Source organism: Nycticebus coucang, chromosome 20, assembly GCF_027406575.1.
Source record: "Nycticebus coucang isolate mNycCou1 chromosome 20, mNycCou1.pri, whole genome shotgun sequence".
In the NCBI taxonomy this organism is placed as follows: Eukaryota; Metazoa; Chordata; class Mammalia; order Primates; family Lorisidae; genus Nycticebus; species Nycticebus coucang.
The window spans coordinates 22,954,783-23,026,871 of record NC_069799.1 but is presented as its reverse complement, the minus strand read 5'-3'; the positions used below and the strand labels follow the sequence as shown (position 1 = coordinate 23,026,871).

Here is a 72,089-nt window from a genome sequence, read left to right as displayed (position 1 = left end):
GAGGCAAGCCTGCTAACAATCATTTTACTGAGAATCTTAAAATTGCCTTGGTAAAAACCTCCAGTAACCAGGCTCTAGAAGCAGTCCTGCTACCCAAAACGTGGAAGGGGAACATTACATGAACCGAATAACAGACACAAAGTCATTTCTCATAGGCTGAATGCAGTGGCTCACACTTGTAATTCTGGAACTCTGAGAGGCCAAGTTGGGAGGATCTCTTGAGCTCAAGAGTTTGAGACTAGCCTGAGCAAGAATGAGATCCCATCTCTACTAAAAATAGGGAAAATAAGCCAACCTTTCTGGTAGACACTTGTCATCCCAGCTTCACAGAAGCTTGACACAGGAAGATCACTTGAGTTTTCTGTGAGGTAGGTTGGTGCCATTGCACTAAACATGGACAGCAGTTAGGACTATTTAAAAAAAATGAAAAGAAAATTTTCACAGGTGTGTATCTGGCAGCAGCCCTATACATCAGTTGCAGACCCTCTCAGCTATAATCAGGGGTCAGTCTGGCCCATTCAATAATCTGTCCAATGAGTGTTCACCTACCCACATTCATTGTATCAATGCTACAATTGCAGAAACACTGCAGTTTTTAATCTGAGCACCAGTCCTACGGATCAATACCTTAAAAAAAATTCTGCTTCCCAGGGAATAGCCAGGATACACAACTGTATGATCCCTACCAACCATGAAACACACTCGATTCCCTATAACAGCTATAGTACTTAGCTTCAACCTTACTCAGCTGCAATCTCAGAAAAAAATCTCATCAGCCCAGCCACCCAAAAGAAGAAACGTCTCTATAATGACTGGATGAGGTATTTGTTCCTTCAGATTCAGAGTTCAAAACCCTGGGTATCCAGACAATAAAGCATCCAGGTATCCAGACCATAAGTCATCAGGCAGACATGATCACTGTAAAGGTATCTTTTTAGGCAAAAAAGATACAAATAAAGCTCCAGTAATGAATTTCTAACTAATGAAGATCTAAAAACTGGCTGAAGGTGGTGCCCATAGCTCGGTGGGTAGGGTGCTGGCCACATACACAGGGGCTGGAGGGTTCATACCCAGCCCAGAGTTGCTAAAACAATGATGACAACTACAACAACAACAACAAAATAGCTGGGCATTGTGGCTGTCGCCTGTAGTCCCAGCTACTTGGGAGGCTGAGGCAAAAGAATTGCTTAAGCTGAAGAGTCTAAGATTGCTGTGAACTGTAGAGACACTACAGCACTCTCTACCAAGGGTGACATAGTGAGAATGTTGCAAAAAACAAAACAAACAAACAAACAAACAAACAAAAAGGGTGAAAATGAATTTATCTCAGTGAGACACAAAAGAACCCATATAACTAAAAAAACATAAAACCACAAATAAACAAAATAAAAATTTTAATACAGAAATAGGAAAAAAAAGAGAACAAAACAAGAGCTTCAGCTGAAGTCTACAATGTCAAACTGAAAATGTAATGGCATCATAGGAGATTCAGTTATTCAGAATAACATGCCAACAAATGCAAAGGCAGCCCATTTGAAGTTACCCTACTACAGACAAAAAAAGAAATAGCAAAGAAAAAATATGTGTCTGAGAGTGTATCATTAAGTGAAGAAATACATGCATTTGTGATTTTCAAATGAGGAATAAACAGATAATTTTTTTTTTTTTTTAAAAAGAACATCATCCCATCCAAACTACATGGACATAGCTTTGTTAAAATCAAAGTATCTGAAGAAAACCCAGTAACAATGGCCCAGGATAAATTTTAATTGGAAAAATCCAAAGAAAAAATGAGAAACTTTTTTGTTGAGACAATCTCACTCTTTCACCGAGTGTAAAGTGCAATAGCATCATAGCTCACAGCAATCCCAAACTGTTAGGCTCAAGTGATTCTCTTGCTCCAGCCACCTACTGGGAGTACAAGTGGCAGCCACAATGCCCAGTTAGTTTCTCTATTTTTAGTAGAGATAAGACCTTGCTCTTGCCCTGGCTCCTCTCAAACTCCTGAGTTAGCCTCCAAGAGTTCTAAGATTACATGCATGAGCCACCACATCCTGCCTAAAGTGAGAATTTTAAAAGCAGCAAGAGATAACAGAGTCTTTAACAGATATTTTTAGGCAGAAATCTTGCAGGTGAGATGGAAGTGAAACTATATGTTTAATGTGCTAAAGGAAAAAAAAATAAAGGCTATCAACCATAAAGACCATATCTGACAAATCCAACCTTCAGAAATGAAGAAGAGTTTTAAAACATTCCCACACAAAGAACATTTAAAATGTATCACTAATATATCTGCTAAAATTCTTGAAATTAAAATGGTAGAATACTAATAATGAAAACATTGAAGTGTGAAATTCACTGGAAACACTAAATACAAAGTGAAATACTGAACACTAACATTATAATGGTAGTGCGTAAGTCACTTTTAACTCAAGTATAAAAGTTACAAAATGAAACTATTGAAAGGAAGACAGCTAAAATAATTTGTTAATGGATACACAATACACAAAGTTGTCAAATGTAACATAAACAGTATAAAATGTGTGAGGGGTGAATTTGTTGATTTTTTTTTATGCACAGAAATGTAATTGTTATCTTAAGCTAGAATATTCTAAGTATAAAAATGTATGTAAATCTTCTGATAAACACTAGAAAAATAACTGTAGTACATACAGAAAAGAGAGCATCCAAGCATAAACCAATGACAAAAAGAAATCAAAAAAGTAAGAAAAAAGGACATATAGTATTATTAAACAAATGATGTAATTATAAAATGTATAGAAAAAACAAAATTACAATAGGAATCCCTTACCTATTCAAATTACTTTACATATAAAGAGATTCTATTATCCAATAAAAAGACACTGCTATAAACTATGACCTGTAAAATTGATAGTAAACTTTAATTGCTATGATAGAAATAAGAAGTGGGGCCTTGGGTTCGGCACAGTGACTTACATCTGTAATCCTAGTGCTCTGGGAGGTCAAGATAGGTGGATTGATTGAACTTAGGAGTTCAAGACTAGCCTGAGCAAGACTGAGATACCATCTCTACATAAAATAGAAAAGCTAGCTGGGTGTTGTAGCCAGTATCTATAGTCTGAACTACTCAGGAAGCTGAGGAAAGGAATCTCTTGAGAATAAGAATTTGAGGTTGCTGTGAGCTATCATGTCACAGACCTCTACCCAGTTTGACAGAGTGAAACTCTGTCTCAAATAAAAAACAAACAAAAAAAAAATAGAAGAGGGGCCTTTAAAAACTGATTAGGCCATCAGGGCAAATTGAGTGGATTAGGGTTTTTTCTTTATTTTTTTTTAATCCAATGAGTGTGTTAGTTATCATGAACATAGTTCTGTTATTTAAAAACAACAACAAGAATAACAACAGCTCTACCTGATCCACAACCTTGCTCTCCACCAGTTCTTTGGTCTCCTTCATGTAATGCTATAGCAAAAAGGACTTTTCCAGATGTCAGTACCATGGTCTTACCTTGCCCAGCCTCAAAAATTAAATGTCAAATAAACTTCTATTCTCCGTGTTTGGTTGGTTGGTTTTTGAACTATTCTCTTGCCTCAGCCTCCTGAGTAGCTGGGACTTCAGGTGCCTGTCACAACTCCCTGCCATTTGTTTGCTGTCGCTATCATCATTGCTTATCAGGCCTGGGTCAGGTTTCAACCACCATCCCTTGTGTATGTGGCTGGTGTTCCAATGACTGAGCTATGGGCGGAAAGTCTAAACTTATATTCTTTATAGTTTACTTAGTCTGTGGATTGTTATATCACTTAAAAATGGAATAAAACTGAGATGAATGGATTTTTTAAAAATCTCATATTATTCTGCTTACAAGTGATTCACATTTGATTTAAGGACAAATAGGCAAAAAGTGAAAGGATTGAAATGAAAATTTTATGCTAATTTTATGCAAGAGTGCAGGAGTGATCATACATTATATAGGATAAAATACTTTTGTATGAAAAATCTGTCAAAAAGGTAAAAATCAGTTACTATTTATTAGCAAAATGGCTAAATTGTCAAGAGGATATATGATTAAAATGTATGCAACACTACAACTTCTAAATACATAAAGTGAACATTACCAGAATAGTAGAAAAAATAGAAAGAAATACAATAATAAAAGGGGATTTCACTGCCCTACTTAAAACAATGAATAGATCATTTTGGTACAACACCAGTAAATGTGTTACTGTAAATAAAATACTGTAGACTAACCAGACCTAACAAACACATGTATTACATTCCACTCAACACATATACAACACACTATGATTAAAATCATGAAGTAGATTTAATAAATGGACTAATACTGAGGAAAAATCTTGAAGCACTAATAAAAATCCTCCAACAAAGAGAAGGACAAGATGGATGACTTCACAGGTAAATTCTACCAAGCATTGAAAGAAGAAATAATCAATCCTTCTCAAACTTCCAAAAACCTAAAATGGGGAGATACTTCAAAACTTAAATTATGAGACCACCATTATCCTCATACTGAAGCCATATAAAGATACTATAAGAAAGAAAACCACAAACCATATCTCTGTTTAAGGTACAAGCAGAAATATTCAACAAAATACTAGAAGTCAAATTCTTCAACATGTGTAAAAGATTATATATCAAGAATAAGCAGGTTTTATACTTGGAATGCAAGGATATAGGAACATATACAAACAACAAAAAAGATATACTATAAAAATAAAAATGGTATAAATTATATGATTATCTCAAAATATTTATTTAATACATTTATTAAAATTCAAAACACTTTCATAATAAGAACTTGAAATTCTATACACACAAAGATATGTATCTCAACATAATGAAATCATATCTACAAACCTCTTAGGTACCATTCTCAACAGTTAAAATTCTAACAGACATTGCTTTGTAGTACCAGCTACTCGGGAGGCTGAGGCAAAAGAAACACTTAAGTCTGAGTTTGCTATGATCCGTGACACTACAGCACTCTACCTAGGCCGATTAAAAAAATTAATTAATAAATCATGCTGGGACAAGTAGCCACATGTAAAAGACTAAAACTAAACACATACCCCTCACCACCCACAAAAATTAACTCGTGATGGATAAGAAATTTTAATGTAAGATACAAAACTATAAAAACACTAGAAGAAAGTTTTCTTCATCTTACTACCTAGGAAAAGAATATATGAAGACCTCACTGGAATTTGCAGCAACAAAATAAATAAATGGAAACTAATCAAGTAAGAACACAGGAAAGAACACATTCAATGAAGGAAACTAACTTACAGAATGGGAGAAGGTATCTGCATGCTACGAATCCAACAAAGTGTTAATGACCAAAATCTACAAAATACTCAAGCAAATCAACTTGAAAAGGTAAAACAGCCCCATTGAAAACTGGACAAGAGAAAGAAAAAGAAACTTTTCTCATGAGGACTTACAAATGTCTAGCAAACACATGAAAAAATTTATCACCATCCGAATCATGACAAAAATGCAAATCGAAACCACCTCAAGATACCACCAGAGATACCAGCTAACATCGGAATCACCTACAACACATGATGAGTGACCAGAAAAGCAAACACTCATGCAGTGCTGGTGGGGATAAAAACTAGTATAGCTTCTGTAGGAAAGAGGTATGGAGATTGCTCAAAGAACTAAATGTAGCCCTACCATTATATCCAGCACTCCCGTTCTAAGTTATCTGCCCGAAAGAAAAAAAGTCATTTTGCCCATAAGGACATTTTCACTCAAATGTTATATATAGAAACACAATTCACAACTGCAAAGTTGTGGAAATAATCGAGGTGCCCTTCACCACAGGAATGGATTAATAAACTATGGTATATGTATATGATGGACTAGTATGCAGCCATGAAAAGATGGCAATTTTATAGCTTCTGTAATAATCTGGATGGATTTGGTGAACATTATCCTAACTGAGGTATCACAGTAATGAAAAAAAAATGAGCATCACATGTACTCAATACCAAATTAGAACCAGTAGATTAACAACTCCATTCTGCCTCTTTGCCTTGACCTGAAAAGAGAGGCCCATTTGCTGACTATAGTGAATGTATCCTGCTTTGCAAACTTTCTTATTCTGTCAACCTACCTTTCTCTTCTTCAGTAGACCTTCTTCCATGCTTTCCTTACTTAGAGGTGTATGGTCATTTTTATCCAAGAGCATTCTAAGAACTGAGGACCGAAGCAGCTCTCAGAAACCCTGATTCAAGCAGCTGCCCTGAAACCGAACATTTTTGGTGCTCTGTAACTTCAATAAACCTGACTTGGATTAATTCTGCCTAGCCAAGCCAACTCACCTTTTTCATAAAGATCTTCACTCTGATGACTAGGACTGAAAAAGGTTGTTGAAGTTTTCCAAAGACTTCTAGAGATCTCCATATTCCTAAACTTCCTTGGAGGATCTCAAATACTGTTCAAATGTAATTCTGCTGTGTAACCTTCAGATAAATAGCTCTTAATTTGCTCTCCCCTTGATTCATCCCATATTGGAGACATTTAACAGCCCAAGAAGCTGAATGGCTTGGCACAAAATTCCAGGGATGAGGACTACATGCCACTTGCAAATCAGCTCCTGGTATAGTAGTCCAAATCAAATGCACTACCCAATAGCCTCCAGAAAAAGGGAGATACTGGGTGCATGGCAACCAAATATTCTGGGTGTTTCCCTCTCACTGGACAAACTGCTGCTCCCTGGGACTAGTATATGCAGATACCCAAATTGCCCAGGATTCACACACACAGGGCTGGGAAACTCCCAGGGTGGGGCTGATCCAGAAGACCGCTTTACTGAGCCTAAGATGCAGCTGGCCCTCAGGGGATCATCAGTCTATAGACAAAGGAGGCCAAGAGGCTACAGGTGAGAACTAATCAAGTTGCGAATACAAACCCACAGGAGTAAAGACAGGGCCTGAGGCACAGGCTCTGGGAACTCAAATCAGCCTCTCCTCTGTAGAGGAATCTAGCAGGATCAGAAACAAACTCCCATAGGGTTGTTCCCTTCACCCAGTAACATAAACTAAGGGTGGGGCTGGAACTGAGTGAACACCTCCAGCCTCCATCAATTGCCCAAGGTTCACAGGCCACACCACTGGATAAAGACAGGGAGCAGAGGCCAAGACGAGCAGACACAGACAAGGAAGGTGCAAACTGCTTACTGCTTAATGGAGTATCTGCTTACTGCAGACGACTGACTGGGTCACAGCCCTGTGGGGCTAGGAGCGACTGGGTATGACAGAGCTGCAAGGTGGGGAAGGAGGCATCAATCTTCCCAGACTGATCTATTTACTGGGTGGCTCCTCCAGACTCCATGCAGCACTGGAGCAAGCCATATTAGAGCAGTCACCAGGCCCCTGTGATCCACTTCCCAGGGACCTCTTGAACTATCCCACCTGAGGCAGCTGCTGACTGAGACAATTGATTTGGACCTTTTGAACTGAGCCACTCAACTGAGGACTATCCAGGTGGTGCCCTGGCTGTGTGGTTGTAGGAAGGTTTGATTTTCCTTTTCCATTTGTTGCCTGTGGTGTGTGGGGTGACTTAATTGCTGGTATTTCTCCACAGCTGAGACTTCAACCCAGAGTAACTGTTTCACTAGGGTCAAATAGAAACCAGCTCAAAACAAGACAGAACCACTTAGCCCCTCTACGCCAAACAGGGCCCCAGTTTCTCAGGCCAAAGCACTGTACGGTTCCTCGACAAAACACCAGGGGAGAAATCAAAGGGAGTAAAATAATCATGGGGTGGAATCAGTGGAAAAACTGTGGTAACATGAATAACCAGAATAGATCAAGCCCCCCAAGGAAAGATATGACAGATGTAATTGAAGATTCCATTCACAAACAACTGGCTGAGATGTCAGAAATCGAATTCAGAATTTGGATGGCAAACAAGATTAACAAAATGGAACTAGGAATTCATGGAGCAATTAAAAAGCTGTCTCAAGAATTTAACGAATTTAAAGACAAGACCACCAAAGACTTAGACACACTGAAGCAAGAATTTGCAGCCCTCAAAGATATGAAAAATACAGTAGAATCCCTAAGCCACAGAATGGACCAAGCAGAAGAAAGGATTTCTGACATTGAAGATAAAGCCTTTGAACACTCCCAAACTCTCAAAGAGGAAGAGAAATGGAGAGCAAAAATGGATCATTCTCTCAGAGAGCTCTGGGATAACTTGAAGAAGGCAAATATCCAACACATAGGAATTCCTGAAATTCATGAAGTGGCCTCACTGGGCACAGAGTCCCTTCTGCATGAAATTATAAAAGACAATTTTTCAGACATTCCTTGAGAACCTGAAATTCAGATACCAGATAGCTTCAGAACCCCAGCATGACTGAACACCAATAAGACATCCCCCAGGCATATCATAATTAACTTCACTAAAGTTTATTTGAAGGAGAAAATTCTCAAAGCGGCCAGGCGAAAGAAAACTATTACCTTCAAAGGGAAGAACATTAGAATGACTTCAAATCTCTCTGCTGAAACTTTTCAAGACAGAAGAGTATGGTCATCGATGTTAAATCTCCTAAGGCAAAATAACTTTCAACCCCGGATCTTGTATCCAGATAAATTGAGTTTCATTTATGATGGAGAAATTAAATACTTTAATGACATTCATGTACTGAAGAAATTTGCCATAACCAAACCAGCTCTTCAGGATATTCTCAGACCTATCCTCCATAATGACCAACCCAATCCTCTACTACAAAAGTAAAATCACTGAGAAACTTCTGATCAAACTCCAACTTCCACAATGGCAAAAGGATGAAAAATGCACACTGGACTTTTGAAAAACTCGATACCCAAAATTTCACCAAACTTATCAATTCTCTCCATTAATGTGAATGGCTTAAACTGCCCTCTAAAGAGACATAGGTTAGCTGACTGCATACAAAAACTCAGGCCAGATATTTGTTGCATACAAGAGTCACATCTTAACTTAAAAGACAAATACAGACTCAGGGTGAAAGGATGGTCATCCATATTTCAGGCAAATGGTAAGCAGAAAAAAGCAGGCATTGCAATTTTATTTGCGGATACAATAGGCTTTAAACCAACAAAAGTAAGGAAGGACAAGAATGGTCATTTCATATTTTTTAAGGGTAAGACTCAATATGATGAGATCTCAATTATTAATATCTATGCACCCAACCAGAATGCACCTCAGTTTATAAGAGAAACTCTAACAGACATGAGAAACTTGATTTCCTCCAACTCCATAATAGTCAGAGATTTTAACACTCCTTTGGCAGTGATGGATCGATCCTCCAACAAAAAGCTGAGTAAAGAAATTCTAGATTTAAATCTAACCATTCAATATTTAGATTTAGCAGACATCTACAGAACATTTCATCCCAAAAAAACTGAATACACATACTCCTCATCAGCCCACGGAACTTACTGCAAAATTGATCACATCTTAGGTCACAAGTCTAACCTCAGCAAATTTAAAGGAATAGAAATTATTCCATGCATCTTCTTGGACCATCATAGAATAAAACTTGAGCTGAGTAACAACAGGAATCTGCATACTCATACAAAAACATGGAAGTTAAATCACCTTATGCTGAATGATAGCTGGGTCAGAGATGAAATCAAGAATGAAATTGCCAAATTTTTGGAACAAAACGACAATGAAGACACTAACTACCAGTACCTCTGGGACACCACAAAGCAGTTCTAAGAGGGAAATTTATAGCACTGCAAGCCTTCCTCAGGAGAACGGAAAGAGAGGAAGTAAGCAACTTAATTGGACATCTCTAGCAACTGGAAATGGAAGAACACTCCAACCCCAAATCCAGTAGAAGAAAAGAAATAACATGGATGGAGCTGGAACACATTATTCTTAGCAAAGTGTCTAAAGAATGGAAGAGAAAGTACCCAATGTACTCACCCTTATTATGAAACTAATCTAGGACCTTCACATGAAAGCTATAACCCCGTTAGAACCTAAGAATAGGGAGAAGCGGGAAAGGGAGGGGAGGGAGGGGAAGGGAGGGGGAGGTAGGTTCAGGGAGGGGGATTAATGGGATTATACCTGTGGTGCATCTTACAAGGGTATATGTGAATCTTAGTAAATGTGGAATGTAAAGGTCTTAGCAAAATAACTAAGAAAATGACAGGAAGGCTATGTTAACTAGTGTGATGAAAATGTGTCAAACGGTCTATGAACCAAGTGTATGGTGCCCCATGATCATACTAATGTACACACCTATGATTTCATAAAAAAAAAAAAATTGAACCAGTAGAATAACATCTCCATGCTGCCTCTTTGCCTTCTTGACCTGACAAGGGAGACCGTTTGCTGACTACAGTGAATGAATCCTGCTCTGCAAACTTTCTTACTCTGTCAACCTACCTTTCTCTTCTTCAGTAAACCTTCTTCAATGCTTTCCTTACTTAGAGGTGTATGGTCATTTTTATCCAAGAGCATTCTAAGAACTGAGGACCCAAGCAATTCTCAGAAATCCTGACATTTTAGGATTCAAACAGCTGCCCTGAAACCCAACATTTTTGGTGCTCTGTGACTTCGATAAACCTGACTTGGATTAATTCTGCCTAGCCAAGCCAACTCACCTTTTTCATAAAGACCTTCACTCCGATGACTAGGACTGAAAAAGGTTGTTGAAGTTTTCCAAGGACTTCTAGAGATCTCCATATTCCTAAACTTCCTTGGAGGATCTCAAATACTGTTCAAATGGAATTCTGCGGTGAAACCTTCAGATAAATAGTTTCTTAATTTGCTCTCCCCTTGACTCATCCCATATTGGAGACATTTAACACCCCAAGAAGCTGAATGGCTTGGCACAAAATTCCAGGGATGAGGACTACATGCCACTTGCAAATCAGCTCCTGGTATAGTAGTCCAAATCAAATGCACTACCCAACAGCCTCCAGCAAAAGGGAGATACTGGGTGCATGGCAACCAAACATCCTGGGTGTTCCCCTCTCACTGGACAAACTGCTGCTCCCTGGGACAAGTAGATGCAGATACCCAAATTTCCCAGGATTCAGCCAGCTGGCCTTCTCATTGTGCAGGCTGCCTCCACAAACTGGCACGTTCATTAATTACTTTTTTTGCCTGTACTGGAACAGCAGCTTCTCCTGGAGTAGCCACAGGGGCCACAGGAGGAACATCCTAGGCCTCCCTGAATGTCAACAGTTCCCGAAATAAAAATAACTAGCACGTTGACCAAGTGGCCATGGGGAGAGTTTCTAGGATCCAGGTACTCCCACTCCACCAGAGAGAAATATATGCCCACGTAACTGCATATCACTAATCCCTGAATAAATGAATAAAATGGGTAGAGTTCTTAATTTGACTCCACATAAAATGAGGGGGTTAAGGCCAAGCACGGTAGCTGATGTGTATAATACTAGCTCCCTGGGAGACCAAGGCATATGGATTGCTTGAGCTCATGAGTTCCAGACCAGCCTTAGCAAGATCAAAATCCCCTCACTAAACAAATAGCCAGGCATTGTGGCAGCCTATAGTCCCAGGTACTTGAGAGACTGAGGCAAGAGAATCACTTGAGCACAACAGTTTGAGGTTGTTGTGAGCTATGAGCTGTGATGACATGGCACTCTACACAGCTTGAGATTGTGTCTCAAAAAAAAAAAAAAGTAGGCATGGTGGCAGACACCTGTCCCAGCTACTATAGCTGAGGCAAGAGGATCACTTGAGTCCAAGAGGTTGCTGGATGTTATCCCATGGCACTCAAAGAGGGTGACAAATAAGACTCTGTCTCAAAAAAATTAGTTATATATTCTCAATGTCAGTGTCTCTATGAAGAAAATGTCTACTCTAGGTTTTGTGTAGTCTCAGTTCAAAATCTGGCCCTTTCTTGTTCATTCTTGCTTGAAGTCAGATCTTCTATGTAGTTTCTAGATGGACTCAATCTGGCTCTGTACTCTTGAATGTAAAGGAAGCTGGAGAAGAAATGTCCTCATGGAAACTCTCTAACACATCCTGAAGAACTCCAGGACCTTTTTTTTTTCTTTAATTTTATTGTTGGGGATTCATTGAGGGTACAATAAGCCAGGTTACACTGATTGCAACTGTTAGGTAAAGTCCGTCTTGCAACCATGTCTTGCCCCCAGAAAGTGTGACACAGTCCAAGGCCCCACCCCCCTCCCTCCGTCCCTCTTTCTGCTTTTCCTCCCCCTCATAACCTTAATTGTCATTAATTGTCCTCATATCAAAATTGAGTACATAGGATTCATGCTTCTCCATTCTTTTGATGCTTTACTAAGAATAAAGTCTTCCACTTCCATCCAGGTTAATACGAAGGATGTAAATTCTCCATTTTTTTTAATAGCTGAAAAGTATTCCATGGTATACATATACCACAGCTTGTTATACCATTTGTGGGTTGGTGGGCATTTAGGCTGTTTGCACATTTTGGCGATTGTAAATTGAGCTGCAATAAACAGTCTAGAACAAGTGTCCTTATGATAAAAGGATCTTTTTTCCTTCTGGGTAGATGCCCAGTAATGGGATTGCAGGATCAAATGAGAGGTGTAGCTTGAGTGCTTTGAGGTACCTCCATACTTCCTTCCAGAAAGGTTGTACTAGTTTGCAGTCCCACCAGCTGTGTAAAAGTGTTCCCTTCTCTCCGCATCTACGCCAGCATTTACAGTTTTGAGATTTTGTGATGTGGGCCATTCTCACTGGGGTTAGATGGTATCTCAGGGTTGTTTTGATTTGCATTTCTCTAATATATAGAGATGATGAACATTTTTTCATATGTTTGTTAGCCATTCATCTGTCATCTTTAGAGAAGGTTGTATTCATGTCTCTTGCCCATTGATATATGGGATTGTTGGCTTTTTTCATATGGATTAATTTGAGTTCTCTATAGATCCTAGTTATCAAGCTTTTGTCTGATTGAAAATATACAAATATCCTTTCCCGTTGTGTAGGTTGTCTCTTTGCTTTGGTTATTGTCTCCTTAGGTGTACAGAAGCTTTTCAGTTTAATGAATTCCCATTTGTTTATTTTTATTGTTGTTGCGATTGCCATGGCAGTCTTCTTCATGAAGTCTTTCCCCAGGTCTATGTCTTCCAGTGTTTTTCCTATGCTTTCTTTGAGGATTTTTATTCTTTCATGCCTTACATTTAAGTCCTTTATCCATCTCGAATCAATTTTTGTGAGTGGGGAAAGGTGTGGGTCCAGTTTCAGTCTTTTACATGTAGACATCCAGTTCTCCCAACACCATTTATTGAATAGGGAGTCTTTCCCCCAAGGTATGTTCTTGTTTGGTTTATTGAAGATTAGGTGGTTGTAAGATGTTGGTTTCATTTCTTGGTTTTCAATTCGATTCCAAGTGTCTATGTCTCTATTTTTGTGCCAGTGCCATGCTGTCTTGACTAATATGGCTTTGTAGTACAGACTAAAACCTGGTATGCTGATGCCCCCAGCTTTATTTTTATTACTAAGAACTGCCTTAGCTATATGGTTTTTTTCCAGTTCCATACAAAATGCAGAATCATTTTTTCCAAATCTTGAAAGTGCGATGTTGGTATTTTGATAGGAATTTCATTGAATAGGTAGATTGCTTTCGGAAGTATAGACATTTTAACAATGTTGATTCTTCCAAGCCATGAGCATGGTATGTTCTTCCATTTGTTAATATCCTCTGCTATTTCCTTTCTGAGGATTTCATTATTTTCTTTATAGAGGTCCTTCACCTCCTTCTTAAGATATATTCCTAGGTATTTCATCTTCTTTGAAACTGTGGTAAAGGGAGTTGTGTCCTTAATTAGCTTCTCATCTTGACTGTTATTGGCTTATACAAAGGCTACTGACTTGTGGACATTATTTTTATATCCTGAAACATTACTGTATTTATTTATGACTTCTAGGAGTCTTGTGGTTGAGTCTTTGGGAGTCTCTAAATATAAGATTATGCCATCAGCAAAGAGGGACAGTTTGTACTCCTCTGCTCCCATTTGGATTCTCTTTCCTTGTCTTGCCTGATTGTATTGGCTAGAACTTCTAGCACTATGTTGAATAGTAAAAGAGACAGAGGACAACCTTGTCTGGTTCCAGTTCTGAGAGGAAAAGCTTTCAGTTTTACTCCATTCAGTAAAATATTAGCTGTGGGTTTGTCATAGATACCTTCAATGAGTTTTAGAAATGTGCCACTTATGCCTATACTCTTCAGTGTTCTAATTAGAAAACGATGCTGGATTTTGTTGAAATGTTTTTCTGCATCTATTGAGAGGATCATATGATCTTTATTTTTGCCTCTGTTAATATGGTGGATAACGTTTATGGACTTGCGTATGTTAAACCAGCCTTGCATCCCTGGGATGAAACCTATTTGATCACGATGAATGACTTTTTTGATGATAAGCTGTAATCTATTGGCTAGGATTTTGTTGAGAATTTTTCCATCTATATTCATGAGTGAGATTGGTCTGAAATTCTCCTTTTTGTTTGGGTCTTTTCCTGGTTTTGCTATCAGGGTGATGTTTGCTTCATAGAATGTGTTGGGGAAGATTCCTTCTTCCTCCATTTTTTGGAATAATTTCTGCAGTACAGGAATAAGCTCTTCCTTGAAGGTTTGATAGAATTCTGGTGTGAAGCCATCTGGACCAGGGCATTTTCTGGTTGGAAGCTTTTTTATTGTTTCTTTAATCTCAGTGCTTGAAGTTGGTCTGTTCTGGAGCTCTATTTCTTCCTGGCTAAGTCCAGGGAGAAGGTGTGATTCCAAATATTGATCCATATCCTTCACATTGTCAAATTTCTGTTCATAAAATTTCTGGTAGTATTCAGAGATGATCTCTTATATCTCTGGGGGATCATGTGTTATTTCTTCTTTATCATTTCTTATTGAGGTGACTAGAGATTTTACTTTTCTATTTCTCGTTAGTCTGGCCAATAGTTTATCTATTTCATTCATTTTTTTCAAAAAACGAACTCTTTTTTTCATTAATTTTCAGAATGATTCTTTTGTTTTCAATTTCTTTGATATCTCATTTGATTTTGGATATTTCTTTTCTTCTACTGAGTTTAGGTTTAGATTGTTCTTCTTTTTCCAATTTCATAAGATAGATTTTGAGATTGTTGATGCGTTCGCTCTCTTTCTGTTTTTTGAATGTAGGCATCTAAAGTGATAAATTTCCCACTCAAAACTGCTTTTGCAATACCCCACATGTTTTGGAAGCTTGTGTCTTCATTGTTGTTATGCTCAAGGAAGTTAATGATTTCCTGTTTTATTTCTTCCTGCACCCATCTGTTATTCAACAGAAAATTGTTTAATTTCCATGCCTTTGTGTGGGATCGAGCGTTTTTGTTAGAGTTGAGTTCCACCGTTAGTGCCTTATTGTCTGAGAAGATACAAGGTAAAATTTCAATTCTTTTGATTCTGTTGATATTTGTTTTGTGTCCCAGGATATCATCAATTTTGGAGAATGTTTCATGGGGTGATGAGAAGAATGTATATTCTTTATCTTTGGGATGGAGTGTTCTTTATGAGTCTATCAAGCACAGTTGTTCTAGGGTCTCATTTAAATGTCTTATATATTTGTTTAATTTCTGTTCAGAGGATCTGTCCAGCTCTGTAAGAGGAGTGTTAAAGTCCCCTGTCATTATGGTATTATCGGATATCATATTGCTGATACTGAGTAAGGTCTGTTTCAGGAAACTGGGAGCATTTAAATTGGGTGCATATATATTTAGAATTGAAATATCTTCTTGGTGTATTTTTCCCTTGACCCATAAAAAGTGACCATTTTTGTCTTTTTTGACTTTAGTTGCTTTAAATCCACATGTATCTGAAAATAATTTTGCAACTCCTCTTTTCTTCTGAATTCCATTTCCTGAAAAATTGTCTTCCAAACCTTGACTCGGAGTTTTAATTTGTGTTTTGAAGACAGGTGAGTTTCCTGCAGATAGCAAATGGATGGCTTGTGTTTTTTAATCCATTCAGCCAACCTATGTCTCTTCAGTGGGGAATTCAAGCCATTAACATTTATTGAGATAATTGATAAGTGTGGTAGTATTCTATTCATCTTATTTTGTGAGAGTCCATTGCTTAGTTTTATCTTTTGCATCAGTGTGGATGTTAGGTTCTGTCCTTTGATTTCTAAGTTCTTACTTTCTGCTGATCCATTGTGATGGTCAGTGTATAGAACAGGTTGAAGTATTTCCTGTATAGCTTGTCTTGTTGTGGCGAATTTCCTCAATGTTTGTATATCCGTATATTATGTGATTTCTCTATCAATTTTAAAGTTTAGCTTAGCAGGGTACAGAATTCTGGGCTGGAAATTGTTCTGTTTAAGTAGATTAAAGGTAGATGACCATTGTCTCCTTGCTTGGAAAGTTTCATTAGAGAAGTCTGCGGTCACTCTGATGGATTGGCGCTGTAGGTCAATTGGCACTTACTCCTGGCAGCTTGCAGAATCTTTTCTTTTGTCTTGAGTTTGGACAGGTTCATCACAATGTGTCTTGCAGAAGCTTGGTTAGAGTTGAGGTGACCTGGCGTCTGATATTCCTCTGAAAGGAGTGTGTCAGAATCTTTGGTGATATTTGGGAAATTTTCTTTTATAATATTCTCTAGTATGGCTTCCATTCCTCTGGGGCATTCTTCTTCTCCTTCTGGGATTCCTATAACTCATATGTTGGAACGCTTCATAAAGTCCCATAATTCTGACAGTGAATGTTCTGCTTTTTCTCTCTTCTTTTCTGCCTCTTTAACTATCTGAGTTATCTCAAGAACTTTGTCTTCTACCTCTGAAATTCTTTCTTCTGCATGGTCTAACCTATTGCTGATACTTTCCATTGTATCTTTAATTTCCCTAATTGACTGTTTCAGTTCCTTCAGCTCTGCTATATCCTTTCTATATTCTTCATATCTTCTGTCTCTTATTTGATTCTGTTTTTGGATTTCCTTTCGGTTATTTTCCTTTTTATTATCACTTTCCTGCATTGTTTCCATCATTTCTTTCATTGTTTTCATGATGTGTGTTCTAAATTCCCTTTCTGTCATTCCTAACATTTCTTTATAGGTGGAATCCTCTGCAGTAGCTATCTCATGGTCCCTTGGTGGGGTTGTTCTGGACCGGTTCTTCATGTTACCTGGAGTTTTCTGCTGATTATTCCTCATAAGTGATTTCTTTTATGTGTTTCCTTGCCATAATTTTCCTTTCACTTTCTCTTGTTCTTTAAGTTCTCGTGCCTGTGGACTGAAGTTTTGATGAGTCCTTTTGGTACAGGACCAGAAGGATGAGAAGGTTGAAGAGCAAGAAAAGTTTGCAAAAAGGGAGGAATGAGCAAAAAGAAAAAAAAAGATAGAGAAAGGAGAGGGGTTGGGTAACAGGAATATTGAGAAAAGAAGAAAGGCGCAGAAAGAGGAAGACAGAGCAATATAGGTGTACAATAGGGTACTTTGACACAATCTTAAAAAAGACCCATCTTCTTGGGTGCCCAGTTGGGTGGTCCCTTGAGATCAGCAGCTCTTTGCTAACCTGATCAGACACAGTACACCACATTCACCTAGTAGAGAGGAAAGACAAAAATGCTATAAATTAAACCAAAACAAGCAAATATAAAACTTTACGGGATAAAATTGGGTGAAAAAACAAATAATAACTGTTGAAACTCTAGCAAACATGAAGTTCTATTTATTGAAAAAGTTAGCAATGGGAAATTATAATGAAACTAGAGAAATTGAGAAAGAAAAAAATCTGTACGGAAAAGGTTGAGATTAAAAAACAAAACATCAACAAGATTAAAAGAAACAAAAAAACAATCAACCAAATAAACCAACAAACAAACAAACAGAAAAACAAAACCAAAAACAAAGCAGTATATATATGTTCTTGAGTATTGTCTGGGCAACACGTGGTCTTCTGTGGTATGAGATGTTAATCAGAGTGTTGATATGACTGGAGGCTGCTGATTTCTCAAACCCCAACGGGTAGACACCCTAAATCTCTCTTCAGCCCTCTTAAAAGGCAGTTTGAACTTGTAAACTTGCTGAGCAGAAGATTTCCCAGGAAAGTGCTTGTCGCTGGAGTCACTGCTAAAGTGGCTACCCACTTACCCAGTGTGCCAAAACCTGTCTCACTCTTCCTCTGAGGGTTAGGGGTGTAAAGTGGCTCAGACCCTGCCCTTGGGCTACGCAGTCACTAGGTTACCAGCTCATGCCCGATTCCTGCTCTGCGACCCTGAAAGCAGAGCTTACCGGGGCAGATCACTCATAATGGCTCCCTGTGACCCACAGCCAAACCCTATTAGCTCTATCTGGCTCAGCAGCTCAGACTGGGGCCCCAGACAGTCAAAGCTCTCCGCACTCCCACTCAGGCTCTCCCCAAGGCAGTTCAACTGAGTGCCAAGTCCAAAGACACCAAAACAGTTCACATGTAAGGCCTTTCTGGTTTGCAGTCTCGCTGCTACCGTACTCATAGTTGCCGGCGGGTTTAAACCGATTGAACACACGGGACCACTTGCCAGTTTTCCACTGTTTTAGTTCTCCTTTTTGAGTCCAGAAGTCTCTCGCTGACTCCCTGTACCCTCACAGGGATGATTATAAGCAGATCCCACCAGCTAGAGATGCCTGGAGTCCTGTCTCCCAGACTCATGGTGCCCAGATGCAAGGAGGCTGTTACTCGGCTGCCATCTTGCTCTCCTCTAAACACTATTCTTCTCAGCACACATTAGTTCCCTTCCTTCTCATTTCCCCCCCAGGACCCTTATTTAAATTTTGCATATGTAGATTTAGGTCTTGGCGAGGTGGGGACATTGCAAGTGCCTTCTGCACACCCATGAACAATTGTGTAGTAGGAGAAGGGGTAATTGAGATTCTAAGACCTACTCAATGCACATGTGCAATGAAACACAGCTGGAATGACTTGTGCTCTGTGAATTTATCTATTAGATAAACTGTCTCTAATTGCTAAAAATGAGACTCTAGATCCCAATGAGGCATAGAGATGATCTCACCTCTCAATTTTGGGGCAGTGTACAATATGCTCCACAACTGTGGGTTGTGACTGGAAGCCCTCAAAAAAGATGCCTGTACAGTGAAACTTGTGGGGCACCTTATAGGTTTATATCATGTCTGGAAACCCTGGATAGCATTTCAGAAATATAATAAGTAATAGAATAATCTCCACCCCAGAAAATCTATGCACTATTCTAAAATAGACAGAAAATAATTTATAACATAATTAGACTAAAATGTGATGCTCACCACAGGCAATATGGCAAGAGATTGCCATAATTAACTATTTAAGTAGAGGACTTGACAGCACCATTCTCTTTTTCATTTGTTTGCTTGGAAGCAGAATCGCAATATGTCACCTTTGGTAGAGTCCCCTGGTGTCACAGCTCATAGCAACCCTCAAACTCTTGGGCTTACAGGATTCTCTTGCCTCAGCCTCCCAGTATAAGGAAATACAAGTACCTGCCACAATACCTGGCTGTTTTTTTTGTTTGTTTGTTTGTGTGTGTGTAGTTGTCATTGCTGTTTAGCAGACCTGGGCCAGGTCCAAACCCACCGCCACACTAGCACCTGAGGTACAGGCGTCAAGCCTAGCACCATTCTTTATATAGCACATCCTATGTTCACCTGGTAATTTCAAAGGCAACCCTTGTTTTGGATGTAGTCAAAAGAAATTTGAATTGGGTATATTGAAAGAAAAATAATACTTTACATGTCTTCATGACAAGGTAGAGATTTGCAACTTGGAGCTTGGTGCCTGCTGAAGATGAGCTCTACTTTTCAACAAAAACTGCTTCATAAGACTCTATCCTCCCAGGAATAATTGATGTACATTATAAAGGTGAAATATTAATGATGGCTTCAGCCACCAAAAATATCCAATTGTCAGCAGGACATCGTGTAGCTTAAATATTAATTTTACCATATGATAAGGGCAAAACCTCTCTCTTCCAAAACCACAAGAGAAGGTGGTTTTGCACTTACAGAAAAGCCTGTTTTTTGGCATATTTTCTAAATAATACTCGTCCTCAATGTAAAGTAAAATTTGAGAAAAATATTTAAATTATGGGGCTTATAGATACAAGAGCAGATGTTTCTATCATTGCTTCTCACATGTGGCCTGCACACTGGCCAAAATTTTCTGTGGTAAAGTTCCCTGGCATCACAGCTCACAGCAACACTCAAACTCTTGGGCTTACATGATTTGTCAAAGCTACTTTTATTGGCATTTGGAACCATGACTAAAATTGAACAAAGTACTTTTGATTTGCATTGTATAGTACCTGAAGGATAGGCAGCCGATGTCCGTCCTTACATCACGCTTATTGTGATCACTTTATGCCATCAAGACTTACCACAACAATGGGGAGCGAAGCTTACCATTGCTACAATTTCAAAGGCTTTTATTTTTTTTTTTTTTAATTTTTTTTATTAAATCATAAGTGTATACAATGATATGATTATGGGGCATCATACACTCACTTCATAAACCATTTGACACATTTTTATCCCAGTGGTTAACATAGCCTTTCCGGCGTTATCTCAGTTACTGTGCCAAAACATTTATATTCTACATTTACCAAGTTTCGCAAATACCCCTGTAATATGCACCACAGGTGTGATCCCACCGATTCCCCTCCCTCTACCCACCCCCCCCTTTCCCACATCCCCCTATTGTTAAGTTGTAGCTGGGTTATAGCTTTCATGTGAGAGTCCCAAATTAGTTTCATAGTAGGGCTGTGTACATTGGATATTTTTTCTTCCATTCTTGGGATACTTTACTAAGAAGAATATGTTCCAGCTCCATCCATGTAAACATGAAAGAGGTAAAGTCTCCATCTTTCTTTAAGGCTGCATAGTATTCCATGGTATACATATACCACAATTTATTAATCCATTCGTGGATCGATGGGCACTTGGGCTTTTTCCATGACTTAGCAATTATGAATTGGGCTGCAATAAACATTCTGGTACAAATATCTTTGTTATGTTGTGATTTTTGGTCTTCTGGGTATATGCCCAGCAGAGGAATTACAGGATTGAATGGCAGATCTATTTTTAGATCTCTGAGTGTTCTCCATATATCCCTCCAAAAGGAATGTATTAATTTGCATTCCCACCAGCAGTGCAGAAGTGTTCCCTTTTCTCCGCATCCACGCCAACATCTCTGGTCTTGAGATTTTGTGATATAGGCTAGTCTCGTTGGAGTTAGATGATATCTCAAAGTAGTTTTGATTTGCATTTCTCTGATGATTAAAGATGATGAGCATTTTTTCATATGTCTGAAGGCCGTGCGCCTGTCTTCTTCAGAGAAGTTTCTCTTCAAATCCCTTGCCCAGCCTGCGATGGGATCCCTTGTTTTTTTCTTGCTGATGCGTTTGAGTTCTCTGTGGATTCTGGTTATTAAACCTTTGTCAGAGTTATACCCTGCAAATATCTTCTCCCATTCTGAGGGCTGTCTGCTTGCTCTGCTTACTGTGTTCTTAGCTGTGCAGAAGCTTTTTAGTTTGATCAAGTCCCAGTAGTGTATTTTTGAAGCTGCTTCAATTGCCCGGGGGGTTTTCCTCATGAAATACTCACCCAGACCAATTTCTTCAAGGGTTTTCCCTGCATTCTCCTCTAGTATTTTTATAGTTTCATGTCTTAAGTTTAAATCTTTAATCCAATGAGAGTCTATCTTAGTTAATGGTGAAAGGTGTGGGTCTAATTTCAGTCTTCTGCAGGTTGCCAGCCAGTTCACCCAGCACCATTTGTTAAATAGGGAATCTTTTCCCCACTGAATGTTTTTAATTGGCTTGTCAAAAATCAAATAGCGGTAAGTAGCTGGATTCATCTCTTGGTTCTCTATTCTATTCCAGATATCTACTTCTCTGTTTTTGTGCCAATACCATGCTGTTTTGATCACTATCGATTTGTAGTAAAGTCTGAGGTCTGGTAGTGTGATTCCTCCTGTTTTGTTTTTATTTCTGAGTAATGTCTTGGCTATTCGAGGTTTTTTCTGATTCCATATAAAACGAAGTAATGTTTTTTCAAGATCTTTAAAATATGACAGTGGAGTTTTAATAGGGAGTGCGTTGAAAGTATATATTGCTTTGGGTAGTATGGACATTTTGATAATGTTGATTCTTCCTAGCCATGAGCATGGTATGTTTTTCCATTTGTTAACATTTTCAGCTATTTCTTTTCTTAGAGTTTCATAGTTCTCTTTATAGAGATCTTTCACGTCTTTTGTTAGGTAAATTCCCAAATATTTCATCTTCTTTGGCACTACTGTGAATGGGATAGAGTCCTTAACTGCTTTTTCAATTTGACTGTTGTTGGTGTATATAAAGGCTACCGATTTATGAATGTTGATTTTGTAACCTGAGACGCTGCTGTATTCCTTGATCACTTCTAGGAGTTTTGTAGTAGAGTCCCTAGTGTTTTCCAGATACACAATCATATCATCTGCGAAGAGCGAGAGTTTGATCTCTTCTGACCCTATATGGATACCCTTGATCGCCTTTTCTTCCCTAATTGCGGTGGCTAAAACTTCCATTACAATGTTGAAAAGCAATGGAGACAATGGGCAGCCTTGTCTGGTTCCTGATCTGAGTGGAAATGATTCCAATTTAACTCCATTCAATATGATATTGGCTGTGGGTTTGCTGTAGATAGCCTCTATCAGTTTAAGAAAAGTCCCTTCTAGACCAATTTTCTTGAGTGTTCTGATCATGAAGGGATGCTGGATATTATCAAAAGCTTTTTCTGCATCAATTGAGAGAATCATATGGTCTTTGTTTTTTAATTTGTTTATGTGCTGAATTACATTTATAGATTTACGTATATTGAACCAGCCTTGAGACCCTGGGATAAAACCAACTTGATCATGATGTATAATTTGTTTGATGTGTTGCTGGATTCTGTTTGTTAGGATCTTGTTGAATATTTTTGCATCTATATTCATTAGTGATATTGGTCTATAATTTTCTTTTCTTGTTGGGTCTTTTCCTGGTTTGGGGATCAGGGTGATATTTGCTTCATAGAACGTGTTGGGTAGTCTTCCTTCTTTTTCTACATTTTGGAACAGGTTGAGTAATATAGGTACTAATTCCTCTTTAAAGGTTTGGTAGAATTCTGACGTGAAACCATCTGGTCCCGGGCTTTTCTTTTTAGGGAGGTTTTGTATAGTTGATGCTATTTCTGAACTTGATATGGGTCTGTTCAACATTTCCACTTGATTCTGGTTAAGTCTTGGAAGGTGGCGTGCTTCCAAGTATCGGTCTATTTCCTTCAGATTTTCATATTTCTGAGAATAAAGTTTCTTGTAATATTCATTAAGGATTTTTTGGATTTCTGATGAGTCTGTGGTTATTTTGTCTTTGTTGTTTCTGATTGATGATATTAGAGATTTTACTCTTTTTTTCCTGATTAGGTTGGCCAGAGGTTTATCTATTTTATTGACCTTTTCAAAAAACCAGCTTTTTGATTTATTGATCTGTTGTATTATTCTTTTGTTTTCAATTTCATTTAATTCTGCTCTAATTTTGGTTATTTCTTTTCTTCTACTGGGTTTGGGGTTGGAATGTTCTTCCTTTTCCAGTTGCGTGAGATGTCCCATTAAGTTGTTAACTTCCTCTCTTTCCGTTCTCTTGAGGAAGGCTTGCAGTGCTATAAATTTCCCTCTTAGAACTGCCTTTGCAGTGTCCCAGAGGTTCTGATAGTTTGTGTCTTCATTGTCATTTTGTTCCAAAAAATTGGTGATTTCTTTCTTAATCTCATCTCTGACCCAGCTATCATTCAGCATAAGGTTATTTAACTTCCATGTTTTTGTATGGGTATGCAGATTCCTGTTGTTACTCAATTCAAGTTTTATTCCATGATGGTCCGAGAAGATGCACGGAATAATTTCTATTCCTTTAAATTTACTGAGGTTAGACTTGTGACCTAAAATGTGATCAATTTTGGAGTAAGTTCCGTGGGCTGATGAGAAGTATGTGTATTCAGTTTTGTTGGGATGAAATGTTCTGTAGATGTCTGCTAAATCTAAATATTGGATGGTTAGGTTTAAATCTAAGATTTCTTTGCTCAGCTTCTTTCTGGAGGATCGATCCAACACTGCCAAGGGAGTGTTGAAATCTCCAACGATTATGGAGCTGGAGGAAATCAAGTTACTCATGTCTGTTAGAGTTTCTCTTATAAATTGAGGTGCATTCTGGTTGGGTGCATAGATATTAATAATTGAGATCTCGTCATATTGAGTATTACCCTTAACAAATATGAAGTGACCATTCTTGTCCTTCCTTACTTTTGATGGTTTAAAGCCTACTGTATCTGCAAATAAAATTGCAACACCTGCTTTTTTCTGATTACCATTTGCCTGAAATATGGATGACCATCCTTTCACCCTGAGTCTGTATTTGTCTTTTAAGTTGAGATGTGACTCTTGTATGCAACAAATATCTGGCTTAAGTTTTTGTATCCAGTCAGCTAACCTATGCCTCTTTAGAGGACAGTTTAAGCCATTCACATTGATGGAGAGTAAGGATAAGTCTGGTGGAATTTTGGGTATCGAGTTTTTCAAAGGTCCAGTGGACATTTTTAATCCTTTCGCCAGTGTGGAAGTTGGAGTTTGATCCGAAGTTTCTGAGTGAGTTTACTTTTGTGGTATAGGATTGGGTTGGTCATTGTGGAGGATAGGTCTGAGAACATCCTGAAGAGCTGGTTTACTTATGGCAAATTTTTTCAACATATGAATGTCATTGAAGTATTTAATTTCTCCATCATAGATGAAACTCAGTTTAGCTGGATACAAGATCCTGGGTTGAAAGTTTTTTTGCTTTAGGAGATTAAAAGTTGATGACCAGCCTCTTCTTGCTTGAAAAGTTTCAGCAGAGAGATCTGCAGTTATTCTAATATTCTTACCTTTGTACGTTATAGTTTTCTTTCGCCGGGCTGCTTTGAGAATCTTCTCTTTCATGTTAACTTTAGTGAAGCTAATTATGATATGTCTGGGAGATGGCTTTTTGGGGTTGAATCGTGCTGGGGTTCTGAAGCTGTCTGCTATCTGAATTTCAGATTCTCTAGGCATGTCTGGAAAATTTTCTTTCATAATTTCATGTAGAAGGGCCTCTGTGCCCTTGGCTGCCACGTCATCAGCCTCCGAAATTCCTATAACCCTTATGTTATGTTTTTTCGAATTATCTGAGAGCTCTCTGAGTGAGTGATCCGTTTTTGCTCTCCATTTCTCTTCCTCTTTGAGAGATTGGGAGCGTTCGAAGACTTTATCTTCAATGTCAGAAATCCTTTCTTCTGCTTGCTCCATTCTGTTACTGAGGGATTCTACTGTATTTTTCATATCTTTGAGGGCTGTAAGTTCTTGTTTCAGTGTGTCTAAGTCTTTGGTGGTTTTGTCTTTAAATTCGTTAAATTCTTGAGACAGTTTTTGAATTTCTCCACGAATTCCTAATTCCATTTTATTAATCTTGTCTGCAAACCAAATTCTGAATTCGACTTCTGACATCTCAGCCAGTTGTTTATGAATGGGATCTTCAATCACATCTGCCGTATCTTTTCTTGGGGGGGTTGATCTATTCTGGTTATTCATGTTACCAGAGTTTTTCCGCTGATTCCGCCCCATGGTTTACTCCCTTTGGTTTTTCCCCTGGGGTTTTATCGAGGGCCCGTACAGTGTTGTGGCCTGAGAAACTGGGGCCCTGTCTGGTGTGGTGGAGCAAAGTGGTTCTGTCTTGTTTTCAGCTGGTTTCTGTTCTATCCTATTGCAACTTCTACTCTGGCTTGAAGTCTCAGCTGTGTGGAAAAATCAGCAATTAAGTCACCCCGCCTGCCCACCTCTGGCCCCAGTTGGAAAAGGAGAATCAAACCTTCCTACAATCGCACACCCAGGGTACCACCTGAAAAGTCCTCAGTCTATTAGCCCAGTTCAAAAGGTCCGAATCAACTGTCTCAATCGGCACTTGTCTCAGGTGGAAGGGTTCAAGAGGTCTCTGGGAACTGGATCACAGGGGCCTGGTGACTCCTCTGAGACAGCTCACTCCAGTGCAGCGTGGAGTCAGGAGGAGCCACCCCGCAAACAGAGCAGTCTGGGAAGGTTGACGTCTCCTTCCCCACTTTGCCCCTCCGTCGGACCCAGTCACTGGTATCTCTGCAGATGGCTAACCCAGTTGCCTGCAGTGAACAGACACTCCAGGGGTTTGCACCTGCCTGAATCGCGAGGAAGTCTGCCAGGCCCCCGCAGACTGCCGCTATCTAGCAGGAGGAGATGGGGCCTGACATCTTTGAGTGTTTGATGCAGGTGATGGGAAGGAGGTGTTCACTCAGGCTTAGCCCCGTCCCTGATGGATGCTGCTAACAGAACAGAACAGAACAGACAACTTTGTGAGGTTCTGTCTCTGTTCCTGTCGTCGCCTACAGGAGACGGGCTGTTTTGAGTTCAAACGTCTTTGCTGCTGGAGAATTGCGTCTGAACACCTCTCTGGGTCGGCCCCGCCCTGGAGGCTTCTGGGTTTGTGAGTCGTGACACAGGTGGCCTCCTCTGGTTGCCCAGGGAGACAGGGGGTGTGGCCTCAGAATATCCAGAAGTGAGCGTTCTGCCGTTAAAGAAAAAACGGCTGTTGATCTACCTCCAGGGAACTGCTGCTCTGGTGTGGGCACTCAGGCGACCCTTTTCTCCTCTGTCCCGCGCCCCAGAGTCAGCACTGAGCGGCCGCAGTTTGTGCTGGGTCCACACCCCTTAAGAGATCCCCCAAGAATCAGAACTCTTGGGGGATGGGCGCCCAGACCCGGATTGGGAGTGGGGCGGGGGGAAGCTAGAGTTTCATTCAGTTTCACGCAATACTACGGTCCGGGGAGGGCTCCTGCACTGCACCGCAGGGAAGTGCCGCCAAGGCTTGATTTCCCCTCAGCGGAGTGCCCTCTCCTCGCTCACGTATCCCAGAGTCAGCGCTGACCTGACGCAGCTCCGGCACTGTGCACTCCCCTCGAGAAATCACCCAAGGAGCCGAACTCCGGAGGGATAGGCCCTCAGACCCCGAGTGAGAGTAGGGGCTCTCAGCTCTCAGCGGGGAGGCCAGAGTCTTATTCAGTCTTGTGCCCGGGGAGGGCTCCTGCACTGCACTGCAGGGAAGTGCCGCCAAGGCTTGATTTCCCCTCAGCGGAGTGCCCTCTCCTCGCTCACGTATCCCAGAGTCAGCGCTGACCTGACGCAGCTCAGGCTCTGTGCACTCCCCTCGAGAAATCACCCAAGGAGCCGAACTCCTGGGGGATAGGCCCTCAGACCCCGAGTGAGAGTAGGGGTTCTCAGCTCTCAGCGGGGAGGCCAGAGTCTGATTCAGTCTTGGGCCCCGTATGCCCGGGGAGGGTTGGTGCACTGCACCGCAGGGAAGTGCCGCCAAGGCTTGATTTCCCCTCAGCGGAGTGCCCTCTCCTCGCTCACGTATCCCAGAGTCAGCGCTGACCTGACGCAGCTCAGGCTCTGTGCACTCCCCTCGAGAAATCACCCAAGGAGCCGAACTCCTGGGGGATAGGCCCTCAGACCCCGAGTGAGAGTAGGGGTTCTCAGCTCTCAGCGGGGAGGCCAGAGTCTGATTCAGTCTTGGGCCCCGTATGCCCGGGGAGGGTTGGTGCACTGCACCGCAGGGAAGTGCCGCGAGGCGTGACTCCCCCTCAGCCCGGTGCCCTCTCCTCACTCGGCGCGCCTCAGAGTCAATGCTGACCAGACGCAACTCGGGGACTGTCCACTCCCCTTGAGAAATCACCCAAGGATCCGAAATCCTGGGGGACAGGCCTCCAGACCTCAGTGGGCGGGAGGGGAGCGCCGGGGATTCAGGGTTGCCGGCAAAGGATTCCCAAAGTTTTATTCAGCCCTATGTCCGGCAGGAGAACGCCACGGCACCCCAGTAGGGGAGGTAGGTCCAGTTTTTAGAAGGTCTCTCCCGTGGAGTGTAGTGGGAGGGGCTTTAATTTCTGCCCACTTGTTCAATTGTGGGGCTACAGAGCCGGTCTCATGGGGGAGGGGGACTCCCGTCCGCTTGGTGGTGGATTTTGTACCTTTTGTTTGCGTCCTTGTGATCACAACTTGCCTCAGCGGTGTTGATGTGCGTTCTTCAGCCTTCTCTCTTGGTGAGGCTCAAGTCCACCAGGATACTTACTAAATTCCTGTCCCTTAACTCTCCTTCTGGACGGGAGCCTTTGTTGAAAGCTGGCTTCAGTCCGCCATCTTGTCTCTCCTCTCCCAATTTCAAAGGCTTTTAAATAAAAATATTATGTTTCACGTGGGCTATGATCGAACTCAGCCTGATGTTCCTAGAAAGCCAGAAATAACCCAGATGGGCCATGATAAAACAGACCTAGGGCTTTCTTAATTATCAGAGGATTTATCTTAGGGTCCTCTGCCCAGCATTTCTGCACATCCATGAACACTTCTGTAAGAGGAGAAGGGGGAATTGAGATTCTAAGACCTTCTCAATGCACATGTGCAATGAAACACAGCTGGAATGACTGGTGCTCCTTTCCTTGCAATGGAAAACAGATAAACCAGTTTTGTTGTACCAGTGACTACTTCATTTAATAAAATTAGAAGCATTGCATCAATTAATTGATGAACAACTTGAAGCTGGTCATATTGAATCTACAATTTACTGGAATTCTCCAATTTTTGTAATTAAAAAGAAATCAGGTAAATGGAGAATGTTAACAGATTTAAGAAAAATTAATGCACTTATCGACCTGGTGGGGTCATTACAACCTAGAATACCTAATTCTACATTAATACCAAAACATTATCCTATAATTATTATTGATTTAAAAGATTGCTTTTTTAATATTCATTTGCAACCAAAAGACATGCAACATTTTTGCTTTCACTATTCCTGCTTTAAACAATGAAAAACATACTCAGAGGTGTCACAGGAAAGTATTGCCTCAAGGTATGCTCAACAGCCCCACCTTGTGTCAATTATTTGTAGATCAACCTTTATAAGAACTTAGAAAATCTTTTCCAGATTTTCATTATATGGATGTTACATTATATGTTTACATTATATGGATGATAAATTATGTCAATAGGCATGCTCAAAATTTAAAGAATATGGTTTTAAATTTTCAGAAGACAAGGTACAAACTCAAGAGCCTTGGGAATATTTAGGCTAACACATTAATCCTCAAATTATTATTCCTCAGAAAGTTCAAATTAGAAGAGATTCCCTTTGAACTTTAAACATTTTGCAAAAATTATTAGGAGATATTAATTGGATAAGGCCAACCTTAGGTATTCCCACTTATTCTCTTACTAATTTGTTTTCCGTTTTGGAAGGGGATCCTAACCTCCATAGCCCTAGACAGCATACTCTGGAAGCTGAAAAAGAATTATAATGGATTGAGGAACATACACAGGATGCTCAATTAAATCAAATTTTTCAAATTAACAATTTCTACATCTATGTTTTTCCATCCATGCGCTCTGCTACAGAATTGATTGTGTAAGGAAACAGCTTTTGTTGAATGGTGCTTTTTACCAAATAAAGCATCTAAAAAGATGGAAACATATGTCCAAAAAAAGCTTTTATAATTTTAAAAGGAAGTCAACATTTAAGACACTTAGTTGGAAGACATCCTGAAAAAATCATTGTTCCTTTAACTAATAAACAAAGTTTTGATTTATTTATTTTAAATGTTGATTGGCAAATGGCATTATCAGACTATATTGGAATAATAGATAATCATTTTCCTCCAGATGAAAGAATTCAATTTCTTAAAAATACTTCTTAGATTTTACCTAAAATAGTAAAATTCAAACACATCCGACATGCAGAAATTATATGGATGATATAAGGCTGCAAATAAATAAAAAATATCTGGATATTTAGGTCTTCCTATTCATAAAGTGCAAGAATCTCCTTATTCATCTGTACGAAAGGCAGGATTATTTACTATTATATTCTTCTTAACAGATTTTCCTGACCAAGCTCTCAACGTTATATCTGACTCATTTTATTCTACTCACATAGTTCAAACTATTGAAACTGTTACTTTATCAATACCCCAGAATTTACTTTATTGTTTTCCTCCCTTCAACAATTAATTAGAAATAGATCATTTCCCATATATATTGCCCATGTTAGAGCTCATTGTAATTTACCAGGACCTATTTTTTTGGGAAATAAAACTATTGATCAGTTAGTAGGTTCAGTATTAACTGCTCAGCAAGAACATACATACATCATACTAATGCTCAAGCTTTAAAAATAAGACATGATATTTCTTGGCATATTGCAAGAGCTATAATATGTTCTTGTCCTACTTGTCAACCTTTAACGGTTCCACATTTAACTATAGGAGTTAATCCTAGAGGAGTATTATCCAATCAATTATAGCAAACGAATGTTACTCAATTTCAAGAATTTGGAAAATTAAAATATATCCATCATTCTGCTGATGCTTATTCCCACTTCTCATGGGCTTCAGCAATGACATCCAAAAAAAGCTGATGCTATAATTTCTCATTTACTGGAAAATATAGGTGAAAAGAATATATGTAAGACCTGGCTAGCACTCCATTGTTGTTACAGGCCTGGTCACATAGGATACAAGACCTGCTGACTTTTGGCCTGAGCATGGAGGCAGAGCTTGAAGGCAGGCTCTCTATATCTCAGGAATTGCCAGACTACTCCCTAAAGATGAATGACTGCCTCCAGATCGTCTGTTAAAGGTCAAGCATTATGGCCATTTGGTCCCACGAAGTTCGACATTATATCTGCTTGATCTCCCGGAGCTCTGGTTTTTATAGTATGTTACTTCCAATTACTTAGCAGAAGAACAACTTTAGATAAGGTTAGAAGTGTTGTTATTGGCTAAGCTGTGGACATTCTGACCCCAGGTGTTTAGGGCCTGGGTCTTTGGGTTTGAGCTATGAGATTACTGACTTATGATGTGTACGTGCAGTACTGCCTATATAAGTTGAGGTAAAATAAAGATTTTTCTCGCATGCCAATGAGAACTGTTTCCTTCCTTTTATCTTAGACAATTTCAATCGCAGGACTTATACTCTGTGACGCTGATTACATTCACCACACACAACAGGAAATTGACATTTGGGAATATGGTGAGGGAAGTAGAAATTTAGGATTTCATTATGAGCCCTATGAGAGATAGGTTGGGAGGGGGAAAGGGTGTTAATTAGAGCACAGGTAGTGAGAATAAGATAGAGTTAGTCAGGCTAAGGCTGATATGTCACAGCTGTTCTGGTCAGAATGAGTTCTACCTGACCTTCAACTCCTGTTTCCTATTCATATTGTTTTATAAATTTAGCTACCACACTAAAGATGTCCATCTTGAAGACATTAGCAAAATTGATTTATGAAATTGACCTTTGAAATGGGAATGTTGTAAAAGATCGCTGAATTATGCTGATTATTATTCAAAATAAGGATTAGTTGGACAGTGACTCATGCCTGTAATCATAGCACTGTGGGATGCCAAGGCAGGTGGATCACTTGAGCTCACAAGTTTGAGAGCAGCCTGAACAAAAATGAGACCCCTGTCTCTACTAAAAATACAAATGAGGCAAGAGGATTTCTTGAGCCCAAAAGCTTGAGGTTGCTGTGAGCTATATGCCATGGCCCTCTTCAGAGAGTGACAAATTGAGACTCTGTCTCAGAAAAATAATAAAATAAAATAAAATATTAATATGGTCTTTGATTTAGGAAAATTTAAAAAATTAACTTTTCAACTGGAAAAATCATAATAGTTTAGCACTGAGTTGTGCTCATTATTATTTAAAATAAGGGTTATTGTGATGTTTACTGTGAACCATCATGTATAAAACTGGTATTTTGAAAATGGAAGAACAGAACAATCTTGGAAAGGCTACTCTCACTGTTCTACAGAATCACTGGCCTCATGAGAAGTAAAGTTTGGTGGAAATATTCCCATCTCTGTATAGAAGCTGACAGTGACAGGTGGTGGGACACTCTTCATCCAGTTAACAGACCCCCAAATGTAAACCATGGGTCGATGCCTTATGACTGTTTGCTCTAATAAACTCTTTAAAGTTTTAACAGTGCCTCAGTTTAATTTATTTTTGAGACATTGGTTTAATTTCTAACAGGCAAAAGACAGAATAGGGACACTGATACTGGGTTCTCCCACTACGGGCTTGACAAGGACCCTCCATTCTCTAGGCCCAGGGAAACTCAGGAATCAGACACACATCTCTAGGCACAAACAGCCTACCTGTTTCAGGCCACACCCTCTGGGCTCTAGCAAAGTCTAGGATCGAGCCGAGCACCCTGAAAACATTGGGTGGGTCCAAATTAAGTAGTGAGCACATACCCTAATTACTTCCCTGAGGCAAAAACTGCAAGAATTTAATACTGAGATAACTCTAGATAAAGGATCCCTAAGGGAGATTCCCAAATTTGAAATGGGAAATCTTTCCCTTTGCCAGAAGCTCTGGTGACTTTTACTCCTTCTGTATTCCTGTCTGTCTCATAAATCTTATCTTACCACTGATCTATGGCCCCTGGGTTCATCCTTCGACTCCTCAAGATGAAAGACTTGCCAAAGAAAGAAATTCCAGTACCAACACCACTAACCACTTAGTTGTATTCTCCCCTGATGATTCGTTTCTTCTTACTGCCCAATCTGGGGGGAGATGTGGGGTTGCAAGTGCACAGCTGCTCACAGAGGGCTTCTGACTCTTCAAAGTCACTTGTAAAAAAAAAAAAAAAAAAAAAAAAACAAGACTCCCATGGTCCTGGCTGCAATTTTAGCCTCCACCCTGTGGCTAGAAAGATCTAAAAGCTGAGCTTCACCATCCAGCAGGGCCTTGTGTCCACACACTCTGGAGATGATATGGGGGAGGCCTAGGACCCACTCCAGCTAATTCTAATTGATTCCTTCCCTCCAGGACAGCCATCCCCACACACTCACCATATGCCAGCTTCCATGTTGTCCCATCATCCTCCTTTCATATTTTTCAGTACTTGCAGGTCACAAGGATATAGAGGACATGGGAGCACACTCAGAATTTCTACAATGAAGAACAAGAACTGAAAATTTTTCTGATTGACCTTGGTGGGTAGACACGAAAGATAAAAGCTTTTCTAGATGGTGGAATTCACCCCTCCTTCTTCTGAGAGCCTGATTGGACAGATGCCACCCTAGAGCTCCAAACCCTTCCCCTTAATCTTCTGAATGACAAGTAGTAGGATACATTCTCAGCTGCAGTCAGTGTTTTCTCTCCAGAAAGGGACATGGCACTGCCTGGAATCCATTTGTATTTCACCTTGGTTGTCATGTTATATCCATTAGAATTAGTAATATGGTGCTCGCTTCGGCAGCACATATACTAAAATTGGAACGATACAGAGAAGATTAGCATGGCCCCTGCACAAGGATGACACGCAAATTTGTGAAGCGTTCCATATTTAAAAAAAAAGAATTAGTAATATGATATTCAAACTGGGAAACTATAATGATGAATATTTTTAAATTTTAGATTTGGGGCTGGGAAGCGTGACTCATGCCTCTAATGGTACTATTTTTGGAGCCCAAGGAAAGAGGATCGTGTGAAGCCAGGAGTTTGACACTACCCTAAACTAGACTAGACCACCTTTACAAAAGTAAAAACAATATAGCTTGGTATGGTGATGCTGGTAAAACCTCTCAGGAACTCAGGAGGCTGAGGTAGAAGAGCCTACGGGTTGGGAACTAGAATTAGCTATAATTATGTCATTGTGTTCTAGTCTGGGCAATAGAGCAAACCCTATTATCTAAAATAAGTAAATAAATAAACAATTTAGATAATGTAAACGTCATGTGGCTTGGTGCCTGTAGCTCAGCAGCTAGGGCACCAGCCACATACACAGAGCTGATGGGTTCAAATCCAGCCCTGGCCTGCCAGACAACAATGACAACTACAACCCAAACATAGCCTGGCATTGTGGCAGTACCAGCTACTTGGGAAGCTGAGGCAAGAGAATCGCTTAAGCCCAAGAGTTGGAGGTTGCTGTGAGCTGTGAGGCCATGGCATTCTACCCAGGGCAACAGCTTGAGACTCTGTCTCAAAAATAAATAAATAAATAAATATGAAAAAATATAACCATTTTTTTTAAGGAGGCAGCCTGAGTTTCAAAAATGGTGCACTGCACTTCTTTCAAGCAGCACTGTTTAGTAGACTTAAAGTCGGAGCTACATGTATCATTACAAATGTTCTATTTCACCATTAAAAAAAGATGTGAAATTATATTAGTTTGTTTAACTTGGAGGCCCCAGCAAGATGCTACCCCAGGACTCCCACCTAGGCCAGCCACCGCCTGACAGCTCCAGGGGAAAGCCTCAGAGAGACGTTCCTCTGCCTAGATGTTGAACCTATACTTTTAGACTGTAATACATTTTATTGGATAATTCTTAATGCAGCATCCCTGATTAGATAGGGCCTCAGGTCCCACCCCTCTGACAGGAAATGCAATAGAGGAGAAGTTGAATGAGGCCAGAATGGCAACATTTTCTGGGCTGGTTTTTGCTTTTTCGTTTTGGGTTTTTTTTCCCACCTCAGGACAAAGATCATAAGGATATTCCAGGGCCACTTACTTAGCACAGAGTAGCTTCTAACAAATATCAACTGAATGAATGAATATATATTTACTGAGTGTGTAGTTTGTCCTACGCTTGGGGCATATTATTAGGTAAAAGCTGGACCCTGCTTTCAAGGCATTTTCTTTCTTTCTTTCTTTCTTTCTTTCTTTCTTTCTTTCTTTCTTTCTTTCTTTCTTTCTTTCTTTCTTTCTTTCTTTCTTTCTTTCTTTCTTTCTTTCTTTCTTTCCTTTCTTCCTTCATTTACTTCTCTCCCTCCCTCCCTTTCCTTCTTTCTCTCCTTTCTTTTTTTCTCGGTGGCAGAGTCTCACTTTGTTGCCCTCCGTAGAGTGCTGTGACATCATAGCTCACATCAACCTCAAACTCTTGGGCTCAAGTGATTCTCTTGCCTCAGCCTTGTGAGTCAATAAAAATAGAGGGGCCCTTTACAAAGCCTGGCTCTTTTTAGAGACGAGGTCTCTCTCTCGCTCAAGCTGGTCTCAAACCCCTGAGGTCAGGCAGTCCACCCAAATTGGACTCCTTTTTTTGTTTGTTTTGTTTGAGACAGAGTCTCACTATGTCATCCTCCTGGCGTTACAGCTCACAGCAAACTCAAACACTTAGGCTTAAGCGATTCTCTTGCCTCAGCCTCCCAAGAAGCTGGGACTACAGGCACCTGCCACAATGCCCAAATATTTTTTGGTTGTAGTTGTCATCGTTGTTTTTTAGTTGGCCCTGGCTGGGTTCAAACCCACCAGCCTGGTTGTATGTGACTGGTGCCATAACCACTGTTACAGTCACCAAGCCAAGAATACATATTCCTAATAAACATTTAATATACCTTGTCTGAGGTTTTATTCAAAGAAAATGTAAACAATGACTGTGATTTCAGCAGGATTTCATCACACTGAAAATATGTAAACATTCCTCCCTAGAAAGTGTTATTTAAGGTTAGTGGATAACAGCCCTCTATGGACCACTAGAAGGGGGAAAATCTACATCTTTTTCTGGATTAAAGAATGATGACAACAATATATATTCACTTTGCTACCCGTTCATAATAGAAAGAAATATATGAATAATTAAACCCAAATATGTCTTTAATTATAACGAATTACATGACTGTCATCAAACATCCTAGAGACGTAAACTTTGTTATGTGAATTATAAAATTTGTCAGTCATCTTAGTCCTTAAGAAAACTTAGAGGTCAACTTTCTGATTATATTGTTCAAGTTCTTTTGTACACTTTTATTAAAAGTGTACAAAATTATTACTGCTGGTCATCTAGGAAAATCTGAGAAGTGGTAGGTCTTAGTCCCATAGCAGCATCTTCTACTCAATAGGGTCAAGGAGCCTCCAGTTCAAGTCTCATCTGATCTACTAATTGACCATGATCTCCTGTCCAGGGATGGCCTAAAGAGAAGAATTTACCTAATGCATACAGGTATCTGATGGCACAGATAAAACCTGGGCTTGTGAGAGGCTTTCAAGTCTAACCTGAGATTCCTGATAAATACTTAAAGTTTCAGCAAAGCTAATTTTAAAGAAAAGAAAAGCCTAGATGGCTAATAATTGTTCTTGCTGCACTTTATGCAAATAATAAGACTCGGTATCCTGAAAGTACAGTTACTTTAGCAATTGAAATAGTTCGGTTGTAATTTGTTTTTCAGTAAAATGAGAAATCAGTGGGAGAAAAAGAATTCAAAAGAAAAACTGTAGCTTACCTGTATTAGAGTCCAGGCTTGTCTGCAATGCCAGCTCATAAAATGAAATGTAACTTAAGTTCTGTACAGACTCTTCAAACTAAATATTACCTTAAAAACTATACTAAATCTATAGATAAGAACTAATGTTCTTATGTTCTCATTGTGTAAACCTTAGCCTCAAAATCTAGAACTTATACATATTCATAAATGACTACTAACTAGTTTCATTTCTTTAACTCTTGACTTAGTCTCTGTCAGTGTAGAAAAGCCAGAAAGCCGCAAACATATGTAAGGTGGCTGAGGTCATACAGAAGCCACCCTGGTCAACTGCCACTTGGTGTGTGACATGTAAAAAGATAAATGCCAAAGCCAGACCAGGCTTCTGTTAGAAATCTGCCTTGGATGACACATACCAGGAGAAAATTTGGAAGTCAACTTCAGTAAAATCCAGCCAGCAAGCAGAGTATAAATATCTTCTTGTGTTAGTGGACACATTCTCAAGATGGGTAGAAGCCTTCCACAACAACTCTAAAATGAAATCATTCCTAGTATCTTCAGTCTCTTTCTTGGCTCCAGAAAAATAATTCACTCACAGTTTTGAGACACCTATCCAGACTCTAAGACTGGTGGCAAGGAACCAGAACTGCTTTCCAGCCTGGTATCCAAGTCTACATCAAGGTTTTTCAAAAGGAAGGACTAACTCCAACTTGGAAAGGGCCATTCACCACCATTCTTTCCACCTCAAACACTGTGAAAGTCAATGGCCTAACAGCATAGAACCACTATGCCTGAGTGGAAAAAAACAGAAATGAACAGTGAAACCTCCTAAACTGTCAGGACTAGAGAAAATCCTTTCAAGCTGTAACCTCAATGTAACTTCAAGTGCCATTGATTTATGCTTGAAGAAACCTTCTCAGAGTCCACATGAAGGGATGTTCCTGAGAAGACACTCCATAATGATTAGAAAGCTACTCATGCAGGAGACACACCCAGAAAGCAGAGCCTGGCTGTCTCTGGAATTTCCTAGAAGGAATTTGGGGAGTGGAAAAATCAAGATAAGTTAATGTGCATTTTAGCTATAGGTTAAACCTGTTCTTTACAACTGAATAGCAGCCTAAGTTTTATAATCATTTTTTTTTTGTGCTCTGTTTATAGTTACCTTGTAGTCTTATCATATAGATTATCTGTCACCAGCTGGTTTTCTATTATGATGTGTATGTGCAGAACTTTGTATTATTAGAGTAGATAAGCTTGTAAGAAATAAAGAGAAATTGCTACATGCCTAAGAGAGCTGTAGCACTCCGCTTCTCTAAACATTCTGACTGCTGGTCTCATCTCTGCCACCCCAGCCCGATCATTTCCAGCAACACAAGCTAAGACTGTTAAAATCATAATTTCCTTCCTATGTGTTCTGTCAGTTTAAAGACTCCTTCCTCATACCCTTGCTTCTTCCCCTCCTACTTTGTGTTGTTTGATGGAAAAGAAAAAGTAATAGCAAATAAAAACCTGGGAAAACAGTGCTTTGGGTCCAGTTTTCCACATTGACCCATGCAGGTTGCTTGCCCCATACCAGAGTACTCACCAAGGGGATGATATCAGATGAAAAGCCATCCCTCCAACTATGTGAAACACGGGTAGAAATGAGATTACAGAGCAGTGACTTTGCCCTAAGTGACACCATATATGTCACTGCAAGGAGAAAGAAGATGTGTGGTGAGGTCAAAGGGCATTCCTGGGCATGTCTGACACCTAGGACACGTAACCCCATTTCAATCCAGGTACAGAGACCATATGAATCTGGAGACAAAAACAGGCTTGGAAACTCCAACCCCACACATGCTAGCCTCAAGGGAATTAGTTCTCAATTCAGTTAATTAGTCTCCCCAAGACTCCCCTGAGACCAGTGGGACTAGCAAAACTGCAGGATTCACTGTTTAACTCTTTTAATCCAGATTTTAGGGGCCCTATACCCTATAAGATACTACACCAAAAACCCTTACTTCCTACTCTGCTAGCTATGTTAAATTGTATGCATCATCTTTTAAATGTAACTTAACCTGAAGTAGCTTCTGATTGTTGGTTATGTCTACAGCCTCGACCCCCATATTATGTAGGGTTAGGAAAACAACCCCCCACAATAACTAACAAGAATCTTTCACTTTGTACTCAGCTAGCCCGACCGTTTACTCTAAGAGATGTGACTGGACAAACATGGTATCTGCAGATCACAGGCTACAGCTTAACCAAATCCTCCTTAACCATGGTATGTAATTATACCCAAGATCTAGAACCATCTTTAGCTTACTTTGCTACTAATAGAACTTGGCTACCTTGTACTATAGGCTTAATCAGATGTATCACAGCTCACTTGCTTCACCCAGAAGGAGTTTGTGCAATAGCGAACATATTGCCGCAGATGTATTATTAGAGTAGATAATACTGGTTCAGAAGGAGAAAGTTTAATCCTGTCTCAGAAGGAGAAAGTTTAATCCTGTCTCAGAAACTAAATTCACACTGCCAAATTCAGACAACAGTTTTAATTCCAATCCTGCTCAGTCTTACAGCAGCAGGAGGTGCTTCTGTGGAAACTGCTGCCTTAGTAAAAGGTAACAAAGACCTTGAAGTAGTAGCCTCAAAATTTGATAGAAGCCTAGAAAACCTCCAATATGCTATAGACTTGATCGACACCTAGGTGGACTCAGTAGCATAGGTGGTCCTCTAGAACTGGAGAGGGCTAAAGGTCTGCTGTGCTATACTAAGAGAAGCCTGTTGTTTTTATGTCAACAAGTCAGGGGTAATTAGGGATATTTTCCAAAAGGTTGAAGATGGGTGGCACATATACCTCAGCAGCTAGGGTGTTGACCACATATACTGATGCTGGTGGGTTCAAACCGGGCCTGGGCCATCTAACAACAATGAAACCTGCAACAAAATAATAGCCAGGCATTGTGGCAGGCGCCTGTAGTCCTACCTACTTGGGAGGCTGAGGCAAATTAATCAGGTAAGCCCCAGAGTTTGAGGTTGCTATGAGCTATGACACCAGGGCACTCTACTGAGGGCAACATAATGAGACTCTGCCTCAGAAAAAAAGGGGGGGAGGGTACGAGATGACTTAAACAAAAGAAGAAAGGAACAGTAAAACTCTCAGACCTGGTTCCAAAACTTATGTGATTGGAATCCGTGACTAACAACAACTTTAATCACCAGTCTTGCTGGCCCTTTAATCCTCCTTATCCTAGGTTTGCTGATGGAGCCTTGCATTCTCAACTGGTTCATCAATTTCATAAAAACTTCGACTGGCTGCAATAAAACTCATGGTAATTAATGCCCAATATGACTCTATACCCTCAGAGAAAGAGTCAAGTGTTTGACTAGGACGAGCGTGGAATGAAATACCCTAACATCCTCCGTTTTGAGCAAGCAAGCCAGACTTATTCCATACTCCATTTTGTTAAGAACTTTCAACACCCTGCCCTTTGTAAACCATAACTGTCCCTTGAGCAAGCAGCAACCTAGCAGAAACAGGAAGTCTAGCTGAAAGCTGAAAAATCTTTTGAACCACAATCCTGTCATAATTCTGTCTGTGCGCATCCACCAGATCCCCCTTGTAAGCACCCTTCTTTAACATAGAGTTCTAACATTGCATTTGTTGGCTTCTGTCAAACTCTGCTTGCACTAGGGCTTCCCATCCCCCCCCCCAAAAGCACCATATAAAAACGTTGAACCACACCTCCACAGGGTCAAGAGACTTTGAGGCGTGAGTCCGCTCTTGATGTCCAGCCAATAAAGAACACCTGCTTACTTCCACTCAGTGTGCTGGTATTTCTCTATAATTCCACTCGCGTTGGGTACAAGGAGACCTCTCAATTGTTCCCACAATCCCATTACTAGGCATCTACCCAGGAGAAAAAAAAATTATTTTATCATAAAGTTATTTGCACTACATTGTGTATTACAGCTCAATTTACAGTTACCAAGATGGGAAAACAACATAAATGAATATCAACCTAGAAATGGATTAACAAAATGTGGTATATATACTATGGAATTGTATTCATCCAACTTTAAATCTTTTGTATTAATGTACATAGAGTTGAAACACATTCTTTTTATTAAAGTATTAGAAGAATGGAAATGCAAATATCCAATGTACTCAATATTGATATGAAGCCAGTAGACAATCTAATACACACGCAAATAAGAGAAAAACTCAATTCAATTCAAGTTGAGGTGAAAGGGAAGTAAGGAGGAGGGGATGGGAAGACAGAAGGAAAGGAGGATATTTGTGTGTTCCCACTTATTTGGTATAATGTAAGGGTATACATGGCACATGTGCCCTTTTGGGTGTAGGACCAATTACAAGAAGGACAACTAACAAATGCAAATATTGTTAGTTATTTTTACCCTCACATTAACCTGAAATAAAAAAATACATAAATAAATAGGCACAGGGAAAATAATGGTTTGGGAAGTTTGTGAAAGGTCCAAGGCATATTTCAATCCAAGAGATATATTTAAGTAGTGGTGGAACACTAGGTAGAAAACAATGAAAGTAATTCTGAACAGGAGCTTATTCACTGAAGTATAGGAAAGAAAGATAACAAATGAAGCTTTTCTTACTCTAGAAATTCTCCAGTTTATCAATACTTTTCCTTAGATGAGGACTAAATTTGAAACTGATAGAAACACTTTGATAGATTAAAAATACTCATCAAGGCTCGGCGCCTGTAGTACAGTGGTTACAGCACCAGCGACATGCACCAAGGGCCTGCCAAACAACAATGGCAACTACAATCAAAAAATAGCCAGGCGTTGTGGTGAGCACCTGTAGTCCCAACTACTTGGGAGGCTGAGGAAGAGAATCGCTTAAGCCCAGGATTTGGATATTGCTGTGAGCTGTGATGCCATGGCACTCTACCAGGGCAATCGCTTGAGAGTCTGTCTCAAAAAATTAGAAAGAAAGAAAATAAAAAGATTCTAGCCCTGATATTTTGCTTTGTAAGTACAACTTACGTGCAAACTTTAAACAATCAAACAGCACCATGTGAAGTAAGAGTGTATATCTCTCCACATCAAATAAAATACTCAATTATGTTTTGAGTGCAGTGACCATTCCACTATAAATGCAAAAACACTAGCCACAATACTAAACGAAAGCTAAATTATAATTCTGGAGTTATGTCTTACGAAATCTTCAGTCACGTCTGAAGAAAAAGCCCATCCTTGGAATGATTTATTTCCATGGTCAATATTCATGTGCAGATGAGCCTCATGGAACATAAACATGGGCATTAAATGAGACCAAAGCTTCCAAGGAGAGCTCATTTTGCTTTTCTGTCTCAAATTAATGTGTACACTATTACCTCTTCACTCAATAGATACCCATAAAAACACACTGTTAAATAGTGAACAAATGGTCAGTGCATTATGAGAATTTTATCTAGTTCCAGGAGAAACCTAAAACTTTTTTTCCAAGTGTCTATTTGTTACCGTTGTAAAGTTTCCTTTAAATGCCCCTGGGGCTTCAGTAGTACCCAGAATGCCAAGGAAAGGTAAGTTATAAACCAAAATCATATTTTAACAAGTTCTTTTCTTCCTGGAATGCCAAGTGTTTGTAATTTCCTCTATTTACTTATAACTTTTTCATTGTTATATGGTGGCACTCTAACAAGTCCCCTGCTATACCCAATATCCACAGCAGAGGTCTAACTGCCAGACAATTCAAATTCCGGGATACTGCCAAGAAAACAAAGCTGCTCCTTAGTACCTCTACTCTTTTTTTGGTATTTTATCACAGAAAAATTAAATCTTTCTTAGTCTCTACACTTTTCACATGATCTTATCTTAACCAAAAGAAAAAATCCTCACCCTGAAGCCAAGTAATTTTTAAATTAGAGTAACTAAATGACCTCGAGGGAGTATCTCTGTGAGGTTTATCCATCAGAACAAAACAATAACATTTTCAATTAAAATAATTGTGTTAATACTGCTACTTTTTGTTTCCCTGCAAAGTGTTCTTTTTGTTGTTTCTGTTTTTCATATACACCTTAACACACCTTTGTGAAAACAGAACACAATATAGCAAAGTCCTCCATTAGTAGATAAATCAGGACAAATGATACTGTCAACCTAAAAGGAAGGAGCTGAGGCAAAATTAATATAGTTTATTTGGGCCAAGGTTGAGGTCTGTAGCCCTGGACACACTTCCAAGCTGCCCTGGGGATTGCTCTGCTGGCCTTTGTTACAAGCAGGTTTTTAAAGGCAAAAGAGAACAAAGAGTAAACTGATAAAAAGCTAAGTGAAAGAATTCTTATTGGTTAGCACTCTGGGAGATAAAGTGGGTAGACTGCTTGAGTTCAGGAGTTTAAGACCAGCGTGTGCAAGAGGAAGACCCCATCTCTACTAAAAAATAGAAAAACTAGCTGGATGTGGTGGTGCATGGCTATAGTCCCGGATATTCAGGGATGCTGAGGCAAGAGAATTCACTGAGCCCAGTAGCTGTGAATATGACACTACAGCACTCTACCCAGGGCACAGAGTGAGACTCTGTCTCAAAAAAAAAAAAAAAATTCTTGGTTAACAGAGATGACATTAGTTAGTGACTGGCTGTATATTATGGAGCTTTAGGGCATAAGTTATAGTGCTCATCTATGACATTTTATGGCTACTTGGTGTCAGCCTAGAACCCAGATAGCAAGTGGTTTCAATAGGTAATTATTTAGATCAAGGGGAAGTGGGATGTGACTGCTTTGGCATTATAAATGCCTCTCTGCACCTGATACTTTAGAGGGGCTTTCATTCCCCAGTTATAAGTTTTTATTTATTTCTTAACACTAATGTTTGTCATCACCAAAACTAGAAAACCAATTTTGATTTTATAATCTAATTAAAAGTCTTATATTCTCATTTCTTTTCTACTCAGTCCCTTAAAGAGTGGTTACCAGACACAGACTAAAGGGGTTAAATGATTGATTACTGATCAAAGCATGAACACAACTGGGAACTTAGTGCACATGAAGAAAAATGAATTGTGGGCTCAGCACCCATAGCACAGTGCTTACGGCAGCAGTCACATACACCGAGGCCAGCAGGTTCAAACCCAGCCAGGGCCAGCTAAACAACAATGACAACTACAACAAAAAATAGTGGCTGGCACCTGCCATTGTGGCTGGCACCTGCCTATAGTCCCAGCTACATAGGAGGCTGAGGCAAGACAATCACTTCAGCCCAAGTGTTTGAGGTTGCTATGAGCTGTGACGCCACAGCACTCTACTGAAGTTGACATAGTAACACTCTGTCTCAAAAAATTAAAAAAAAAAAAAAAAGGGCGGCGCCTGTGGCTCAGTGAGTAGGGCACCGGCCCCATATGCTGAAGGTGGCAGGTTTAAACCCAGCCCCTGCCAAACTGCAACAAAAAAATAGCTGGGCATTGTGGCAAGCACCTGTAGTCCACGCTGCTCGGGAGGCTGAAGCAAGAGAATTGCGTAAGCCCAAGAGTTAGAGGTTGCTGTGAGCCGTGTGATGTCATGACACTCTACCCAGGGCGGTACAGTGAGACTCTGTCTCTACAAAAAACAGAAAAAAAAAGAAATGAATTATGTATATGACCTTGTAATCGTCAATACTCAAAGAAAATAGTGAAAGAAAATTATTGAAACAAAAATGCTTACTGTCCTGCAATAGCAATAAAAAAAACACATTTACCCTGAAAAAAAAGAAATATTATACTAAATATGATTCTACATACATATATGAAATCAGAAGTGAAAAGTATTCCATATTTGGATAGCTTTAGTTCATAGTGTTCCAATATTTTTAAACGTAATTTGATATCTTATTTAACCTTTCTAGTAGCTACATATCAGAATTAGAATTCTGATACCTACTTTTCATAGCATATTTCTTTCATTTGTTATTTTTAAAACATGTTGCCAACTCAACCATTCCCCTTGCTTATTTTCACCTAGTCTAAAATATTCCATAAAGTAGATTTTGAGATCTTACTTTATCAGAGGTAAAAAGCAGATATTTAAAAATAATAATTAGGAAGAAAAACGCATGGGAAAAATAGCCTTTATTACCTCATATGATTTATAATATATGCAGTAATATGTTTACATACTTTTATATTTATATATAATAAAATTTACACGTAACTTTACATTGTTATGTATTTACATATAATACTTAACATGTTATTTATATTTGTATGCTTATCAACAGAACTGTAGTCATGTGACACAGAGGCATGACTACAGGCCTACTCATACACAGGATTGTATGCCCACATCGATCCCAGCTGATAGCACAGGGCTATGGACAAGGGCCTTGAAACCAGTAGAAAACTGATAAGAAGGTACAGCACTTTAGGATGTGATCTAGTGCATGCAGGTTTTGAGAAAAATTTCTCCAGACAAAGATTAGGACAGAAAGAAAAATAAGGATATTCTACATTTCCAGACAGAAAGGTGAAAGAGGGAGAGTGGGCTGGCCTAGAAAACCAGCTATTTGAGCTTTTTATTTAGGGGGTGAAGAAGAAATACAGCGATAACCAAACTTTAGCAGGATACTTTGCATCCATTCCTTTTCTCTTAGTAGCAGGCCCATCACAGAAGCAATAGCCAAGCTTATCACTAGTGACTGTAATCTTGTCAGTGATTTTACCTTAGGGATATGAGTTTTTTGAGAAGGGACTGAGGCCTGTAGCTCACATCCCCTGCTGTCCATTCAGGAACACTCCAAGTTGTAAAAAGCAAGTTGTAGCTTTTCGTTTTGTATTGTCCAGGAAAAAGCCTCAAATAGCCACCAAAATTCTACAAAATCAAACCAAATCTAGAAGCATCACATTACCAGACTTAAGGTTATACCACTAGTCCACAGTGATGAAACAGGATGGTATTGGCATAAAAAGGAAGAGACATATATCTAAGGAACAGATCTGAGACCCAGAGGTGAAATCAGCTTTATGATCTTCAATAAAGTGCATAAAAACATACACTGGGAAAAGAATCCCTATTTAATGAATGGTACTGGGAGAACTGGTTAGCCACATGTAAACTAGAAACTAAACCTCTCACTACTAACAAAAATTAACTCACATTGGATAAAAGATTTATATCTAAAACCCTAGAAGGAAGCATGGGAAAAACTATGACATCAGCCTTGGGAAAGAATTCATGAAGAAGACATCATTGCCAATTGTGGCAAAACCAAAAATAAATAAATGTGACCCAAGCAAGCTTCTACACAGCTTAGGAAACAATCAACAAAGCAAACAGACAGCCTTCAAAAGGGGAGAAGATAGTCACATGTTACAAATTCAACAAAGGGCTATTAACTAGAATCTATAGAAAACTCAAGGAAATTGACAAGAACAAACAATCCCATTAATCATTGGGCAAGAGACATGAACAGAATCTTTTCCCAAGCAGACAGACAAATGGCCAAAAATACATGAAAAATTGCTTGTCAGTCCTAATCATCAGAGATATGGAACAGATCTGAGACCCATAGGTGAAATCAGAAATCAAAACCACTTTCAGATACTACCTAAGACCAGTGAGCATCGTCCACAGAACAAGTTCTCAAAACTGAAGATACTTGGCTCTGCGCCTGTAGCTCAACCCGCTAAGGTGCCAGCCACACACACTGGAGCTGGAGGATTTGAATCCAGCTTGGGCCCTCCAAACAATGACAACTATAACCAAAAAATAGCCGGGCATTGTGGCAGGCACCTGTAGTCTCAGCTTCTTGGGAGGCTGAAGCAAGAGGATCTCTTAAGCCCAAGAGTTTGAGGTTGCTGTGAGTAGTGATGCCATAGCACTCTACCCAGAGCAACAGCTTGAGACTCTGTCTCAAAAAAACAAACAAACAAACAAACAAACAAAAAAACGGAAGATACTGGTAAGGACAGAAGGGAACACTTACACACTGTTGGAAAAATTAGAAACGAATACAGCCCTTTGGGAAAGAAATATGGAGAATCCTCAAAGAACTAAAAGTAGATCTTCCATTTGATTCCACAATCCCATTACTAGGTATCTACCCAGAAGGAAAAAAAAAAATTCATCTTACCATAGTGCATGTGCCGTCAAGTATTTATAGCAGTTCAATTCACAATCACAAAGATGTGGAAACAACTAAAGTGGCCATTATCTCATAAATGAATTAATAAACTGTGGTACATGTATACTGTGGTATATGTATACCATCGAATACTATTCAGCCATAAAAAGATGATGACCTTACATCTTTTATTTTTATCTGGATGGAGCTGAAGAATATTCTCCTTATTAAGTATCTCAAAAATGGAAAAGCAAGCATCTCATGTATTCAATGCTAACTGGAATCTAGTAGATGAACGACTACGGGTCCACATGAGAGGAAAAACACAATTAAAATCAAGTAAGAGGGAAAGGAAAGAGGGAAAGGGCTCAGTAGGCTCCCACTTAACAGGTACAATGTAGGGGTATATGGCACACCTCCTGAGGGAAGGACTCAAATTCAACTCAGACTTTCCCTAACAAATGTAAACAATGTAGCCTAATTTTATGTACTCTTACATTAATCTAAAATAAAATTCAAAAAAACCCCAACATACTTACTTCCTTTTTACTCATATATATATGAGTTCATATTCATATATATGTCATAAAGTAAGAGAAGAGTACAGTGGTTCTTTTCATTTTATAAAGGCTTCCTTTATTTCTGGTGTCTACTTATTTTATCAGAACTTTCAATGTCTTTTAAAAAGGTTCAGCTAATACAGAAAACTCAAGTATCCATTATTGGCAATACGCAAACAATCCCAAGAAATCTCACAGCCCTCAAGGAGTCTTAGGTTTGGGGAATTGCTGGATCTCTTTTATTCACTCTTGCTCTAACTGCTTTGCTTTAGCAGAGACTGTTTATCCTAAAAATTTTAAATAAAAGTAGTTTTGTTTGTAGTTTTTTCTTACATCGTGTCTGTGTTCAACTGTGAGACACTATAGCAAATTTATTGGACTGAAGAAGGGTGGTCCCTGGTGTGAAGTAAGCAATGACCTAGGCTTCACAGTGGTGGCTACATCTTAGGCTTATAATTCTGTGTTAAACTACTGATGAACTTTGAGATCCACAAAGGTAATATGGAAAACATTTCCTTCACAGACAACCATATACTTTTTTGTTATATCCATACAGAGTCTCATTCTGTCACTTTGGGTAAAGTTCTGTGTATTATAGCTTACAGCAATCTCAAACCATAAGACTCAAGTAATCATCTTTTTTTTTTTTTTTTTTTTGAGACAGAGTCTCACTATGTTACCCTAGGTAGAATGTCATGACACAACAGCTCACAGTAACCTCAAAATCCTGGGCTTAAGCAATTCTTTTCTTTTGCCTCAGCCTCCCAAGTAGCTGGGACTACCAGCACCCGGCATAACACCCGGATATTTTTTTGTTGCAGTTGTCATTGTTGTTTAGCTGGTCTGAGGTGGGTTCAAACCCACCACCCTCAGTACTTGCGATCAGCCCCATAACCATTGTGCTACAGGTGCCGCGCCTCGAGTGATCGTCTTGCCACAGCCTCCCTAGTAACTTGGACTACAGGCACCTACCACAATGCCTAACTAGTTTTTCAGATCTCACTCTTACTCAGGCTGGTATCAAACTCCTCAGTGCAGGCGATTCAACTGCCTCAGCGTCCCAGAGTGCTAGGATTATAAGCATGAGCCACTGTGCCTGGCCGCACAAACAAGCATAATCTTGAAAAGTAAAACAAGTCCTAAGTTTTAAGAACACTCTGCATATAAGTATTTTATGACTGACACAAAAGTAACATTCTACCAATGATTTAATACTTCTTTGCTTAATCCAACAATGAAATCATCTGAAAAACAACTTATATAATAGAAATACAGTCCTCCATATATAAGGCCCCATCACCCCTTACAGCTACCTGTGTTGCAATATCCATTCCTGAATAAATGTTTCTTTGCCTCTGACCTCTTAATTCCTTCTTTTTTTAGACTTAACAGTTCATGTCAGAAGCAGGGATTCAAAGTGACTTTGTCCTCCACGGTCCTTGTCCTCTTCATCATTTGTGAGGGACCCACTTAAAGCACATTGTGCTGTTGGTCTTGATACCAACTGAGAACCTGGAGCTATAAGTCTTCTTGTTTGCTGAATAACTCCCCTGCTGGGTGAAAATTTTGCTTTTGTTCAATATTTATTGGTCCCACTCCTTGTCTGTGTTTTTGTATACTCTAAAGTTCAGACAAGGGAAGAATGGGAACCCTGCTTCTTAGCAAATTGAAAGCCCCAACCCTTCCGGAGAGACTGCAGCTGGTTATATGTTTAAACATTATAGATCTTTGAGGATTCTGCATACTTCTTTCCAAAAAGACTACACTAGTTTGCAACCCTGCCAAGCAGTGCATCAGTGTGCCCCTCTCTCTCCACCCACTTCTACAGATTTCGGAGCTTGTGATGTGGCCTTTTTTCACTGGTGTTAGTAGATTATATCTCAACGTGGTTTTGATTTGCATGCCTCTAATCATTAGGGATGATGAACATTTTTTCATGTACTTTTTTTTTTTTTTTGCCATTCATCTGTCTCCTTGGGAAAGGTTTATCTGTTCATGTCCTTTTCCCATTGATTGATGGGGTTGGTTGCTCTTCTCTTACGGACTTACTGACTTATTTGTTTTCTTCAAATATTCTGCTAGCCTGTTTTTCATTTTGTAACGTGAATATCTTATCCCATTCTGAAGTTGTCTGTTTGCTCTGTTGATTGTTTCCTTAGCTGAACAGCAGCTATTTTTTTTTTTTTTTTCAGTTTTTGGCTGGGAATGGGTTTGAACCCACCACCTCCAGTATATGAGGCCAGTGCCCTACTCCTTTGAGCCACAGGCATCACCCATGTCCAGAAGCTTTTGAACCTCATAAAGTCCCCTATATTTTTGTTGTTGCTGCAGTTGCCGATGGGTTCTTCCTCATCAATTCTTTCCCAAGGCCAACATTGTTAAGAGTTTTCTCCACACTTTCCTCTAGATTTTTTTTTATCATTTCATGTCTTAAGATTTAAATTTTTTATCCAGAAGGGGTTAACTTTTGTAAGTAGTGAGAGGTACAGTTCCATTTGAAGTCTTTTACATGGAGCTATCCAGTCCTCCTAGCATCAATTACTAAAAGATGTTCTATTACCCAGTGTAAGTTTTTGTTTGTTTTGTCAAAGATCAAGTGGTGATATGAGGCTGGTTTCATCTCTAGATTCTCGATTCTACTCCATAGGTCTATGTCACTATTTTTATGCCAGTATTAGTCCGTTTTGATCACTATGGACTTGTAATGAATATAACCTGAAGTTTGGTAATGTGATGCTTCCAGTTTTTTTATTTCATAGTATTATGTTAGATATTTGGTTTTTTTCCTGGTTCCATATGAATTGAAGAGCTATTTTCTGAAATTCTTCAAAGTATGATAGTGATGTTTTAATGGAAAGTGCATTAAATCTGTAGATCACAATGTAAAAGTAGACCTTTCGTTGACCCCACAATCCCATTACTAGGTATCTACCCAGAAGAAAAATGAATCATTTCACCAGGAATTTGGCACTCAAATATTTATAGCAGCTCAATTCACAATTGCAAAGATATAGTAACACCCCAGGCTCCCATCAAGCCAAGAATGGACTAATAAGTTGTGGCATATGTATCTTACAGTATACTATTCAGCTATAGAAAATGTTGTAGACTTTGCATCTTTTTATTTACTGCTCCTAAGTGTCTGAAGAATAAAAATGCAAGCATCCCATGTACTCAGTAATCTGAAAATAGTAGACCAACAACAATAGGACCACAAAAAAAATAAAAAATTAAATTCAGGAATGCAGAGGGGGGAGCAGGCAGGAAGAGGATCCAGAGCCCCAGACATTGTAGGGAAGCCCATCATCAGGATGATTAACTCAACTGGAGGTAGTCTATGTTCTGGACCCTTAAAATGGTCATCAAGAAGTGATAAAGGTCAGCGTCCATAGCACAATGGTTTCAGCGCCAGCCACTGAGGCTGGTGGATTCATAACCGGCCGAGGCTAGCTAAAAACAATAACAACTGCAACAAAAAAATACCTGGGCATTGTGGTGGGTGCCTATAGTCCCAGCTACTTAGGAAATGGAGGCAAGAGAATCACTTAAGCCCCAGAGTTTGAGGTTGCTGTGAGCTGAGACACCATGGCACTCTATAGCAGGGGTCCTCAAACTTCGGCCCGTGGGCTAAATACCGGCCACCGAGGACATTTATCCAGCCTGCAGGGTGTTTTTGCAACCGCTGCCTATCCTGCTTAGCAGCCTACTCGTCCCGGGTCACAGTGCACATGTGTGCAATGTGCGCACACTCTCTGACTCGCCTTTTTCTCTCTGTCTCACGACTGCTCCTCACAGTCTCGGATGTAATTGGACAAGTCATGAGCTTGCCTGTGCAGAGCCTGATGCTGCCTGAGGACTAAGGTAAGAAAAAGTAAAGATTTTTTTTTTTGAAGTTAGGAGGTATTTTTTTAATTTTGCAGTTAGTAGGCATTTTTTTTGCATTTAAGGGGGCCTTTTTTTCATAAAGTTAGGAGGTCTTTTTATTTTTGGCAAATAAGGGGCACCTTTTTTTTGAAGTTAGGAGAACCTTTATTTTTACATTGGTTAGTTGGTTTGGGGTGGTTGGTTTCTAGAGGGTTGCATCACAGTGATAACGCAAATAGTCAGCACTCAGTGCTAATGCAAATTGTCAGTGCTCAGAGCTAATGGAAATGGTCAGTGCTCAGAGGTAATGCAAATAGTGCTCAGTGGTAATGATAATTGAAAGTGCTCATTGTTAATGCAAATGGTCAGCCTTCACTATTAATGCAAATTGTCAGTGGTCAGTGTTATCGCAAATGGTCAATGGTCAGTGGTAATGCAAATGGTCAGTGCTCAGTGTTATGGCATGGGGGTCCCAAACTGGTAATCTGCCTAGGGCCTCATGGGAACTTAATCTGGCTCTGCAGACAGCCGAGGAGTAGGAAACCCAATTTAATTGACAGTAAGTGCATTTATATTCTGATTGTTATTCAGTTTTGTATGATGTTGCTTGTTGTGTGCTGTGTAAGCCCCGGTTCACACTGCTGCGATCTCTGACCAGTGCAAGTTCAGCCATATGCTTGTATGGTTGAACTCGCATTAGATTTGGAAGAAAAAAGAAATACGTGCCTTCTTTTTTCCTGCAGTGGAATCTGATTGCATGGGTCTTCTCACCCATATGATCAGATTCCTGCGTGAGTTCACAGATCACAGTGTGGTTTGCACAGGGTAGTATGAACTGGAAAGGTGGTGCAGGAACCAGCTCTGTAATTGTGCCGCTTCCCGCACTGCACCAGTGTGAGCCTGAGGTAAAAGTTTACTTCCACCAATAGGGGCACTGGTGAGGCTGAAATAATGTAGACTGGCAAGTCTGCATTGATGGACACTGATCAGACTGCGTTGATGGGCACTGATCAGACTGCTTTGATGGGCAGTGCAATCTGTATGTCTCTGTGTGGGCAAAGTTATTGCTGGTATACTGTTTTTGTAGAACAATATGTATATATATATATATATATATATGTATTTTACTAACAGCGATTTGGAATCCCTAGGAAACAATGATATCAAGAAAGAGAAAAATTGAGTCGGAGTGTAGGCTATTCAAAGAACAGTGGACTTATGATTACTTTTTTCATGTAGTACAAGGAAAGAACTGTGTGTTTGATATGCCAGATATAGTGTCTGTGTTCAAAGAATACAATTTGCGTCAACACTGTCAAACTCAACATAAAGATAAATATGATTTTTTGGTTGGAGAAGTGAGAAAAGAAAAAATATTGAAACTGAAAAATACATTGACAACTCAGCAAAATACTTTTGTGAAGCAGAAGCAGCTAAATATTTCATCACTGCAAGCACATTTCCAAGCTATTAGTGTGCACTGGCAGACCATTCGTGGAGGGAGAATTTGTTAAAGAATGCCTTCTTTCTGTTGCCAAAGAGATGTGTCCAGAGAAGGCTGATTTATTTAGTACAGTGTCTTTCAGGACCTACAATTACACAAAGGATTGAAGAAATGGGAGACAATTTGCATCAACATTTGCAAAACTCCGCAAAAACACTTTCCTATTTTTCCTTGGCACTCGATGAAAGTAATGATGTTCATGATTCTGCACAACTTCTTATTTTTATTCGTGAGACGAATGACTATTTTGAAGTCACAGAAGAGCTTGCTGCACTGCAAAGCATCAAAGTAACAACTACAGAAGAGGACATTTATGAAATGGTGTGGAGCTGGACTGGGCTAAACTAGCCAGTGTGACAATTGATGGTGCTCCTAGCATGGTAGGATCTAAGAAAGTACTTGCTCGCATTAACCAAGATGGACAAACATAACCATACTCATCCAATAGTCATATACTGCATCATCCACCAACAAGCACTATGTAGTAAATCACTGAAGTGGGAATCTGTTATGAAAATTGTGGTATCTTGTGTTAACTTCATTAGATGCACTAAATGCTCCCAAAGATGGTTGCACTAAACCACAGAAAATTTCAGGAATTTCTGTCTGAGCTACATGTTGCCTATGAAGATGTCCTGTACCACACATAAGTTTGTTGGCTGAGTCATTGGCTTTCAAAAAACAAAGAACCAGAGCTCAATGATGCAGAATGGAAATGTCACCTTGCCTTTCTTACAGATGTAACAGAGCTATTCAACAGTTTCAATGTGCAACTTCAATGAAAGGGGAAGCTCATCTGTGACATGCAATCATGTGTGAAAGCACTTGAAGTAAAATTAGGCCTCCTCATCAAACAATTGAAGGAGGAATTACTGCCGTCTCCCCACAACTCAAAATCTGTTAATAGAAAAACCATTGGTTGCATTCCCAAACAAAACATGTGTGGATTCACTGGAAAAGTTGCAAAAGGAGTTCCAGTTTAGATTTAAAGAGCTTCATCTCTGTAAACAGGACATACAGCTTTTCTGTAACCCATTTTCTATTGACATTGAAAATGTAGATAAGATTTACCACACGGAACTGGTGGAACTGCAGAATTGTGACTCTCTGAAGGACGCATTCAAGTCAAGGAGCTTTCCTAATTTCTATGCATCTCTCCCCTCTGAGACATACCCTAATCTCAGGAACCATGCACTCAAAATGGCAACCATCTTTGGGAGGACTTATGTCTGTGAACAGACTTTTTCCAGAATGAAACATCTAAAATCTCCAACCAGATCTAGACTAACTGATGCACACTTGCATCACTTATTACGAATAGCAGTGACAAATATGGAACCAGACATTGACCATCTCATTAGCAAAAGCAGGCCCACAGTTCCCATTGAAACACTGGTAAGTTTGTTGATTTAACTTTATTTGTTCTTCATCTTAAATATTGTATTTGTTTCCATTTTTATTTTTTACTTCAAGATAAGATATGTGCAGTGTGCATAAAAATTTCTCCATAGTTTTTTTTTTCTTTTTTTTAAACTATACTCCGGCCCTCCAACGGTCCGAGGGACAGTGAACTGGACCCCTGTTTAAAAAATTTGAGGACCCCTGCTCTAGAGGGTGACACAGTGAGACTGTGTCTCAAACAAAAAAAAGAGGTGATCCAAAAAATTTCTTGAAGACTGACGCCTGCAGGAGAGGCGTCAAAAGCTTTTATGTTGGGGCAGTGCCTGTGGCTCAGTGGGTAGGATACCATCCCCACAGACCAAGGGTGGCAGGTTCAAACCCAGCCCTGGCCAAAGTGCAACAACAACAAAAAAATAGCCGGGTGTTGTGGCAGGCGCCTGTATTCCCAGCTACTCAGAAGGCTGAGGCAAGAGAATCAACTAAGCCCAGGAGTTGGAGGTTGCTGTGAGCTGTATGATAAAGTGAGACTTTACCTGGGCTCTCTATGGAGGGGATAAAGTGAGACAGAGTCAAAAAAAAACAAACAAAAAAAAGCTTTTAAGTCACTGTGGATTCACAGGATAATCCCTGTTTCAGTTCATCTGCCCTGTGGCACTTGAATTTACATTATGCTAGGCCTCTGGAGTCTTTAACTATAGGCTAGACCCATTTCCAAACAAAAAAAAGAGGGGATCCAAAAAATTTCTCGAAGACTGACGCCTGCAGGAGAGGCGTCAAAAGCTTTTATGTTGGGGCAGTGCCTGTGGCTCAGTGGGTAGGATAACATCCACACTTATCAAGAAAGGCGGGTTCAAACCCAGCCCTTGCCAAAGTGCAACAACAAAAAAAATAGCCGGGTGTTGTGGCAGGCGCCTGTATTCCCACCTACTCAGAAGGCTGAGGCAAGAGAATCTACAAGCCCAGGAGTTGGAGGTTGCTGTGAGCTGTGTGATAAAGTGAGACTTTACCTGGGCACTCTATGGAGGGGATTAAATGAGACAGAGTCAAAACAAACAAACAAAAAAAAAGCTTTTAAGTCACTGTGGATTCACAGGATAATCTCTGTTTCAGTTCATCTGCCCTGTGGCACTTGAATTTACATTATGCTAGGCCTCTGGAGTCTTTAACTATAGGCTAGACCTATTTCCTATAGAATATAGAAAGAATTGAAATCAGGCACGCTGATTTTTAGGAAGGGAGTGAAAAATATAAGTCACTGGGTAAACAACTATTCTGGGGCCCACTCCACAGATTCTGATACAGGAGATATTTTATTCAACAAATACATAGGTCATTGTGACAATTTGAGATGTGCAAAAATTAAAAATGTAAAGTCTATGAAGATGGAAAAACTTGGAGACATCCTAACAACACTGAAACTTGCATAGGTGAATCATAGAAGATGCTGTTGGCTCAGCGCCTATACCTCAAGCTGCTAAGGTGCCAGCCACATACACCAGAGCTGGTGGGTTCAAATCCAGCCCAGTCCTGCCAAGCAACAATGACAACTACAACCAAAAAATAGCCAGACGTATTGGCGGTTGCCTGTATTCCCAAAAACTTGGGAGGCTGAGGCAAGAGAATCACTTACGCCAGGAATTGGAGGTTGCTGTGAGCTGTGATGCCACAGAACTCTGCCGAGGGTGACAGTTTGAGGCTCTGTCTCAAAAATAAAAAAAATAAATAAATAAAAAAGAAAGAAAGAAAGAAAAGATGCTGTTGCCTGTGTTTCTTGGAAATGAAATAATGCATCATAACACAGTCTGTCTGAAAACTTTTGTAGTGATCCCTCACTTATTAAGCAGTTAATATATATGCCAGGAAAAGTCCATACTGAAGATTCAGCAATGTACAAAACATGGGACCCAGAGAACTGACATTCCGGTAAGGGAAATTCTCAGTGATAACATATATATATTGTGCAACTACTAGCTGACTCTTGCAGGTGAGCAACAGTGCTACAGTTTAAACACACACAAAAGGAAGGGCCTTACTGGTGAAAGAATGGGCTATAGAATTGGGTCCTACTTCAACCTTCTCAATTGTACAAGATCTGATTATTTTCCTCCTTTCTTATATCTCAAAACTTTTCCCCTATCATTCACTTAGTTTCAGATATCTCAGTCTTCTTTTTTGCGAAAAAACACTTACTTAGCCTCCCAACCTTAGTATTTGTCATAATCTCTAGCTAAACTAATTTGTGTGGCTTTCTACCTTTATCATTGAAGCTTTAGCTTAAAAGACAGATGCCCCTAAGTCATTCCTGTTCCACCTTTATCTAAAATATCCTGTTTTGGAAATACTCTCTTAACCCTTATGGCACTTAATAACTGAAGTTATTTTTCCATATTAATTTATTTGTTAAGAGTCTATGTCCCTCCACTAGATGATAAGTTCCACAGGACTATATGCCTTGCTTGTCTTGTCGATTGCAGGATCACCATAGTTGAGCTTAAGGTTTAGAATTTTTTTTTTTATTTGTTCACGGTTTGTTGAGTACCAACTCTATACCATGAGAAGTTCTTAGCTTTGGGAATTAAAAAAAAAAAAAAAGGAAAAAAAAGAAAAAGAAAACCACCTTCCTAGAATTTACATTTGAGGATAGTGTGTGGTGTTGAAGATGCAGGGTGACCAAAAAGGAGGCTGAAATGACCATGACTCAGAACATGACGCTGGAACAGGAGGTGGTGCAAGTGGTCAGATTCTGGCTACATTTTAGAGGAAGAACAGCAGGATTACGTTAACCCTTTGACTACAGAGCACTCAGGAATGAAAGTGCTAAATGAGGGCTATAGTGATCGCAACAACAGTTATGATACATGGTGCACTACTGGACAGTCTTTGGTTTCTTACTAATCAAAATAATTCACCCAAGTTGGTTTCAGTTTCCACTATTTGTACAAATTATTTCACGTATAACTGTGAAAAATGTTGAGAACAAAGCATATGATGCTTTCAGACTCGAGTCAGGTAACATATGAATAATGTGCCATCAAACTTTTGTTAGCAAAATGAACAATGCCTACAGGCATCATTAATAACAAACAAACATCTTTTTTGAATGCCTATAGACATTGTTCATAGTCATAAGGTTAATTTAAGGGTACAAGAGAAAAAAGTAATCAAATATTACTCCAAGCATTTTTTTGTGTGAGTACCCAGAAAGAGTTGCTGTCAGCTGAAATAAAGACAACCTGAGCACAGAATGAAGTATAGGGTCCTCAATTCTGAACATGTTACACTTAAACATTTGTAAGACATCAAGCATAGGTATGGCCAGGCAGACAGACAAGCAGGTCTGCAATTCATGAGATGTATCCAGAACCTGCCACATGATGCCAGCTCAAAACTTCCAACAAACATCATGGTGTCACTTCTCATGCTGGGTACGGTGGCTCACACTTGTAATCCCAGCACTCTGGGAGGCCAAGACAGGTGGATCAGGAGTTCAAGACCAGCCTGAGCAATAGCGAGACCCTATCTCTACTAGAAATAAAAATACTAGCTGTGCATTTTGTGGCAGGAACCTGTAGTTCCAGCTACTTGGGAGGCTGAGGTGAGAGGATCACTTCAACCCAAGAGTTTGAGGTTGCTGTGACTCAGACTGCTACCATAACACTCTAGCCTAGGGCAAAAAAATGAGACTGAGTCAAAAACGAAAAACAAAAAACAAAAAAACAGAAAATAAAATGAAGTGCCATTTCTGAAAGGTCTTTACTTCTACAAGAAAATTCATATGAAATACTATTCAGCCATTAAAAGATGGTGTCTTTACATCTTTTGTAATATACTGGATGGAGCTGAAACACATTCTTCTTAGTAAAGTATCACAAGAATGGAAAAGCAATTATGCAGCTCAGGGCCTATGGCTCAAGAAAGTAGGGCGCTGGTCCTATATGCTGGAGGTGGCAGGTTCAAACACAGCCCTGTCCTAAAAAACTGCAAAAAAAAAAATAGCAACTATCCAATGTGTTCGATACAAATATGAATGTAGTAGATGATATAATACATGCCCACATAGATGAAAAATTCATTTCAATTCAAGTTGTGAGGAGGGGTAAAGAGAGAGAGAAAAGGGGAGAGGTTAGAGTACTCCCACTGAATGGGCATGGGGTGGGGGGGTTGGCAGACCTTTTGTTTATGGGACATAACCACAAGAAGGACTCTATCCAAAAAAATCAAATATTTTGACCTGGTTGCATGTATCCTCAAATTAACCTGAAATAAATTTACTTAAAAAAAAAAAGAAAAAGGAAAAGCTGTAACACCATAAACATTAGTATGCATGAGTAAACAGGTTGGTCCATAGCCTTAGACTTTAACATGTGAAAAGGAAACCATTGAAAGAGCATTTTGGTGGTATTATATTTTAATATTCATTTATTGAATGTTCAAAGAAGCAGAAGTATGCAGTGACTAATATGGAACCGACATTGACCATCTCATTAGACAAAAGCAGGCCCATAGTTCCCATTGAAATACTGGACGGAGACAAGATGGCAGACGGAACCCAGCTTTCAACAGAGGCTCCCGTCCAGAAGGAGAGTTAAGGAACAGGAATTTATTAAGTATCCTGGTGGACTTGAGCCTCACCAAGAGAGAAGTTTGAAGAACACACATCAACACCGCTGAGGCAAGCTGTGATCACAAGGACGCAAACAAAAGCTGAGACTTCAAGCCAGAGTAGAAGTTGCAATAGGATCGAACAGAAACCAGCTGAAAACAAGACAGAACCACTTTGCTCCACCACACCTGACAGGACCCCAGTTTCTCAGGCCACAACACTGTACGGCCCCTCGATAAAGCCCCAGGAGAAAAACCAAATGGAGTAAAATAACCATGGGGCGGAATCAGCGGAAAAACTCTGGTAACATGAATAACCAGAATAGATCAACCCCCCCAAGAAAAGATACGGCAGATGTGATTGAAGATCCCATTCATAAACAACTGGCTGAGATGTCAGAAATCGAATTCAGAATTTGGATTGCAGACAAGATTAATAAAATGGAATTAGGAATTCGAGAAGAAATTCAAAAGTTGTCTCAAGAATTTAACGAATTTAAAGACAAAACCACCAAAGACTTCGACACACTGAAGCAAGAATTTACAGCCCTCAAAGATATGAAAAATACAGTAGAATCCCTCAGCAACAGAATGGAGCAAGCAGAAGAAAGGATTTCTGACATTGAAGATAAAGTCTTCGAACGCTCCCAATCTCTCAAAGAGGAAGAGAAATGGAGAGCAAAAACGGATCACTCACTCAGAGAGCTCTCAGATAATTCGAAAAAAAGCAACATAAGAATTATAGGGATTTCTGAGAATGATGAAGTGGCCTCCAAGGGCACAGAGGCCCTTCTGCATGAAATTATGAAAGAAAATTTTCCAGACATGCCTAGAGAATCTGAAATTCAAATAGCAGACAGCTTCAGAACCCCAGCATGATTCAACCCCAATAAGTCATCCCCCAGACATATCATAATTAGCTTCACTAAAGTTAACATGAAAGAGAAGATTCTCAAAGCAGTCTGGCGAAAGAAAACTATTACGTACAAACGTAAGAATATTAGAATAACTGCAGATCTCTCTGCTGAAACTTTTCAAGCCAGAAGAGGGTGGTCAGCAACTTTTAATCTCCTAAAGCAAAATAATTTTCAACCCAGGATCTTGTATCCAGCTAAACTGAGTTTCATCTATGATGGAGAAATTAAATACTTCCATGACATTCATATGTTGAAAAAAATTGCCATAAGTAAACCAGCTCTTCAGGATATTCTCAGACCTATCCTCCACAATGACCAACCCAATCCTATACCACAAAAGTAAACTCACTCAGAAACTTCAGATCAAACTCCAACTTCCACACTGGCGAAAGGATTAAAAATGTCCCCTGGCCCTTTGAAAAACTCGATACCCAAAATTCCACCAGACTTATCAATACTCTCCATCAATGTGAATGGCTTAAACTGTCCTCTAAAGAGGCATATGTTAGCTGACTGGATACAAAAACTCAAGCCAGATATTTGTTGCATACAAGAGTCACATCTCAACTTAAAAGACAAATACAGACTCAGGGTGAAAGGATGGTCATCCATATTTCAGGCAAATGGTAATCAGAAAAAAGCAGGTGTTGCAATTTTATTTGCAGATACAGTAGGCTTTAAACCAACAAAGGTAAGGAAGGACAAGAATGGTCACTTCATATTTGTTAAGGGTAATACTCAATATGATGAGATCTCAATTATTAATATCTATGCACCCAACCAGAATGCACCTCAATTTATAAGAGAAACTCTAACAGACATGAGTAACTTGATTTCCTCCAGCTCCATAATTGTCGGAGATTTCAACACTCCTTTGGCAGTGTTGGATCGATCCTCCAGAAAGAAGCTGAGCAAAGAAATATTAGATTTAAACCTAACCATCCAATATTTAGATTTAGCAGACATCTACAGAACATTTCATCCCAACAAAACTGAATACACATACTTCTCACCAGCACACGGAACTTACTCCAAAATTGACCGCATTTTAGGTCACAAGTCTAACCTCAGTAAATTTAAAGGAATAGAAATTATTCCATGCATCTTCTCAGACCATCATGGAATAAAACTTGAATTGAGAAACAACAGGAATCTGCATACTCATACAAAAACATGGAAGTTAAATAACCTTATGCTGAATGATAGCTGGGTCAGAGATGAGATTAAGAAAGAAATCACCGATTTTTTGGAACAAAAGGACAATGAAGACACAAACTATCAGAACCTCTGGGACACTGCAAAGGCAGTTCTAAGAGGGAAATTTATAACACTGCAAGCCTTTCTCAAGAGAACAGAAAGAGAGGAAGTTAGCAACTTAATGGGACATCTCAAGCAACTGGAAAAGGAAGAACATTCCAACCCCAAACCCAGTAGAAGAAAAGAAATAACCAAAATTAGAGTAGAATTAAATGAAATTGAAAACAAAAGAATAATACAACAGATCAATAAATCAAAAAGTTGGTTTTTTTGAAAAGGTCAATAAAATAGATAAACCTCTGGCCAACCTAATCAGGAAAAAAAGAGTAAAATCTCTAATCTCATCAATCAGAAACAACAAAGACGAAATAACTACAGACTCATCAGAAATCCAAAAAATCTTTAATGAATATTACAAGAAACTTTATTCTCAGAAATATGAAAATCTGAAGGAAATTGACGGATACTTGGAAGCACACCACCTTCCAAGACTTAACCAGAATCAAGTGGAAATGTTGAACAGACTCATATCAAGTTCAGAAATAGCATCAACTATACAAAACCTCTCTAAAAAGAAAAGCCCGGGACCAGATGGTTTCACGTCAGAATTCTACCAAACCTTTAAAGAGGAATTAGTACCTATATTACTCAACCTGTTCCAAAATGTAGAAAAAGAAGGAAGACTACCCAACACGTTCTATGAAGCAAACATCACCCTGATCCCCAAATCAGGAAACGACACAACAAGAAAAGAAAATTATAGACCAATATCACTAAGGAATAAAGATGCAAAAATATTCAACAAGATCCTAACAAACAGAATCCAGCAACACATCAAACAAATTATACATCATGACCAAGTTGGTTTTATCCCAGGGTGTCAAGGCTGGTTCAATATACGTAAATCTATAAATGTAATTCAGCACATAAACAAATTAAAAAACAGGGCGGAGCCTGTGGCTCAGTGAGTAGGGCGCCAGCCCCATATGCCGAGGGTGGCGGGTTCAAACCCAGCCCCGGCCAAACTGCAACAACAAAACAAATAGCTGGACGTTGTGGCGGGCGCCTGTAGTCCCAGCTGCTCGGGAGGCTGAGGCAAGAGAATCGCGTAAGCCCAAGAGTTAGAGGTTGCTGTGAGCCGTGTGAAGCCACGGCACTCTACCTGAGGGACTCTGTCTCTACAAAAAACAAAACAAAACAAAACAAAAAAAGACCATATGATTCTCTCAATTGATGCAGAAAAAGCTTTTGATATTATCCAGCATCCCTTCATGATCAGAACACTCAAGAAAATTGGTCTAGAAGGGACTTTTCTTAAACTGATAGAGGCCATCTACAGCAAACCCACAGCCAATATCATATTGAATGGAGTTAAATTGGAATCATTTCCACTCAGATCAGGAACACGACAAGGCTGCCCATTGTCTCCATTGCTTTTCAACATTGTAATGGAAGTTTTAGCCACCGCAATTAGGGAAGAAAAGGCGATCAAGGGTATCCATATAGGGTCAGAATAGATCAAACTTTCGCTCTTTGCTGATGATATGATTGTGTATTTGGAAAACACTAGGGACTCTACTACAAAACTCCTAGAAGTGATCAAGGAATACAGCAGCGTCTCAGGTTACAAAATCAACATCCATAAATCGGTAGCCTTTATATACACCAACAACAGTCAAGTTAAAAAAGCAGTTAAGGACTCTATCCCATTCACAGTAGTGCCAAAGAAGATGAAATATTTGGGAATTTACCTAAAAAAAGACGTGAAAAATCTCTATAAAGAGAACTATGAAACTCTAAGAAAAGAAATAGCTGAAAATGTTAACAAATGGAAAAACATACCATGCTCATGGCTAGGAAGAATCAACATTATCAAAATGTCCATACTACCCAAAGCAATATATAATTTCAACGCACTCCCTATTAAAGCTCCACTGTCATATTTTAAAGATCTTGAAAAAACATTACTTCGTTTTATATGGAATCAGAAAAAACCTCGAATAGCCAAGACATTACTCAGAAATAAAAACAAAACAGGAGGAATCATACTACCAGACCTCAGACTTTACTACAAATCGATAGTGATCAAAACAGCATGGTATTGGCACAAAAACAGAGAAGTAGATATCTGGAACAGAATAGAGAACCAAGAGATGAATCCAGCTACTTACCGCTATTTGATTTTTGACAAGCCAATTAAAAACATTCAGTGGGGAAAAGACTCGCTATTTAACAAATGGTGCTGGGTGAACTGGCTGGCAACCTGCAGAAGACTGAAATTGGACCCACACCTTTCATCATTAACTAAGATAGACTCTCATTGGATTAAAGATTTAAACTTAAGACATGAAACTATAAAAATACTAGAGGAGAATGCAGGGAAAACCCTTGAAGAAATTGGTCTGGGTGAGTATTTCATGAGGAGAACCCCCCGGGCAATTGAAGCAGCTTCAAAAATACACTACTGGGACTTGATCAAACTAAAAAGCTTCTGCACAGCTAAGAACACAGTAAGCAGAGCAAGCAGACAACCCTCAGAATGGGAGAAGATATTTGCAGGGTATATCTCTGACAAAGGTTTAATAACCGGAATCCACAGAGAACTCAAATGCATCAGCAAGAAAAAAACAAGGGATCCCATCGCATGCTGGGCAAGGGATTTGAAGAGAAACTTCTCTGAAGAAGACAGGCGCACGGCCTTCAGACATATGAAAAAATGCTCATCATCTTTAATCATCAGAGAAATGCAAATCAAAACTACTTTGAGATATCATCTAACTCCAATGAGACTAGCCTATATCACAAAGTCTCAAGACCAGAGATGTTGGCGTGGATGCGGAGAAAAGGGAACACTTCTGCATTGCTGATGGGAATGCAAATTAATACATTCCTTTTGGAAAGATATATGGAGAACACTCAGAGATCTAAAAATAGATCTGCCATTCAATCCTGTAATCCCTCTGCTGGGCATATACCCAGAAGACCAAAAATCACAACATAACAAAGATATTTGAATAGCCAAGACATTACTCTCCCTCTTTGCTGACGACATGATCTTATACTTAGAGAACCCCAAATACTCAACCACAAGACTCCTAGAAGTCATCAGAATGTTTATTGCAGCCCAATTCATAATAGCTAAGTCATGGAAAAAGCCCAAGTGCCCATCAATCCACGAATGGATTAATAAATTGTGGTATATGTATACCATGGAATACTATGCAGCCTTAAAGAAAGATGGAGACTTTACCTCTTTCATGTTTACATGGATGGAGCTGGAACATATTCTTCTTAGTAAAGTATCTCAAGAATATAAGAAAAAGTACCCAATGTACACAGCCCTACTATGAAACTAATTTGGGGCTCTCACATGAAAGTTATAACCCAGTTACAACTTAACAATAGGGGAAAGTGGGAAGGGGGTTAGAGGGAGGGGGATCGGTGGGATCACACCTGTGGTGCATCTTACAAGGGTATTTGCGAAACTTGGTAGATGTAGAATGTAATGGTTTTGGCACAGTAACTGAGATAACGCCGGAAAGGCTATGTTAACCACTGTGATAAAAATGTGTCAAATGGTCTATGAAGCGAGTGTATGATGCTCCATGATCATATCAATGTATACAGTTATGATTTAATTAAAAAAATAAATAAATAAAAAATAATAATAATAAAAAAAGAAGCAGAAGTAAAATACTGCTTACTAAAAAATAATAGATGAGAAAAGTAGAAAAAATAATCTAAAAATCAAGACAGTGGTCATCCATGGGGCAAGGCAGAACTACATCAGATATGAGACCACTAGCAGTCTCTGAAGACTGTTCAAGGTCTACACATAAATCTTGATTTTTTCCAGGGATGTTTATATTGTCATTATTAAATCATACCACAAAACAATATGTACATTCCTCTATGATTATATTTCACAATAATAAATTTTACAAATCATTAAATGTATAAAATGACATAATAACATTGTTTGCCCATAATAAAGGAATGCAATTTTGGGGTGGCTCCTGTGGTCAGTGGATAGGGCACTGGCCCCATATATCGAGGATGGCGAGTTCAAACCCGGCCCCAACCAAACTGCAATAAAAAATAGATAGGCCTTGTGTCAGGGTCCTGTAGTCCCAGCTATTCGGGAGGCTGAGGCAAGAGAATGACCTAAGCCCAGGAGTTGGAGGCTGCTGTGAGCTGTAATGCCACGGCACTCTACCAAGGGCGACAAAGTAAGACTGTCTCTAAATCAAAAAAAAGTAATAAATAAACAAAAATAATAAAATAAAATCAGAATTACATAAATAATGCTAAAAATTTAAATTTATTCACAAAAATGAAGTAATCTGAGCTAAGTCGCAGTTTTGGCAGCAAAAAAAGTGTTAAGGAGTCAAGCATCTATTTATAATTAATTAGTTTCATAAAGTAACCTTCAGATATACTTTTTTAAAAAGACAGAAAACATGTACACACATTAATAGAAAAGGAGAAAGACAATTAATCACTAGAATACGTAAGCATAGTGCAACATATATAAAGGCTCAGCATCCCTAATCTAAAACTGGAAAATCTGAAATACTCAAGAAAATCAAAAAGAAATGATTAATCAACTGCATTACAAATTGGGCAAGAGACATAAAAAATTCTAAAAAGTATTTTTGAGTACTGACATGACACTCAAAGGTCATTCATTGTTCACAGGAAATGCTCATTGGAGAACTTTGGATTTGGGGGATTAGGGATGCTAACATGGTAAGTAGAATGCAAGTATTCCAAAATATGAAAAAACCTGAAATCTGAAACTCTTTTGGTCCCAAGTATTTTAGATAAGACGTACTCAACCTGTACCAATTTGCTTTTAGAGCACCTCTTTGGCTCACCTACAGAGGAATGTGTATATCTACCCAGGATTTGGGACAGATGTTCAGAATGATGTACTGGAAACATACCAACAAAGTATGAAAGGGTTTATTGTAATACTTCCATAATTAAGACCTCTAAGGAGAGTACGGCAAAACTCTGAAGCACATGTGAAATGGCCTGACAGAGCAAATTTTTTTTGAGACAGTTTCATTTTGTTGCCCTCAGTAGAGTGCCGTGGCATCACAGCTCACAGCAACCTCCAGCTCTTTGGTGATTCTCTTGCCTCAGCCTCCTGAGTAGCTGGGACTATAGGTGCCTGCCACAACGCCTGACTATTTTTTATTTCATTTTGGCCAGGGCCAGGTTTGAACCCACCACCCTCGGTATATGGGGCTGGCACCCTACCCACAGGTGCCACCCGACAGAGCAATTGTTGTTAGGCAGGAGTTCAGAGACAAGAATGGGAGCTTGTCTAGGTTGACTCTTGCCAAGGACAAAGGAGGGAGCAGCCAGGCTTTTGTAAAAATTACCTTGTTCAGATGTGGGTTATGGGGGGACGGAGAGGGAAGAAGGAAGGTTAACAGTTTAAACCAGTCAGTATTTAAACATCCAAAAAACAAATTGAAAAAGGCATCACAGACTTCAAATTTCTCATCTGCCTCCAAGGGGGTTAGAACCTTAGAAGCCATCATTATAATCCTAAAAAAATTTTTAAATCAACAACTTTTCTTACAGCAATCAGAGAACTGAAGTCACACAGCAAAACACTGTCTACAAAATTAAAAGGATCTAGGAGCCTGTAGTCTTATCTGCTCGGGAGGCGGAGGCAAGAGAATCAAGTAAGCCCAAGAGCTGGAGGTTGCTGTGAGCCGTGTGATGCCATGGCACACTACCCAGGGCAGTAAAGTGAGACTCTGTCTTTACAAAAAAAAAAAAAATAATAAAATAAAATAAAAAGACCTAGGAAAACTAGCATTTTTAAATTAGGCCCAAAAACATTGTTGTTAACAAGGCCTTCCCTGGACTCTATTTTACTAATGCCTAACCACTAGGCATTTACTGTAACCCACCTAAAGGAGGTAAATATAAAACTTTAGCCCACTTTAGCCCTTGTTGCCTGACCTAAAGTGAAGACTCTGGGATACCGAAAAGCACATATAAAGGAAAAAGGTGGTTTTTTCATTCTTGACACCAAATACAATCTGTGATTTCTTTCCCAACATCATTTCTCCAACTCTCTGACATCAACTACGTGTCCTACAACTCAAACTAAACAAGCATGCCAATGAATGCTCAGAGACAGCCTCAGACTCCACAGGTTGAAGGCTCACCCCAACAAGACTTCCACCACTTCACAAATGAGCCACTAACAAGATGCCTGGGCTACCCACATTTCTACCCCACAGATTACAAATTTGAGAGTTCCCAGGAAATACCTTCATGATTCAAAGTTCCATAGAAAATCTCTTAAAACTCAGGAAATCACTTTACTATTATAAATTTATTATAAAAATTACAACTTGGAACATGCAAAGTGGAAGCACATGAGGTAAACCATTTGGATGGAGGTGGAGAAGGGAAAGGAGTTTCTATGCCCTCCCAGGGCCTGCTACCTTCTGAGTACCTAGATGTGTTCACCAACCCAGAAGATAAGTGAACCTAGTTGTTTTGAGGTATTTACAGAGGTTGTCATTTATGCAGGCATAATTGAATATATCACTGGCCACTGGTAAATAAAATCTTCAGTTCCCTGTCCAATCCCTGGAGGTCAGAAGAGTGGAGCTGAAAACTGCAAGCCTCTACTCAAGGCTGAGTCTGAGAACCACAGCATCTTTTCCTACCCTATCTAGGAGCCCACCAAGCATCACCTTTTTAGAAAAAAAACTCTCCTATCACCTTTATTACTCAGGAAGTTTCAAGAACTCAGAAGCTCAGAAACCCGGTACTCTACAGAAGGTCACAGCCCATAAGTACAGAACAAACCACAGAAATAGAGAACACTCCAATGCCAGGAAAAATGCTCACTTAAAGCTACAGGAGGCAGATGAAAAAAACTGAACACAAAAAGGAAACAAAAACAAACAAATTGAACAACAAATTGAAGCCACTAAAAATTATTAAAATGGAAATAATTAAAATGCAGATATTAATCTATATCAATAACCACATTCAATATCGATGGTCTAGATAGGCACAGTGGCTGATACCTGTAATCTTAGCACTCTGGGAGGCTAAGGTGGGTGAATTGCCTGAGCTCATGAGTTTGAGACCAGCCTGAGCCAGAGGGAGAACTGTCTCTAAAAATTACTGGGCATTGTGACATGCAACTGCTCCCAGTTATTTGGGAGGGTGAGGCAAGGGAATCACTACAGCCCAAGAGTCTGAGGTTGCTATGAACTATGACATGACAGCACTCTATGAAAGGAAACAAAGTGAGACTGTCTGAAGAGAAAAATAATGAATAAATAGATAAATATTAATGGTCTAAATACAGTTGACTGACAGATATTGTTATGGTGAATTAAAAAAACACACTTAAGTATATGTTTTCCACAACAAACTCATTTTAAATATAATAACACAAAATAAAGAGAGCAACATATAAAATGCCAACACCAATAAAAAAAGGCATAGCTCTATTAATATCAAACAAATCTGACTTCAGAGGAAAGAATCATGAACAGTCTAGTCTATTTGGAAAGAATTCGTTATATAAACTCACTACCATATTACACTATCTTATCTTCCCTATTATGGTTACAGTCACCTACAGAGACACCTGAACCCTCAAATAAGGCTTTGTTAAGATGTGAAGAATTATGGCAACACAAACATGTCAGCAGGACGTGAACAGATTATTAATCACTTCTTTAATTGATATTTACCAGGACAGCAGAGCAGGCTCATCAAACCGATTAAAAAATGCTAGGAACACAGCCTGGCCATGGCTTGCTAATCAAAGTTAGAAGGTGGGCCAGGGTGAAAGTTCTGGCAAAAGGTCAGGAACTAAGTGGTTTGAATCTTCTCCGCAAGGGAAGAGGGAACACACAGGCTTTTTCAGTAGCTTGCCCCATAGTAGTACACAAGAGGAAGAGGGAGAAGTGAAGCTTTAGTTCTGAGCAGTCAGACATAAAAAATCGAATCTGACTACTCACTCTAAGAACATACGTAGGAAAGAAGTTTGCTTGCACAGTAGCTCTATTTTTCATGTAAACAAGCACTAACAAATGAATAAAAAATTATTAAAACTTGTCTTATGGATTTTTCTAAACTTTGATACAGCTATATAATTCTTTATGTATTAGTTATAAATGTGCAAACCATAAAAAAAACTTTTTAGTTCGGCACCTGTGGCTTAGTGAGTAGGTCGCCAGCCCCATACACCGAGGGTGGTGGGTTCGAACCTGGTCCCAGCCAAACTGCAACAACAACAGAAAAGTAGCCAGATGTTGTGGTGGGCACCTGTAGTCAAAGGTACTTGGGAGGCTGAGGCTAGAGAATCACCTAAACCCAGGAGTTGGAGGTTGTTGTGAGCTGTGACCCCACAAAACTCTACCGAGGGCAATAAAGTGAGACTCTGTCTCGTAAAAAAAAAACTTTTTCAACTCACTAAAGTGTCAGGTGATATCATACTTTCCCTTCCACTTCATTCCACAAAAAAGTGAGGAGTACTTTTGGGAATGTGTAGCATCTTATAATGCATTAGGGCAGCGGTTCTCAAACTGTGGGTCACGACCCACAGGAACTGTTTAAGAGGCTCGCGGCAGTTGGAAGGTTGAGAACCACTGCATTAGGGATTTGAAATGACATTAAATGTATTTTTTTTTCTTTTTCAGACAGAGCCTCAAGTTGTGTCCCTGGGTAGAGTGCTGTGGTATCACAGCTCACAGCAACCCCCAATTCCTGGGCTTAAGCGATTCTCTTGCCTTGGCCTCCCATGTAGCTGGGACTACAGGCACCCGACATAATGCCCAGCCATTTTTTGGTTGTAGTTGTCATTACTGTTTGACAGGCCCAGGCTAGATTCCAACCCACCAGCTCTGGTGTATATGGCCAGCACTTTAGCCGTTTGAGCTACAGACGCAGAGTCAAAATGTATTTATCTGGATTTTCAAGAATGTACTTAACTCTTATTTTTTCATTCCTTTTAAAACAGCAATTCCAATTGCCTCCACAATTGTATATCCTGATAAATCTGAACTTCTGGGGCACAAACATGCAAAACTTCATGTAAAAAATAAAAAATGCACCTGAAAGTTTAAATATGCCCACATGACATCTTGAGGTTCTCGTGTCTCACCAAAGCAAAACTTACTTCCCAAATTTTCTTGTCATACTCAGACCATCTCTTTTCACTCTCTCCTCAATCCTATTATCCACAAAGCTAACAAACTTACACAATCACAAAAGGGACTAAAATTATAAAGCACTTCAAAACACTAGAGTTAAAAGGGAGTGATATTCAGTAAAGGAATCCAAAGCAAAGAAATGCACCTATTTAAGTCAGCTCAGGTTAGCAGACATGTACTTACTAGGAAAAGCCGCATTCAGAAGGTAATACACATTTCTGCGCTTGGGGTTCACATTCTCACAGAGATATAACCTCCAAAGTGTGTCTGTCCTTGTGATGTAGAATAGGGGGACCTAAGCATCCACAAGAATGAGCTCATGGAGCTCCACACACTGCCTTTCCCTGAAAGTGTGGAAATGTTGCCCCTCCTAGGCTTCATTTCTCAGCAGGTAGGAAACTGGCAGCAGTATTCACTATAAGGTTCTCAGAGGAAGTTCCAAATTCACAAACCCCTTTCCAAGGCAAAGAACTAATGACCTTCACAGACTTTCTCAGTGTGCACAAGTGAGTGCACCAACACTACAGATGCAAAACTCAAATGTAATGACTAGTAACGGACCTAAAGAGACCACAATCACAACCTTACAAAGGTCATCATATCCACGCACCCCGCAACCGTGTCTCCATGTGGAGCCTCAGGTTTTCTTCTGCTTTGCAGATTCTCTCATTGGATATGGCTCACTTCCTGGTGGATGTGACCAGGTTGGATCACCTGCAAGGGATGTTCCTCAGGAAAAACCAATTTCAGTGACCTCCTTTTGCAGGCTTAATATTCACCTCAGCTCAGATTTCTGAGACACTGATCTCAGGCCTCTTCTTTCCCATCAAGTCACTTTTCACCATCATTGATGTTAGAAGAGGAAAAAAAAAAACAAAACAACAGTGTGTGAGGAATCCAGCAAAATTACTCAAACCCAGTGTTTATGTGTAAGTTAAGGAAGAAAACTGAAAAGCATTTTTTCTAGCTTGACAAGAAAGCACACATACATCTATTCATTTCAGAAAATAAATATGTCAACTCGCTATTATTTCATGGAAAAAAATTGTTTTGTAAACAATTAGCACTATTTGCATACATTTAGGTGTTCCAAATCTAATCCCTAGAATACAAGTTGAAATCACCCAAGAACAGACCAGACCTGAGAAGCTTATTACACACACAGAAAATTGGAACAGAGAGGAGATGAAAGGGGGTACAGAAAGACTTTTTAGTAAATCAAATGCAAGACAAATATTTCGTTTTAATTTTTTTGTCCAAAAATCTACTTCTGGGTGGTGTCCGTGGCTCAAAGAGGTAGGATGCAGGCCCCATACACTGGAGGTGGTGGGTTCAAACCTGACCCCGGCCAAAAACTGAAAAAAAAAAAGAAAAAAAAGGGTATTTCTTGCCTCCCAGGAACTGTTCTTTTATAATGTCTTTCAAATTTTATTTATTAAATACACTTAACATTTACTGAAATACTGAAACTCAAAAAAGGGACCAAATCTTTTTTTTTCCATTTTTTTTTTTTTATTGTTGGGGATTCATTGAGGGTACAATAAGCCAGTTACACTGATTGCAATTGTTCGGTAAAGTCCCTCTTGCAATCATGTCTTGCCCCCATAAAGTGTGACACACACTAAGGCCCCACCCCCCTCCCTCCATCCCTCTTTCTGCTTCTCCCCCCATAAACTTAATTGTCATTAATTGTCCTCATATCAAGATTGAGTACATAGGATTCATGCTTCTCCATTCTTGTGATGTTTTACTAAGAATAATGTCTTCCATTTCTATAAAGGTTAATACGAAGGATGTAAAGTCTCCATTTTTTTTTATGGCTGAAGAGTAGTCCATGGTATACATATACCACAGCTTGTTAATCCATTCCTGGGTTGGTGGGCATTTAGGCTGTTTCCACATTTTGGCGATTGTAAATTGAGCTACAATAAACAGTCTAGTACAAGTGTCCTTATGATAAAAGGATTTCTTTCCTTCTGGGTAGATGCCCAGTAATGGGATTGCAGGCTCAAATGGGAGGTCTAGCTTGAGTGCTTTGAGGTTTCTCCATACTTCCTTCCAGAAAGGTTGTACTAGTTTGCAGTCCCACCAGCAGTGTAAAAGTGTTCCCTTCTCGCCACATCCACGCCAGCATCTGCAGTTTTGAGATTTTGTGATGTGGGCCATTCTCACTGGGGTTAGATGATATCTCAGGGTTGTTTTGATTTGCATTTCTCTAATATATAGAGATGATGAACATTTTTTCATGTGTTTGTTAGCCATTCCTCTGTCATCTTTAGAGAAAGTTCTCTTCATGTCTCTTGCCCATTGATCTATGGGATTGTTGGCTTTTTTCATGTGGATTAATTTGAGTTCTCTATAGATCCTAGTTATCAAGCTTTTGTCTGATTGAAAATATGCAAATATCCTTTCCCATTGTGTAGGTTGTCTCTTTGCTTTGGTT

The 72,089-nt window shown here is 39.5% G+C and overlaps 1 non-coding gene across 1 annotated transcript; it reads left to right on the top strand.

Moving 5' to 3' along the window:
- Window positions 1-33,309: 33,309 nt before the first annotated feature.
- On the top strand, window positions 33,310-33,416 carry LOC128573279 (U6 spliceosomal RNA). Its single transcript, XR_008376422.1, has one exon. It is a non-coding gene; the product is annotated as a U6 spliceosomal RNA (small nuclear RNA).
- The last annotated feature ends 38,673 nt before the right edge of the window (window positions 33,417-72,089 follow it).